The following is a 72,089-nucleotide window of genomic DNA, read 5'->3' on the forward strand; positions in this document are numbered from 1 at the left end:
CGCATCCACCATACAGCCCGGACGTAGCGCCAAGTGATTACCACCTGTTCCTGTCCATGGCGAATGCCCTTGGTGGTGTGAAGTTGAACTCAAAAGAGCCTTGTGAAAAGTGGCTGTCCGAATTCTTCGCAAATAAGGAGGGGGGCTTCTACGAGGAAGGTATTATGAAGTTGCCGCCTAGATGGAAACAGATCATCGAACAAAACGGCGCATATTTTAACTAAATCCGATCACTATAACACTTTTTATAAAGCATTGAATGAAGAGCAAAAAAGCGGAAGGATATTTGACAACCTTATATTATCTTTGAATTTCAATAATATGGCACAGACTAAATAAAATTATTAAATGCCCAAATTGACTATAAATATTATTTTGAAAATTTCATTATTTAATTAGAATGTTATCAGTTTTGCATGTTTTCATAAAAATTTCGCATATTCATATCAATAAATATGATTGCATATACGCGTATAAAAATATAAGCCAAAAGTGTAACATGCGGCTGTAAAATCAACGCAAGTCGCTGAGCATAATTTTTATTCAATGCTCAGCTCTGTTCACGCGCCACTGCTAAAATTTCTCCTTCCGCGCCGACTGTGGTGAAACACGCTCATCGCATTATGTTAGGTTTTGACAATTCACACGCTGGTCCGTAGTTGGACCTTCTCTATATTTTACGTTCTCTGCATGTAACATACACACAATAATTGCCTATAATAGTTGTCAAGATAATTATTCAGTCAACAATTGCCAAACATAGGCTATATGCAGTTTTTATTGGCAATTTCATTATCAAGTTTTCTGGACAAACTCGATTACTGGCCGTACTAAAACCTTTCACTTCAATGAAATTTAAATATTGTTCACAGTCAAATTTTTTGTGCAAAACATATGTAAATGGATAAATTTATTTGTTTTAAATTATCAATTGTTATTATAAATTACATATTAAAGCTATTTTATGGTTCTGTTGGTAAGATAAGGTTAGAGTTGTTAGATTAGATTAAATTAGATAAGAGCCTGCAATGTCCGGTGTATAACGCGACAAGTAGCCGGAATTTATTTCTCGGGAGATTGATTACGGTTTTAAACCATCTGAGGTCATAACCCCCCATCAGCAACCTGGAATGGCGCATGGCTTGGAGATGTTGCCAATGTCTCTCCCTGTCTGCTCTTTCCTCTCTACGGAGCAGCTCTTTAATGGTATGCGGACCAACCGCTATGTACGGTTCTGGTCCTACCATTTTTGTGGAGCTTGCAGAGTGGGCCAACTCGTCAGCCAGTTCATTTCTTGCTATACCCCAGTGACCAGGCACCCAGCTGAGGTGCACTCTATTGTGGCTTCATAGACTGTTCTGCCGTTCTATGCACTCCTGCACTAGTAGCGATTTGACTTCAAAAGCCGAGATCGCTTTTAGTGCCTGATTATCGTTGAGTATGCTGATACTCTTATTGCGATAGTTGCGTTGGAGGTTTATCTCTACACACCGACTTATTGCATATACTTCCGCCTGGAAGATGCTAGGAAAACTTCCCATGGGAATAGAGCTTGATGCGTGGTCCTGTGACCCCTGCACCAATCCCCTCCGCAGTAGGTCCAGCGTGGAATCATTCCATTATGCCTTACTGCCAAGGGTAACTTTGAACTTCCTAGTGAAGCTTACTGTTTTGGTAATGCTGTCCCTTGGAAGAAGAGCCAGTGGCATTTCCTCACTTAGGGCCTTCATCTGCTGGGACGAGATTACCTTCCCTTTGCAAAACCCTTCCACTGCCATTTGAATCAGGGTCTGTTTGGCCATCTGTTTGATCACTATATGTAACGGTGTGAGCTCCAGCATTACTTCCAGTGCTGCAGTCGGACACGTACGGCAAATCGTTGGAGCTTCGATAGTCGAAGTCCTACCGAAGTCTGCGATGCTTTGGAAACCCAAGCCACCGCTCCATATGCGATGATCGATCTCACAATCATGGTGTACAACCATCCCAGCAAACCGATTGCACACCATGAGCGCTTTCGTAGTTTTAGCTAAGGTCAGGTCCACATGCTGCTTCCCCCTTAGAATGGAAACCAGCGTGAGGCCCAGGTACCTGACCGTGTTAGCCATCTCCAGCCCCATGCCGTTTAGGGATAGGTTTCTGAGGCCTGGCAATAACCTGCGCCTGGTAAACGGTATGATTGTAGTCTTTGAGGGGTTGATGTTTAAACCAACTCCACTACACCATCTCTTTGCTATCCCCAATCTCCTGTGTACAATATTGCAGAGAGTGTCTGTGAACTTACCCTTGGCTAAAATAACAATATCGTCCGCATGTCCCTGACAGCGGATTCCATTGCTAGTTAGCAGCTCGAGAAGATCGTCCACAACTAGGCTCCAAAGTAGAAGGGATAGCACTCCGCCCTGTGGACAGTCTCTCGTTGTGCCAAGACGAATCTTGGTACCGCTTATAGTGGTTTCAGCTATCCTGGTGCGCAGTACGGGTTCAATCCATCTGCGCACCGGTGCCGCCGCACTCCTTTTCTCTAGTGCTCTTGACGGTTAAAAGAAATATATATGAAAGCATCTTAATATTTTATGTTATTTATATGTACATATAAAAAAGTAAAGTTACAATTTTTATAAGAATTCTTCTATGTATATTCGTATATTATTACATTTAATACCGTTTATATGTTATTAAAAATTTAAATTGAATATTTTTGAGTATCTTAATTTTCTCCTGATTTAAAATTTTTCAAAATATTTACATTATTCTGCGCATACAAACTTGCATAATACATATAAAATTAGATAGCTAAATTCAACTTTTGAACGATTGATTAAATTTATTTGAAACCGAGCACTCTTGCAATTATTAAAAGAATTTGAAACGTAAAAGGAATGCTCAAAAGGGTAGGAGCGAGCTGTTACGAACAAGAACACAAAGCGTGCCACCTGAGCACGAGTCCCTTCGTCTTACCACGTCGTCCCCTCTGCCCCTATAAATGGTTTGGTTTACAAAAGTGTCTGTGTATGAACTGGCTGTAAAGCGAAAATAAAACTATCGACAATCCCATCGATTGTTTTGCAGCTCTAGAAAGTGAATCGATTTTACCATCTCTAGTTGGCGATTTATTATTATATATTATCCATTTCTGAAGGTGGTATTACTCTATAAACGTACGAGATTACAATCAAGTTAATAGTTTGTATTCCAGGTGTCAAGAAATTTGAAATTGGGGAACATTATAAAAATAACCAATTGAATTACTGCTTTAAAGCGATATTTGTTTGATTAACGTTATGTAACATTTTTCCTTCAGAAATCACCATGGCCAATGCTCCTGCTACTGTAAGTGCAACTAAGCCAGTTTTACGTGGCCTACATAATGCTACCATTAAGAAGAATTTGACTGTTGCCATTGCCTTAACTGCAGTGGTAACAGTCGCCTGGAGTTTTCTGATCAACAGTCCTAAAAAGGAGGCCTATGCTGAGTTTTACAAGTAAAATGCTTTTAATTTCATTGTAAATATTTCTCGTAGATCCTTTTATAATACTCTTTGTTTTTAGAAACTACGATGCACAAAAGTCTTTTGAACGTATGAAGGCAAATGGCCGTTTCCAAGGCTGTTAGATAACCTCAATATTACAAATAAGCTGAGTAGTAATTTGGGTGAAAATATAATGATTCACAAACTAGCACAATTTGTTTTTGAATTTATTTATTTTTTGTTTAGCATTTAACGGGTGGTACATATATATTGATATATATCTTAAAATCTAATTGCAAAATCCTTGTAATCCAATCGGTTAAGAGTTGTTGTATTTTGCAAAACACATTTCTCAATTTGACAACGGGGAGATCCTTCCTTTGAGAGCCAATTAATCCTAAAAATAAAAAAACGTCATTTTAGAATAGCATTACCAAATCCTGTGTTACATGGGTATGTACGGGTAGAGATAGTTCTCCAGATTAAGAAAAAAATATAAATATACATATGTTGTAGCGGTATATGTATGTATATCAGTGTGGCTGAAAAAATCGGTTATTTTTCGCTTCGTACTCTGAAAATTTGGTTGATAGACACTTTTAAGAAAGGCTCTCCAAGTATGATCACTTAATTGTAACGGGAAGGTCTTCCGCCTAACGGTTTTGTATTTTTTCTAATTATCAAATAGAAAAATTCCTATCTCGCCCAACTACTGCAAAACATTTCGTTTTTCCAAAAGTATTTTGATCGCTTTACTGATGATTACGACCGTAAGTTTAAGGATCTAAAAAATTCCCTCATAAGTGGCGTAAAAAATTTAAAGGATGAGGTAAGCAAGCTGTCTGAACAAAATACAACACTTACTAATGAATGTACTGCCCTAAATGACAGCCTTACATCAGTCGAGAACAAGCTCAACACATGAGCAAAGAAGACATATTCACGGAAATGTCTGAGACCTCTTGATGGAAACACAAATGTCATCTTTAAGGCTGATCTCACCCCTTCCCAACAACAGCACCTAAAAAACCTGCGAATGGATCTAGACTCTATGGTGAAAGGTGGTGACGACAGCACGACAATTAAGTATATTCATGGTGTGCCCAAGATCGTGAAAAAGAATATTCGCTCGTTCAACGAGCAAGAAAAAGGTATCCTACGTCCAGCTGTACTATCAGAACGTACGAGGTCTGCGCACAAAACTCTGCGCCTTTCAGACCTCAACGGGAGCTAGCCAGTTCGACATTGTTTGCATCACGAGTCCTGGTTTCACTCATCTATACGTGATGGTGAAGTCATTGATTCAAATTATAATATTTACCGTAAAGACCGTATAGTTGAAGTAAGTGAACAAGTCCGTGGTGGTGCTGTTTTCATTGCATGTAAACGTCATCTCCATACTAAACCAATCTCAATTGCAAACAATGACTTAGAGCAAATTTTTATCCGTGTCAAGTACGCCTCACGTGACATAATCATCGGCTGTGTCTACATACCTCCTCAATCACCTTACAACATCTTTGATAACCACCTGGCCACCATTTTATTCATTATGGATAAATACCAGGCATCTAACTCTGATAATCGGCGATTTTAACCTCCCAAACAGCTCACCTCGTGTGAAATGTGAAAAGCTATTTTACTTGACTCATCTCCAGAACACTCACTAGCTTTGGTCTCAGAAGATAAATATCATCCTGCCCTGGACAACTTTCAGCCTGGACTGGTCCTCAAACAACTCTTCTTCCTACTTGTTCAAAAAGACTAACTACGCTGAGTTTAACACCTTCTACCTGAGAATAAATTGGATTGATCTCTACAAACTTGAAACAATTGATAGTAAGCTACATAGTAACTACCCATCCTGATTCGCAAAAGATCTCATTCACAAAATTAAATTGAAGAAGTCAGCGCACGTGTTGTACAAGATAAGAAAAACTAAGTAAAATTATTATCCGTTCAGCAAACTGAGACTTGATTGTAAAAGGCTGATATCCGAGTGCTACAAGAGCTACGTAGACAATGTTGAAAGTAAAATTAAATAGGATATTAAAGTATTCTGGAATTTTGTTAAAGCCAAAAACCGCTGCAGCGGGTACATACTTCCATCCATGGTATGGGACGATCAGTCGGCTGACTCTGGGCCTGATATCTGCAACCTTTTTGCTTCTTTTTATACTCTCGCAACCTGTTACTACAGAGTATAATAGTTTTGTTCACCTAACGGTTGTTTGTATCACCTAAAACTAATCGAGTTAGATATAGGGTTATGTATATATAAATGATCAGGATGAAGAGACAAGTTGAAATCCGGGTGACTGCTTGTCCGTCCGTCCGTCTGTCCGTCCATCCGTCTGTCCGTCCGTGCAAGCTGTAACTTGAGTAAAAATTGAGACATCTTTATGAAACTTGGTAGACATGTTTCTTGGTACCGTGAGACGGTTGGTATTGCAGATGGGCGTAATCGGACCATTGCCACGCCCACAAAACGCCATTAATCAAAAACAAATAAATTGCCATAACTAAGCTCCGCAGTAAGATACAAGACTGTTATTTGGTACACAGGATCACATTATGGAGGGGCATCTGCAGTTAGAATTTTTTTTAAAGTAGGCGTGGTCCCGCCTCTAATAGGTTTAATGTGCATATCTCCTAAGCCGCTTATGTTATAATAACAAAATTCACTAGAAGCAAATGTTTTTAGCACTTCTATTGACGGTGTGAAAATAGTTGAAATCGGGTGGCAACTCCGCCCACTCCCCATATAACGGAACTGTTAAAAACTACTAAAAGCGCGATAAATCAAGCACTAAATACGCCAGAGACATTAAATTTTATCTCTGGGATGGTATGAGATGACTTTATAGGAACCGTGTTCAAAATTAGACAGTGGGCGTGGACTACAACCACGCCTATTTCCCATAGAACATCATTTTCAATTCCATCTGATTCTTTCACTTTCCACTATGCATATCAAGCAACAATGATTATATCGGGGTAAAACTTTGCGTGAATAATACGTTTAAAGTATGCCACCGTGTGACCAAAAATTGTCTAAATCGAACCAAAACTGTTCAAGCCCCTAAGTACTAAATATGTGGACCCCAGTGCCTATAGTTGACCTTCTACCGAAAATATCAGTCAATCCACAAAGAAATCTCAAACGAGTATACCATTTGACTTTGCGAGAGTATAAAATGTTCGGCTACATCCGAACTTAGCCCTTTCTTACTTGTTTCCACATCATTTATGTACCAAACAAATGCATCATTCCAGATGCAGCAAATTTCAATCCGGGATCGCAATGCACTCATATGAACGACCTGATAGTATCTTTCGACGAAGTCCTTAAACAGTTTCTTGCACTCGACCCTAAGAAGGATGCTGGACCAGATGGTCTACCCAATATATTCCTAAAGAACTGTGCGATTGGTCTATGTGAACTCTTGTCACATATATTCAGTGAATCCCTTAGCCGTGGTGTCTTTCCATCATACTGAAAATTATCATACATAACCCCAATACACAAGGACGGATCAAAAGCGATGGTCACCAATTATCGTCCCATCTCTATTCAGTTCGCTCTTGCCAAGTTATTTGAGAAATTGGTGCTACCCCAGCTATTATAGTCTTTTGAACACATCATAACCACCAAACAACATGGGTTCACTGGAGGCAGGTCTACTACAACAAATTTGTTTCTATATATTAACAAATTGCTTAATACTATGGACTCCGGGAACTGTATTCAAAGCATCTACACAGATTTTAACAAGGCATTTGATCGTGTTGGCCACGAAATACTTATGCACAATTTGAGTAGCTACGGCCTAGGAGGTAGTGCATTGTCCTGGATACATTTATACCTTACAGAAAGACGTCTTCAGGTCAGAATCGATGGCTATTTATCTCATAAATATGAAGTGATATCTGGAGTACCACAAGGGTCTCATTTAGGTCCGGTACTCTTCAATATTTTCATCAACGACATTGGTAATAATATTGTCTCAAACCATCTGCTGTATGCAGATGATCTCAAAATCTTCAGACCCATTGCCTGTATGACTGACATCTTAACGCTACAGCAAGATATTGATACTCTTGGTAATTAATGCCGTGGGAATAAACTTGACCTCAACGTCAACAAATGCGCTGCTATATCTTTCACCCACTCACATTCACCAATTCACGCAAACTACAAGACCAACGGCCTGGAGATTATAGAGGTTGAAGACGTAAAAGACCTGGGCATCATAGTTGATAATAAGCTCACCTTCTCTAAACATATTGATAAAATCGCTTCCAAGGCATTCAAAACCCTCGGGTTCATCCAAAGAAACGGTATAGATTTCAGCAGCCCCTACACCCTGACTAGACTTTTCCAATCTTTGGTCCTGCCTCCTCTATCAATTCACTTCAGGGTGAGATTGACTTCTACGGAGGTACATACACGGCTTTCATCGAAAACACCAAGAAACATTTACTCCTGTAATCTAGGATTTTGATCTATGCAACTCCCCCAAACTGCTACCACAGCGCCCTACTTGTGTATATATATATATATTTGTATTTTTGCAAGTACCCTCAACTAACTATTTTTTATTATGTATATTGCCGATTGGCGTAGTCAATAAATAAATAAATAAATAATAAAAACACTAGACAACTAGTAGGCGGCAGACCTTCCCGTTACAATTAAGAGTACACATTTTTTTTTGACCCACCCTAAAGTGGGATCGGCTTAAGAATACCGTCCCAGGATTTCGGGGATAAAATTGATATAGGCGGTATGATATGAAAGAGTAGGTCCTCCAGATCGACAATATATATAGATATAGCCGCGTGAAACTTATAGTTTTCGAGATATTTACGTTTAAAGTTGAAATTTTAAACTATTTAAAGTACGTATGTTTTCGATTTTAAATGAATTATACACTTATATTTCTCACTTTTATATCCACTTGTATTCTAAAATTTTTCTCTAATGTGTAATTAATTGCCGCTAACTTTTAGTTATTGAGATATTTGCGCGTATCTCCGATTTATATGTATACACATTTTACACTTTTATTTTTAAGTTTTATAATTACAAGTAGTAACACTTCAATTTGTTTTTACACATTGGTTTTGTATTAAATAGTGCAAAAATAACTTCTATTCAATATTTAATTTTTGTTAAAAGCTATTTATTCACGCATTAACAATCAGGTTACATACTACTCGTAACAAATACTAAGTGTTGCCTTGGGTGTTTTCGGTAATGCAAACTGCGCATGATGCAACCAATTCGAAAAAGCAAACCTGGCATCTTTGCCAAAATTGAAAGTTCGGAAAGGCATCACTGTTGTAGCTCTTGCTCAAAACCGCGCAAAACTTCCAACATTTGAAAAGTATTAGCACAAAAATTACACCAAAACCAAATGTGCTGCCTAAAATGTCATTGTAAGTTATTTATGTTAAATATTTAACTTTTGAAGTAATCCATTTGACTTTAAAGCTTTTCACAATAAATAAATTTTATATTTAAACGATTAATTCCCTTTTTTTATAAGCTTTCTTATAGAAATTGATAATTTTTGCTAGCTAAGTCGTCCGTCAGGGTATTAATAAGAAATATTTCGTACATTTTTATGTTTGGAAATGAAAATTTGTAAATGCGCAGTTACATGCCAGTGCATCAGCAATGCAAACTGCGCAGTGTTGCCAGTAAAAGCGTAAAAAGCCCCTTACCCAGAGAACGTATATCATAGAGAAGCAGGGAACGTATATTACAGCGAAGGTTCAATTGCGGACTAGCGTGTGAATTGTCAAAACCTAACAAGATTTTAATAGTGGATTTCACCGCAGCTAGATCGGAAGGAGAAATTTTAACAGTGGCGAGTGCACAGAGCTGAGCACTCAATGAAAATTATGCTCAGAGACTTGCTTTGATATTACAGCTGCATGTTAGCCTTTTGGCTCATATTTTTATACGCTTATATGAAAACATATTTATTGATATGAATGTCATTATGCGAATTTTTATGAATGCATGCAAAACTGAAAAGACTAATTAAATTATAGAATTTTCAAAATATTATATTATATATGGTCAATTTGGGAATTTAATGATTTTATTTAGTTTTTACATAATATACATTCCTAATAAATATTTTGTATTATAATTGTTACTAATAGAGACTAGATTTATTACAACATATACATATGTACATCTTTTATCATATTAATCTTACATAGTCATATGAATATCTGCACATGCTCATTTGAATGTACGCATAAATCATGATCTTATCACTTATCAATACACTATGTGTGCGCGCATTGATTCATATGTTCGCTTTTACACGGGGTTCAAAAGAGTCTCATTTTCTTTTGGTGTAGCTCTGTGCATTCACACGGTCAAAAAGAGTCCAGCAACTCGAGTTTAGTTTTTCTGCATTCCTTTTCACAAAATTTTCGTAAATATTTGTGCGGTTCGACTGCGCAACACTGCGTGCTGCGTATTTCATTTGTATGTTGAGATGATGGTCACACATTTTGCTTGCAATGAATTACCATGAATACAAGTACCTACCCGCTAAATAGTTTCAAAGAAATACTAAAGACGGGAATTCCCTAATCCCCAAGAATGTATTGAATATCCGCTACTAATATTTTCAAGGCCAAATTTATAATAGGAATTTCCTAATCTTTAAACTAAAAACTCATAATTTCTTTACTCCGTATTAAAAATTCGTAATTTCATTACTCCATAATCTATATCCTAATTTTCTCCTTATTTACAATTTTTCAAAATATTTCTATTGTTCTATGCATACATATTTGCATATTACATACAAAAAATAGATAACAGAATTCAAATTTGCGATCGAATTCATTGGAAACCGAGCGCTCTTGCAACCATTCAAAGGATTTGAAAGTGAAAAGGAATGCGGAAAAGGGTAGCAGCGAGCTGTTACCAACAAGAACACAAAGCGTGCCACCCGAACACAAGTGGCACGGTCCCTTTGTCTTTCCTCGTCGTCCCCTCGCCCACAATAAACTGGTTTGAGACTCTTTTGACACACATATATGTATGTATATTATATATGACATTGCCGAACAATAATACACTAAACTGCCTCAAAAAGCGAATCGGGATATTGAATTTAATTTCAGACAGGAGAAAAGAACTGCAAACTGTTCCATTCAAGATTTTCACTAAGAATATTATGCCAAGCATTTCCTTACGACTAGAAAGTGTAGGTAGATTAATAAGTTTTAAACGACTAGTGTATGGAAGTAGACTTACCCTAGAATCCCATCGGAAATGCGCTAAGGCGAAAAGTGAAAATTGTTTTTGAACAGACTCTAACTTGTCAGAATGGATTTGGTAGTTAGGGTTCCATACAACAGAGCCATATTCCAATATAGGTCTAACCAAAGTTGTATAAAGTGTTTTAGTAATATACGGATCTCTAAATTCTTTAGACCAACGTTTAACAAAACTGAGGACAGCTTTTGCTTTCAAGACCATGGTGTCAATATGAAGACAAAAATTAAGCTTAGGGTCCATATTAACTCCCAAATCAACATAGTTAAAAACTTGCTCCAGAATATGGTGTTTTTTTTACATAAGAAGAGGGGTAAAAGCACATCGTCTTACATTTATTCAGATTCAATGGCAAATCATTTCTATCACACCATGCAACCATATTGTTTGAGTCTGTTTGCAACGGACATCTTTCCTCAGTTGAAGTGTATGATTTAAAAAGCCTTACGTCGTCAGCGTATAATAACATTTTTGAGAATTCAATTAGTGAAGAGATATCGCTAATAAACAACAAGAACAGAATCGGGCCAAGATGACTACCTTGCGTAACACTTGAAGAAATATTAATTGTATCTGAAGGTGTATCCTCAAATGTCACTCGTTGTGTTTTATTATAAAGATAGGAAGCTACCCATTGAAGAAATATTGGCTGAAAGCCCAGCAGATCAAGTTTATGTATGAGAATCGAGAGGTTTACTTTATCGAAAGCTTTGCTAAAGTCTGTGTGTAACATCCGTATGCTTATGTTCCCTAAAACCCAATGATACATGGTTTACAAATTCAAGTAAGTTTGTTAGAGTCGATTTCCCTTTACGTAATCCATGCTGAGATGAGGAAGTTAACAAAGAAATCGAAAAGGTTATATGGTCAGTGATGATAGCTTCAACAAGTTTAGGTATAACTGATAGTTTTGCGATACCTCTATAGTTTTCAATGTTGGATCTAAATCCACTTTTATGCAAAAGATTTATAAATGACTGTTTGCATATTGAAGGAAATATACCGTGTTTAAGAGAGGAATTAAATATGCTTGTCAAAAGTAAGTAAATATATTTGGCACTATTTTTTAGGAAGCATGTCTGGGCCGTAACTAAAAGATGGTTTTAACTTATTTAAATTAAGTAGGACGTCTTCTTCAGAAATAATTGGAGCGTTAATTAAAGTATTCGAACACAGCACGTGCTGATAAGAAAAAGTTTTGGAAGAATTATAACAGTAGTTTGACTTGAAAAATTCTGCAAACATATTAAATATAATAACGTTGTCAGTTGAAATGATAGATTTATATTTCATCGCGGATGGAAATTTGGAAATCCTGCGTTTGGAGTTGACGAAATCATAAAACGATTTTGGATTACTTACAATATTTTTTTTTCTTTTATTTAAGTAATTATTATAACATTTTTTGTTTAGGTCAAAATATTGTCGACGCAATAGCGAATATTTAGAATAGTCGACAAGTGAACCGGTTTTTTTAAAATGTTTAAAGGCTCGAGTTTTTCAATTTATATAACTCTTTCGAAAACCACGGACTTATACTTTTGCTTTTATTAACAATTACTATTGGAACATACTTTTCAAATAATTTCATAATAATGTTATTAAAATGAGAGACACTCAATTCAATGTCACCATTATAATTAGGCCATGTTATTGTAGAAAGTTCTGTATTTAACGTTTTAAAATTAGCTTTTGCAAAGTTGAACCGAATACGGAATTTGATATTAAATATTATCCTGTACATTGCTTATGATTTCGACAGATATTTCCAAAGCAGAATGACACGAGTCCTCTGGTAGAACAAGAGAATTACTCTGAATAACGGAACACTTTGAAGAGGTATCAACGTATACTAAATCTAAGCATTTACCAAGTTTATTCGGAATCAAATTAATTTGGTTCAGACCCAACTCGGACATTTTTTCAAAAAACTCATGAGAACATGACCGATTGCAAATCGGTACGATATAGTCATCGAAAGCTTTCCACGAAGCACACGGTAAATTGAAATCTCCTAATACGATTATTGAATCTGCATTATTTGCCATCGAAGTAGCACTATTTATTAAAGAAGCATGCCGCATGTATACACATAAGTTCGAATGGGGTTGTATATAAGACAAGGTAAGCTAAAAATCATATATTGAACAAATTTCTGATATTCCCTCTAAAAGGGAAAAGTGGCAACCCCGCAAATATGAGTATTTAAACATTTTAGAATAAAAATGACACTGAATATTCATTTTGGAAGTCTACCAAAAGACTGAAAAGGCCAATTATGCAAACCCCTCCAATTAAAAACATTGATGGTAGCTGGGCTAGAAATAACTTGAAACGATTTTTCAACCCAACACGATGGATGACACTACACTGTTACCAAACATTATTGCACAAGAAAAGATGGAAATACCACGGGTCACTCTAGCTGAAATCAAAAAAGAAATTAAAAATACCATGAACCCTAAAAAGGTTCCTGGTTTCGACCTGATCACCGGCCAGATACTTAGAGAACTACCAAGGAAAGCATTACTTAAAATAACCAATCTGATGAATGCATCATTCAGACTACAATATGTACCGTCATCATGGAAAGTGGCTGAAGTTATTATGATACCCAAACCTGAAAAGACACCCCATGAAACCACATCATACCGACCAATTTCTCTGCTTCCAGTTATGTCCAAACTGCTTGAAAAACTTTTAGTGAAAAGATTAAAACCAATAATTGATGAGAAAAATCTTATTCCAAATCATCAATATGGTTTTCGGAATCAACACTCTACGATTGATCAGGTTCATCGAATAACTGATACAATTGAAAAAACATTAGAAAAGAATGTTATGTACCGAATTTGGTTGAAATTTGTTAAGCAGATCTCAAGATATGGGTTTTCACCTAAAAGTGGGCTGTGCCACGTACACTGTCTAATTTTGAACGCGGTTCCTATAAAGTCATCCCATACCATCCCAGAGATACAATTTAATGTCTCTGGCGTGTTTAGTGCTTGATTTATCGCGCTTTTAGTAGTTTTTAACAGTACCGTTATATGGGGAGTGGGTAGAGTTGCCACCCGATTTCACCCATTTTCATACCGTCTATACAGGTTCTTGAAACAATTTATTTGTTTTTTATTAATGACGCTTTGTAGGCGTGGCAGTGGTCCGATTCACGATCTCACGGTACCAAGAAACATGTCTACCGAGTTTCATAAAGATATCTCAACTTTTACTCAAGTTAGAGCTTGCACGGACGGACGGACGGACAGACAGTCACCCGGATTTCAACTCGTCATTACATCCTGATCATTTATATATACATAACCCTATATCTAACTCGATTAGTTTTAGATGATACAAACAACCGTCAGGTGAACAAAACTATTATACTCTGTAGCAACAGGTTGCGAGTGTATAACAAAGGCTTGTACAGCCAATAAAATACTAAATCCTAAAAGTCGAAGATTCAGCACCTTTAAGAGGGAACCCTCCGGCTTTATAATAAGGAACAACTCTGCGATTCACCTAAACGGGACCTTCCAGAGATTTCTAAAATAAACATAATAATATATATATTATATATACTATATATACAATATATTGAACTTTATTTTCCATAAACTTTTTAATATAATTTTGACCTTAATTCTACAAAATGCGTAATCCCGAATCCATAATTAGATCTCCAGTCCTAAATACCAGTATACCACCACCATCCAATCCTCAAGTTACCCTAGAACTATCCAACATCATACGAAATATCGTAACTCAAGTTATTTCGACAGACGCCCCAGCTCTTATTAAAAATATTATTCAACCAAGAAGGGAAACAGTAACAGACCAAACAATTGACCCAAGATATGCAGGAAACCTATCAGGGCATGACAGAGTACCAGACGTTGTTAGGTGTTTAAGAGGATTTTCTGGCGATCCGAAAGAATTCGCATCTTGGAAGAAAAGTGTAGAGAGAATTTTGAGATTATATGAATCCGAAAAAGGCACACCTCGTTATTTTGGCATTTTGAATGTCATAAGAAATAAAATAACAGGGAACGCCGATGTAGCGTTAGAGTCTTATAACACTCCGCTCAATTGGGAAGCAATTTCGAAATGCCTTAATACGCATTACGCAGACCAAAGAGACATCAGTACGTTGGAGAACCAAATGTCTTAACTTTTCCAAGGAAATAAATCTATTAACAAATTTTATCACGAAGTATTTTCCAACCTTTTCCTAATATTGAATACAATTGCCTGTTTTGACATAGGTCAAGAACCTTTAAATATATTAACTAAAACTTATCGCGAATTGCGAACTTCCAAAATTACTAGGAATAAAAGATCCAACTGACCTACCTCAAGCACTTCAGTTATGCATGAAACTACAAAATCAAAATTTCCGTACACAGCACGCTTTCAACAACCAACCTATATCACAAAAACCAATACCACCCCCACTTCCATCAAGGAAACAACAATATCAAAAGCAACCTTTTTATCCGAATCTTGCATACATTCCCCAACTAATCCATCGCGTACAGAATTTAGTTCAACCAGCAGCATTCAGAAATATGCAATACCAAAACCCCCAATATCCTCAATATCAAAATAATTTTGTCAATCCCCAATACAAAAACATGCCTGCTTATCCTTCGAGACAATTACCAATCAATCAATTTAGTTATCCACCGCCAAGACCTACGCAGCTGAAACCACCAATTCCGATGGAAATAGACGAATCCCAAAAAACTAGAAATATTAATTACATGAACAGACCGAAAAATTTGGAGGAAAAATACCGATTCCACCATCAAATGAAATACACCAACCATTTAAACAAAACAGGATTAATCACATAGAACCCGCATACAATACTTTAAGCGACACTCACCAACAAATGAATGAAGACCATACAGAACAATCATGGGAAGATTCGTAATAATGAATTTTCTTCTCAAGACGACATGACAGACAGGGAGACAATAGAATTTTCAGATATCCATTTTTTAGGCTAACGAATTCTACTTTGCTCTACATTCAGTGCAAAGATAGTAACGGAGAAATTTTAAAATGCCTAATAGATACAGGGTCAAATAAAAATTATATTCAACCACAACTTATTAATAATCCTATTCCCAATAACGAAATTTTTTATGCCAACTCAGTAGGCGGAAATATAAAAATAACCCACCATACCTTAATCAATCTTTTTGGACTCAGAGACGAAAAACTAAAATTTTTTATTCTTCCGACATTAAAATCCTTCCATAGAATTCTCGGTACTGACAGTTTGAAACAATTAGACACAACCTCTAAGAATTACATGCTAATAAAAAATAAAATTAAAATTGCAATCAAACAAAAAACAACCAAATCAGTCAACAATATCGAAATTAGAACAGACCACCTTACATCCGAACAGTCAGAAAAACTTCGCAATATATTCCCAAAACTTTTTTCCGAACCAAAGGAAAAGCTAACATACACCTACCTCACAAGACCCAATATATTCTAGATACTACCCATATCCCATGTCACTCAAAGACAAAGTGGAAAAACAAATAGCAAAATTACTCGATGACGGTATAATAAGACCTTCTCGATCCCCGTATAATTCTCCAATCTGGATAGTACCGAAAAAAAATGATGCATCTGACATAAAAAATATAGAATGGTGAATGATTAACGTAAACTAAATTCAATTACGATAGCCGATCGTTATCCTTTCCCAGATATAAACGAAGTTCTTTCGTAGTTAGGCAAAAACAAATTCTTTACAGTTCTTAACTTAAAAAGTGGCTTTCACCAGATTCCATTAGTCGAACAGACGTTGCAAAGACAGCATTTTCAGTAAATAATGGTAAATACGAATTTACTAGATTACCCTTTGGCTTAAAAAACGCCCCATCGATTTTTCAAAGAGCATTAGATGACATACTCAGAGAGTATATCGGAAAAATATGCTTTGTCTATATAGACGACATTATCATTTTCGGCCAAGATGAAAAATCACATTTAGAAAATAATAATAAAATTTTCCATACTTTAGAAAAAGCTATTATGAAAATCCAAATTGACAAATGTGAATTCTTAAAAACAGAAGTAGATTCATCATTTCTCAAAACGGAATACAGACAAACCTCTCAAAAGTCAAATTCATTTTAGGATTTCCACCACCGCAAACAATAAAAGAGCTTAGATCATTCTTAGGACTTTCCGGTTATTATCGTCGATTTATAAAAGACTATGCAAAACTTGCAAACCCTTAACAATACCTTTAAGAGTGGAGGAGGGACGCATGTCCAAAAATATTTCATCCAAAATCAAAATCACTCTTAATCAATACGCCATTAATGCATTCAATAAATTAAAAAACTCTCTCATTTCCGCTGATGTTATGCTGCAATATCCTGACTTCGAAAAAGAATTTCATTTAACTACAGACGCTTCAGATTACGTAATAGGAGCAATACTGGAACAAGACAATAAACCGATAACATTTATCTCAAGGACACTGACAAAGGCAGAAGAAAACTATGCTACAAACGAAAAAGAACTCTTAGCCATTGTATGGGCTTTAAAAACCTTTAAAAATTATCTTAGCAATAGAAATATCAATAGTAAATTAAAGAGATGGAAATCAATACTAGAAGAATATAATTACGAAATTAAATACAAACCTGGTAGCACAAACGTGGTAGTGGATGCATTATCTAGACCTCCTCAACAAATAAACTCTATGACAGCAACACAGCATAGCGATGAAAGTTCCACACAGACATTAATACCTTACAGCGACGCACCAATTAACGCTTTTAAGAACCAATTTTCATTTCCTTAGGAGAAACTTCATCATATCAATTCCAAAGCGAATTGTATAAAAACTGAAGACAGCATTTTAGGAAAAATCCAAACCATTTATCAAGTTCATTTTAGTTCACAAGGTACGTTATACACGAAAATTCATAAAAGACATTTTAAGTGAGTCTGACCAAGCAACCGAAATTATTAATGAACATAATAGAGCTCATCGTAATCCTACAGAAGATAAAACACAACTTTTGGAAAGATGTTATTTCCCGCAAATGAACGCCAAAATAAAAAGAATCGCTAAACAATGTAAAATTTGCCTAGAAAATAAATATGAAAGACACCCGATAAAACCAATTCTAAAAGCAACGCCCATTCCCAGTTATCCAGGTCATATCGTTCACATAGATCTTTACTTTACGAGTAATAAAATAGTGTTAACCGCATTAGATAAATTTTCAAAATACGCTCAAGCTAAAATTGTACCTTCCAGAGCTTCCGAAGATATAAAAACCCCTTTAAGAGATCTCTTGACAATATTTGGAATCCCAGAAAAAATTGTAATAGATAATGAAAAATCCTTAAGCTCGCTCCAAGAACTTTCATGTTAGAAAATCAATACGGTATAGAAATATTTAAAACCCCACCATCCAAAAGTTCAATAAATAGTCAAATAGAACGATTCCACTCAACATTCTCTGAAATATAACGATGTTCAAAAGCAGAAAATTCCCTTTCTGATTTTGAAGACCTTTTAAACAGATCTTTATTTAAATACAATTATTCCATTCACTCTACAACTAAACGTAAGCCAGTAGAACTATTCTTTGGAAGAACAATAGAACCCAATCCAATAGAACTAGAAAAAGAAGAGAGTATTCAAAACCTCAAGAATAAACAAGAAAAAGATTTAGAACTCCACAACAAAAATAGAACTGATTTTAAATCATACAATAGTAACGAGGTTATATGTGTTAAAGTAAACAAAAGATTAGGAAACAAATTAACACCCTGATATAAAAAAGAAATACCTAGTTATAGAAGACAAAGGCAATACAGTCATAACACAATCAGGACGTACCGTTCACAAAAGTCATATTAAAAAATGAATTTCATTTTTCTTCTGCAGTATCTTACTTGCCTTGTCCAATGCAGAAACCCAAATTTTGGATTATACCAATAGCCATATAATAAACATAGATATGGGAACCGCAAAGGTTCAGACCGGAACATTTAGACTAATACACATTATCGACATTGAACAATAAGAAGTTGCTCTCATCAAAATACAATCCATTATAGAAAATGATGTAACTTGGAAAAACTGGTAATGGTTGGCTGGAACCTCAGATAACGAAGATTTTGTAATAATAAGAGATAAAATAAATAATATAATATTTTAATCAATAATAATCAATAAGTAATAATTAATAAATCTATGTTAGAAAGAATAAATAATTTAACACACATTTCAAGTGTAATATTAAGCGAAATGAAATCGAGCGATAGCTTCAAATTAGAATTAGAAAAAAATATTGAAAGAAAATTAAAATTTTTAAAAGACGAATTAACTAATTTGGATTATTCTATCCAATGGGCCAATGCTGGAATTGTAAACTCATTTATGTTGTCAAATAAAGAAATCTATGTAATTAAAGAAACATTTGAAAAAGAAAATATACCATATTTAAACTTAGTAGAAGCTATTGAATTTAGCGATGTCAAAATAGCATCGAATTTGTCAACAATTCTTTAAATTATAAAATTTCTTTTAACAAACGATGAACTATGTAAATCAATAAGAATAAAACCTGTAAAACTTAAGGAAAAAGCAATTAAATTAAGATATTAAAATTTTATTGTTTGTAAAAAGAAAATATATGGTATGAAATCATATTGTAAGAATATAAACAATTTAATATTATGTAAACAAAGTAATTTAGAGGTCACAGAGACACAGAAGTCACAGAAAGTAATTGCATACCAAATCTGCTCAAAGGTTATTCATCTAATTACACCATAACTAACAATCACCACATTGAAACGATAGAAGAAATTTCACCTGGCCTATTGTTAATCAATAGCTATACAGAAACCCTAAGAATTGACAATGAAATCGTCAAATTAAACGGAACATTTTTGATTAAATATGACAATTCAAGCGTAATAGTGGCAAACAATTTTACAAACAAAAATCAAATATTTACCAGCAATAATCAAATCAAGAGATGCCACAGGAAACATTGAAGAAGTACTTTCATTACAATATCTGAAAGAGCTCAATGTAGCAAATATTTACAGGATCGGCGATAATAGTAATTATTATCGTAACAATAATCCCAATAAAAAATACAATTTTAAATAGAAAAACTAAATTCATATTGAAGTCAATGCGAACAGTCCAGAAGATAATCCACCTACACCTGTAGAAAGGTTCAGCACTTCAACAGCTCACATATCACTCCCTACCAACGAAGAAGCTGTATATTTTAAAGGGGGAGGAGTTAACGCCACATATGCTGGAATTGATTTACAAAGCTTTATTGCCAAAAACTAAAGCTTCAGGTGAGACTTGCACTGTAAGCAGTATCCCACGGGTAACTTTTAAATGACACCACACGTGCATCTGTGCAAAGCAGAGTCAACAATACCTTTGAATACAGCGGCAATGTGACTTAGGTTTAATTTTAAGTTTAAGAAAATATTATAATCAGTATAAAGTTGTGTCTCAGAAAACTCGCGTCTCCGCGGGCGTAAAAAAATATTTTTTTATGTAAATTTATATAAAAAAGTATAACTTACATAAATCAGAGGAATATTAAATATTTTCTTTAAAAAGTTTCTTTAATTATAAACCGACAAATATACTATGTTGTCATTTTTATTCTAAAATGTTTTAATACTCATATTTGCGGGGTTGTCACTTTTCCCTTCTAGAGGGACTATCAGAAATTTGTTCAATTTAAGATTTTAAGCTTTTGCCATCGTTGTAAAAAGACGCTTGTAGGCAAACGCTTGTTGGCAAACGCATGCTCGGGGAGATGTGAGGGTGTTTGTTTTTATGAATGAAGCGAGGTTGCTTGTTGAAAGTACGCCTGCGTTCATGAATGAAAATGTTGTTGTTGTGTAATTTACACACAATACATACATATATTGTCAATAGGCCATTGTTGTTTTTGTAAAACAATGTTTGTAGTTTTTGCGGGTGACATGTTTACATGTGTACGCATATACATACATATATATTATATATATATATAATATGTATGTTGGTTTGTGAATGCCTTATTTGTTCGGCAATGTCATATATACATATATGCGTGTAGATATAAATCAATGCGCACTATGTGTGCACTTGTTATTGATATGTGATAAGATCATGATTTGAATTTCTGAATGCGTACATTCAAATGAGCATGTCCAGATATACATATGACTATGTAAGATTAATATGATAAAAGATGTACATATGTATATGTTGTAATAAATTTAGTCTCTATTAGTAACAATTATAATACTAAATTTTTATTGTATTAGGAATGTATATTACAATATGTAAAAACTAAATAAAATCATTAAATTCCCAAATTGACTATATATAATATTTTGAAAATTCTATAATTTAATTAGTCTTTTAAATTTTGCATGCATTCATAAAAATTCGCATAATGAAATTCATATCAATAAATATGTTTGCATATAAGCGTATAAAAATATGAGCCAAAAGGCTAACATGCAGCTGTAATATCAAAGCAAGTCTCTGAGCATAATTTTCATTGAATGCTCAGCTATGTACACTCGCCACTGTTAAAATATCTCCTTCCGAGCTGGCTGCGGTGAAATTCACTATTAAAATCTTGTTAGGTTTTGACAATTGACACGCTGGTCCGCAATTGAACCTTCTCTATTATATACATACGTTCTCTGTTAAAGTATGCTTACATTTTATTGATGGCTGTTCACAACTCACATTTTTGTGAACACTTTTCATGTAAAAAAAATTCAATTAATTAAATTTTCGGATATGGGTGATTTTTCTCACGTGGAGTTCACGATAAGATAAACACAAATTTATGAATTTTCCAATGGCGTTCACAATAAGGCTGAATGTTAATATTTACATCCTATCGACTTCGTCTTTTGGACCCTGCATTTTTCCTATTATGGTGCCTTGTTTGGAGTTTTTAACCCATCCTTTTATTCCAGCTTTAGTGCAAAGATCTCGAGTATATTTTGTGAAGTAACAACCTGTGGTGAAAGAGACAAAAAAATCCAAGTTACAAATATTGTCCTATTTCTTCTCTGTTTATACATGTACTTAACATAATACATTTGTTCACCTAACGGTAGTCTTGTAACATCGAAAAATAATCGAGATTGAGGCGAATTGAATTCCGAAAAAATGTCATTCCGTCCACCCGTACAAGCGTTATCTTAAATAAAAATTGAAATCTCTTGATCAAACTCCTTACTCGTATTACCGATGGGTCGAATCCGGCAATCGCCACGCTTCAACACAGCCGTTTAAAACTTTTTAAAAACCGGTCATGGGCCGCCCTAACAAGTTCAAAATATATATCTCAAATCACTAAAACTATATCGTCCAACTTTCTAAAAATATATCCTTTTACCATATCCTCATATGGTATGAAAAGGAAGGAAATTAATGAAATGAGATGATAACCACGCCCACACTCAGAACGGTTATGTTGAAAACTTTCAAAACTCACTAAATAAATAGTTCACAAACATTAATTTATACTGTAAGCATTGTACGAAAGAGCTTCATAGGAGTTGATATAAAATTTGGACAATGGGCGTGGAACCGCCAATTTTTAGGTGATAGAATATCACACGAGTTTCTTGACTCATTTCGACAAAATTTGCTGCCTAATATCATCCCGACATTCTTCTACTACAATGTTACGAATGGGCAAAATCGAACTACAGCAAAGACTACATCCCAAATATAAATTTTTTAATTCCATCTGATTCCTTCCCTTTACCTTATATAGATCTTTAGTGTGCCTTTAAGGTATGCCATCTTGCGTGTACAAACTGTCTTAATCGGACCATTAGTTTTCAAAACCCCTGGTACCGAATATGGGGATCCCGCTATTTAGCTGCTTTTTAACGAAGTAACCTGGCGCGATTTTTTAAAATTCAGATAGAATCCTTACCCGATAATAACTTTCGCTTGTGTCAAAAATGAGCAAAATCGGGTTGATACTTCCCCTGGCCCCCATGTAGGTATTTTTTGGTAATACAGTAAATACTGGCAACATTACGCAGTTTCCACTGCTAATTTTAGAAAGGTACAAAAAAGAATAAATCGTGTACAAAAGAATTTTATTACTAGCGTAAGCTTTAAAGTCAAACGGATTATTCCAAATGTGATAGCTTTAGGTACACTTTACGCAATCTATTTCTACTATATCCTATAAAAATTAAAAACGAACCCGCAAATAGAATAAAACAATGATAATAAAATTATATTTAACAGAAATAACTACTTTTTAAATTTTGCAAGGTTTGCGCGTTTTCGCATCATCCAAAAACACCCATATCCAACTGGTCGAATTGGCACACATTGGAGTTCAAACTTATAAACTATTGATCAAGAAGGAAGTAGATGATAAAAATTCAAATTTGATCCAACACAGCACTCCGGACTACAACAGTACGTCTATTCTGCTAGCGCATCTACATTGTGAGGTCCGCATACTCCCAGTTATAGAGTAAAGCGAATTCCTCTCCAAACAATTTCTGTTATTATGTTTTCGTTGAAATCAACAGCAGCTTTAAAAGACGGGGACTTATGCTAAGATGTTTTCATCGATAACAACAAAACGCGGCATTTAAAATTCCAATTCCATTTTCCGTTGACTTTTAAGCTAGGTACCGTGAAGTAAATACATGTTCGTTCAGGAATTTGCAACCTTCGTCCTCCAGTTCACTCCCGCATTCAGGATTATAGTTGTAGCGGATTAATTGTCATGGAAGTAATTTAACAATATGTTCAGTTTCGTTGGGGTCGAAACATAAAGAAAGGTGTGTTGGCTTGGTTAGTTCCATGGGGCATGCAAAGATAACATAGGCGTCACGTAGATACAGACTGTATTCTTCTAGTTTGTGAATATGGTCGCTGTGGATTTAGAAGAGGATAGTGTTAAGTTCCTTGCAGTGAAGCAAGAAAGGTCTTATATAATATATATGTTTAGTGTTAGATGTTTAGTGTTCAGGATCTTAACCCTCACTCTGAAAAATTAACGGTTAAGAAAGAAATGGATTCATCTATGCAGTAGAATATGGAAGACTGATTGCGTAAAGTTAAAAATATGGAACGTGGAATTGATTGTGCGAGAATCGGCAGTTGAAGCTATGATGATGATAACCCTCGGCCGCTTAAATACTGAGCGCCACTACCGTTCACACTACTGTTCTTACAACAGCCGGTTCTACGTTACCGGAATTGATCTGGATATTATCCGCAAGAGCTCTTATTTCAGGGATCTAACCCGGTTTTGATCGATAAGTAATAAGTTAATATTGTCATCATTTTTAGAGAAACACCTAGCAGCAGGCTTGCTCCGTATCCTCCTGATCTTGGCTTTGAATTCAACTCGGGCCCGAAGGAATTTTTCTGCTGCATTTTCGCCAAAAGGCTCCACCGTAACTCCACCTTTGAGGAGACCTCTTCAGGCCTTAAGATACATACTAAGTGGTCCACATGTTATGTAGCCCCATGTTGCCAACGCACTACTGCGATAATAGCCACTAGGGTCGTGCAAAAATGCACAATGCGCCGCTCCAGCGGAGGGGTCGACAAGGAACCTCTACGGTTCCACGGACGGCCAATTAGGCAGCATGACTCGCAGTCTGGTTGCGGGAAAATATTTATGTGCAGTCAAAAAAAGTTTTAAATGGTAGCAGACGAGGCGTTGCTTGTGTTGTTGAGTAATTTATTTTTCTTGGTTTTGTCAAGTTTTATTGTTTTTTCAATTCGGAGGAAGTTCTCCAGATAAAGAATATATACATATATATAATACTACTATATTACTTTATTTATATGTAATGTATACACAAAACGCTTTAAATCGTTATTATAGCTTTTCTTAAATATGACCAATTTACACAATAAGGCTATGCATCAAATGGTTTTTTTTCTGTGTTGAGTTGGGTTAAAAAAATTGTTTATGGTGCACAAAAAATTTAACATTTTTGCCAAATGGAAAGTAATATTTTTGTTTTGTTAACTAAATAAATAACTACATTCGAAAAATAAATATAATTTTACGAAAATATTTTGCTTTGTTAATTCAATAACAATATTAATGAAACTAGCAAATAGCATTTATATAAGAGTTTATTACTGATTGTGAACTTTGTGCTTAGGCTGTGTGCCAAATGGTAGAAAAATTATAATTCTGTCAGCTGAAAGGAAAATTTCGACATTTTTCGTGGTGAATCCGAATGTTAGAATTTTACCCAGCTCAGTTGTCAAAATTTTGACAACTTATAAATGTGATTACAGATATGCATTCACCAAGAAACGAATTTAAATGAACCGTTGCATACCAAACATGTAACTTATAAAATATTATATTTATTCGTAATTATTCATTTATTTATGTAATATTTTATTTTCAATAAGGAAAGTTTTTGTCTTCTTCTGTATTTTTATTATTTAAGTAAGAAGTTAAAATAATATTTTTCAAGTTGATTTGCAAAACTAAATGTACATAAATTTTTGTACAAAAGTCGAAAAAACATTTTAATTGACTAAAGGTTGGATAAGCTGCGAGTATCAATGGAAGAATATGGTCCGCTTTAGAATATCTGAATGAACATGAAAATGTTTTAAAAAACAACTGTTATTATTTTATATATTTTACAGTAAGATGTCATAATGTATGAAAAAGAAAAATTTTAATAAACTTGAAATCAAAAATAAATCTCTAAAATAAGCGTTTCATTGAAAAGAATTTTAAAATTTCGGCAGTTTGAATATTTACTTTTCAGAAACGATAAACTTGCACAAACTTTGTTAACGCGGTTATACTTAAAGATTTTATTTTTAAGTGAATATAATTTATCTCTTAAAAGTATTTATTTAAACATTAATATGAAGACATAAGTATGCATGCATATCAAATGCAAATAGCCTAGTTAGGTTAGGTTAGGAAGCCGATCCTAAGAATGATCCCACTTGGACAGCTTAAACGCCGGTCCGTTGTGGTATCTCCTATAAGCTGGATCAAAAAACCCTTACATTTCGACAAAGCGCTTTGTGCCTATAACAAACTTGTTGAGACGGCCAATATCCGTTTCGGCTAAGTCTTCTGGTCAGCCGAAAGTCAAATAGCCTAGCCTAAATTTTGCTTAAAATTCTCAATTAATATCAAAGAAAAGATTTTGCTTTAATTTTAATCATTTTGCGAATAGTTTAATTAACAAGACGAAAATTCAAACGACGCTATTTCGTTTGTTTTGAAATTCAAATGTCAGAATTTTACTTTTCATCTGGCACTGTAATATGTAAAATTTATTTATATAGGACAACTCCACACAGATAAATATGTTACCGTTTGGCACACAGCCTTAGTGCCTACATTTGATATACATGCATATGTACATACCTATTATTCGTATCTATGTACATAATTATTGCATATCTTTATATGAAAATTTAAACGAGTTTTTAAGGATATTTTATGTTGTCATCCGATTATTATAGTCCTTTTAAATAAATTTTGTAAGTTTCCACTTTTCTGCAAAATTAAATTTTCTAATATTTAAATGTTTTTTTATTTATTTTCTATTTATAGATTTCAAGCTTCTTTTCCTTCATATACTAAATGACGTCTTACTGTTCATTGTATGTAATGAATTAACCCAGTCCCTTATCTTTTCTGTAAGTAATTTTCAAAAATTTCAATTTCGGTCAAACCTGAGTTAGAGAGAACTGGGTAAGCGAGAAAACTCTATAAGTGAGAATAATTCTCAGCTCCCGAACTTTGAAACGAACCTCTATGATTGAGAAAAAAAAACCTCCATAAGTGACAGTCGTTTTTCCCACCTGACCTCTATAACTGAGAGCCTCTTTTGTATTTACCTCTATAAGCGACAACTTTCCTATCTATGACTCATTCAATCTTTTCAGGAATCAGTTTTTTTTGTAATTCAAATAAATAATATTTAACTGTATTAACTTATTTGTCATTCTCACTGCAGTTCATAAATATCAATCGCAACGAACACTACAGCTCTTACAACAACTTATAATGTCTAAACGAAAAACGTTGTCGTTAAGTGATAAACTGAAAATTATAAATGCATTTGGGTCGAGAAAACTAAGGTGTGACATACAAAGTTTATTTGGATTACCGGAATCTACCTGTTATAAAATAATAAAGTTTAAAGACTCCATAAAGTCCCAGTGCTCCGAGGGTCACGGAAATATCAAGCGAATCCGGCTTTCTGAGTTTCCCGATGTTGAAAAATGTCTTCTTGAGTGGATGGAATGGAGATAAGCCTCTGTTAAAAAAAAATCACAAGACTTGTGATTGAAAAATGTTCAGCCAGTATTGGCTGGTTGGAGGTTTTTAAAAAAGAACGACATGTCGTTCAAAAAAGTAGCTGGAGAAAGTGAATCAGTAAATCTAGAAGTGTGTAACCAATGGACAGAAGACCTACCAAATTTTTTAGAAGGATATGATGCAGAGGAAATTTATAATGCTGATGAAACAGCTCTGTTTTATAAATGCCTTCCGGTTAAAAAATTTATATTTAAAGGCGAAAAATGCCACGGAGGTAAGCAGAGTAAGGATCGCCTTACTGTTTTACATTGTGTCAATATGAGCGGTGCGGACAAACTTCCTCTGTGATTATTGGGAAATCTAGATTAGATCAAGGTATCATACACATATTTAAACGATTCGTAGAGAGGTTGTTAATCATACTCTTAAGTGTTTGAATGAAAGTACTAGCTCTGAGATCAATGTGCTTTTAGCAATGAATTCGCAAGAAGAGTAAGTGATGTAACTGTCTGAAATTGCTTTCAAAAAGTTCTATTCAGATTTAATAGATAAAAGTGAACTTATAGTTTGACCTAGTGATGACGAATGGGCCAAAGTTTAGTCTGATAAAAACACACTGATTCTGAGGAAACGCCAACTTTTGAAGATTTTACGAGGACTATTGGGAATGCAAGTGACGATGATGCTGATCAATAACCGAGTTCGGATAAAGAAATTGAAACTATGCCAAAAAATCAAAAAGCTTTAAAGGCTTTGAAGACGCTCCACATTTTTTTTGAATATTCGGCGGTTGGCGATAAGACTATATTTCATAAAATATATAAACTCAAAAACCATACACATAGTATAAAATTAGAGACATAAAAAAGTTGACTGATTTTTAAAAATAAAATTTGCCTGTTACTTGCTTCTATGTATTTATGCATTTTAATAATCACTTTTTAATAACTCTAATAAATTATTCTTTATCATGTTTAAAACTAAATAAATTGAATGTCATTGATAACCCTCTGTAAGTGAGACAAACCTCTTCTGTACCTCTATAAGCTAGAAACAGAGAACATATATTATAGAGAAGGTTCAATTAAGGATCAGCGTGTAAATTGTCAAAACCTAACCAGATTTTAATAGTGGATTTCACCGCAGCTAGCTTGGAAGGAAAAATTGTAACAGTGGCGAGTGTACAGAGCTGGGCATTCAATGAAAATTATGATCAGAGACTTGCTTTGATATTACAGCTGCATGTTAGCCTTTTGGCTAATATGGTTTGATATGAATTTCATTATGCGAATTTTTATCAATGCATGCAAAACTTAAAAGACTAATTAAATTATAGAATTTTCAAAATATTATATATAGTCAATTTGGGAATTTAATGATTTTATTTAGTTTTTACTTTATTTTATTTTAGGTTTTACATACAATAAAAATTTTGTATTATAATTGTTACTAATAGAGACTAAATTTATTACAACATATACATATGTACATCTTTTATCATATTAATCTTACATAGTCATATGTATATCTGGACATGCTCATTTGAATGTACGCATTCAGAAATTCAAATCATGATCTTATCACTTATCAATAACAAGTGCACACATAGTGCGCATTGATTTATATCTACACGCATATATGTATATATGACATTGCCGAACAAATAATGCATTCACAAACCAACATACATATTATATATATATATAATATATATGTATGTATATGCGTACACATGTAAACATGTCACCTGCAAAAACTACAAAAATTGTTTTACAAAAACAACAATGGCCTATTGACAATATATGTATGTATTGTGTGTAAATTACACAACAACAACATTTACATTCATAAACGTAAGCGTACTTTCAACAGGCAACCTCGCTTCATTCATAAAACCAGACACCCCTCATCTCCCCGAGCATGCGCTTGCCTACAATTGGCTATTCGCGACGATGGCAAAAGCTTAAAATCATAAATTGAACAAATTTCTGATAGTCCCTCTAAAAGGGAAAAGTGACAACCCCTCAAATATGAGTATTAAAACATTTTAGAATAAAAATGACAACATAGTATATATGTCGATTTACAAATATTCAATATTCCACTGATTTATGTATACAGTAAACCCCGATTAAGTACCACTCCTCCAATCCTTCTCATCTGCTCGTGTCTTTCTGCATCTCTAGAGTTTTTTTTTTTAAATACATAGACATTTTTTTTTTGGTACGACTAGCTTAAGTACCATAATCGCTTATGTACTACAGAGCAAAAAAAATCTGCATCTTTGGTTTTGGCACTTAACCGGGATTAACTGTATTTGTCAAAGAATGTACGTATGTAAATGTTCGAATTTTTTTTATATACAAAATATATGCCTTTTATTTTTGCCCATGTGAAACCATTGTGAGCTTGCCTGGAATGCGACATAAAAGGTTACCCTTTACAAGACCATATTGCTGCCTTGCCAGTACTGTCTGTGATCCAGGTGCTTTCCGAACGCTGGTAGTATTGTTCGCTTAATAACTTTTATATTATTTATTTTTGTCTATAATCGTTTGTTTGAGCAGGTCTTGTGCTGCAACACAGTGATTGAAACTTAGCTGAAATATCTTAATTTTTTTAATGACGTCATCATCTCCAGATATTTCGGGATAAAACAACGCGGAATAGGCGAATATTCCCGGAGGCGACAGATCGACTACCCTATCCCAATTTTGTCCAGTTTTAGTGCAGCCTTGGCATCCTGAGCACGCAGGCATACAAGAGCAATTTGTGTGCCTCTACGAGTTTTTTTCATGCTTTTGACGCTTGTTTTTTCCAGGTTTTGGTTCCCGCACCCCTTGTATAGTGCCGTGCAAATGGAACGATTCGGCTTACTTGTCTGCCTGATTTTTTAATTCAATCAGTAGGTCTCCTTTCATGGTTTTCCTTATGTAGGTCACGTTTGAACCCAACTCTTCAAGACCGCTGTCGCTTTTTATCTTCCGGATAATATCAGCATATGACGCATCCTCTTTTTTGGTTATGATGATGGCGTCCGGTTTCGGCCTTATTTTCTTCTGAATCGGTTTCTTCTTTTTCACAACGTCCACCCATTTTTCGCCAGCGCTATGTTGATCTCTAGTGTTTTCCTTTATTTTTATCGTGGATTCACTGGTTGTTGGCTGCACTTTTTCAACAGCTTTTTTTTGGTTTTTTTGTGGGGGGTAAGGTCCCCGATGTCTCCCGCAGCCGTTTTGGGGTATTTATCTCTTTATAAATGGGAGATACTTGTGTTGCTTTCTCAACTAAGTTTTTTCCGTTGATTCTGCGGTTTCTCGGCTCTGTTATACAGGCTCATAATGCTGCTGAGTAGATCACGCATAGCTTGGTTAACGTGCCTTGGACGAGCCATCATGTTTTCCAACTTTTTTAATTTACTACCCAGTTTGTTAAAATAACCAAAAAATTTCAATATTTTCTGATTTTTCTTCAGCTTTATTTGCCTGGTCAGTAAATTCACCATTACATGTTGATCCAGCAGCGGTGGATTTCTCATTTCTGTCATTAGGTGGTGTTCTCAAAATTTTAGAATTCCTCCGAAAAGGATTCTCTGGTGTACGCCCCATAATATTCTCAGAAGCCATAGCTCAGCTAGAGAATAGTTTGGGTACACCTGTCAATGGGTATGTTCAACCCTAGCGCTAAACCTTACTTATGTTATGAATGGTTGGCAATGCCAAAAGCAAAAGCAGAACGAAAAGGAGAAAGCGAAGTGGGGAACAACATTTAATCAAAACAAAACGGCAGATTGAATAAAGTGCACGTTTTATGTGAATAATAGCGAAAAATTAGGTGAAATGGCAACTATAACTAACTTATTAAAAATTTCTCTCTAAGAAAGGGGCAGGTAAGTGCCAATGATTTTTTATATAAAACAAATTTGTACTTATCTATATACTTGTATTTAGGCTAAATCCACTTAGATCGTCCGGTTGCCCGGTAAGGCCAATACAAAAACTAATGTAATTCACAATGACAAGCTGGGATTATCTACAGGTAACCCAGGAGCGCAAAAAACACGTCCACTTCACTAAGTCACTATCACATTACAAATTGACTTGTGACCATTGTTGTTTTTGCAGAACAATGTTTGTAGTTTTTGCGGGTGACATGTTTACATGTGTCCGCATATACATATGTATGTATGTTGGTTTATGAATGCATTTTTTGTTCGGCAATGCCATATATAATATACATACATATAGGTATGTGTGTATATTTAAATCAATGCGCGCACACAAAGTGTATTGATAAGTGATAAGGTCAGGATTTGCATTTCTGAATGCGTACATTCAAATGAGCATTTGCAGATATATATATGACTACTTAAGATTAATATGATAAAAAATGTACATATGTACATATGTATATGTTGTAATAAATTAAGTCTCTGTTAGTATCAATTATAACACAAAATATTTATTAGGAATTTATTTTATGTAAAAACTAAATAAAATCATTAAATTCCCAAATTGACTATATATAATATTTTACAAATTCCATAATTTTATTAGTCTTTTAAGTTTTGCATGCATTCATAAAAATTCGCATAATGAAATTCATATCAATAAATATGTTTGTATATGAGCGTATAAAAATATGAGCCAACAGGCTAACATGCAGCTGTTATATCAAAGCAAGTCTCTGAGCATAATTTTCATTGAATGCTAAGCTCTGTACACTCGCCACTGTTAAATTTCTCCATCCGAGCTAGCTGCGGTGAAATCCACTATTAATATCTTGTTAGGTTTTGACAATTCACACGCTGGTCCGCAATTGAACCTTCTCTATAATATACGTTCTCTGCCAGAAATGTATATTTAACTATAGTATCACTTAAAGTAAATACATTTTTTCTTTCCTTCACAAATACAACCTTTGTAAGGCCGTGAGGAAATATTGTCTTTATATACCAAACCCATAATAATTGAATCGTGCTTTCAAAAATTATACCATAGAAAAGGTTCATGGTGTATGCCGAAAATGGTCCGCTTGACGGAGGGTTACTCGCTAACTTAAGAGAATTTCACCACAAACAAATTATAATCGGATTTCACCAGAATTTTAGCATTTTGAATGTTAAATGAGAAAAACAATGCTAATTTCAATGTTAAGAAATGTACGCTTTTGCATATAATTTTAAGATACTCGGCGTGATCAGACCACTGCCACGCCCACAAAACACCATTAATCAAAAACAAATAAATTGCCATAACTAAGCTACACAATAAGATACAAGACTGTTATTTGGTACACAGGATCACATTAAGGAGGGGCATCTGCAGTTTAAGTTTTTTTTTAAGTAGGCGTGGTCCCGCCACTAATAAGTTTAATGTGCATATTTCCTAAACTGCTAAAGCTATAATAACAAAATTCACTGGAAGCAAATGTTTTTAGTACCTCTACCTACAGTGAGAAAGTGGGTGAAATCGGGTGACACCCCCACTACCCATATAACAGTACTGTTAAAAAATACTAAAAGCGCAATAAACCAAGCACTAAACAAATCAGAGACATTAAATTTTATCTCTAGGATGGTATGAGATGGCTGTTTTTTGTCAGTGGGCGTGGCACCGACCACTTTTAGGTGAAACCCCATATCTTGATTTCAACCAAATTCGGTACATAACATTCTCTTCATATTTCTATGTTAAAGTGCGAAAATGGGCGAAATCGGACTACAACCACGCCTATTTCCCATATAACACCATTTTAAATCCTATTTGATTCTTTCACTTTCCAGTATGCAAATCAAGCAACAATGATTATATCGGGGTAAAACTTTGCGTGAATAATGCGTTTAATGTATGTCACCTTGTCACCAAAAATTCTTTAAACTGTTCAAGCCCTTAGGTACTGAATATGTGGACTCCAGTGCCTATAGTTGACTTTTTACCGAAAATATCGGTCAATGTGTAGGACATTTAATTGAAATTCATACAATAAAATAAATAAAAAAAATTTATCAGGATTTTCGAACATTCGTCTGACTCTACGCCATATGATTAGTGATGGTATGTGAGGTGCCTTAATGAAACAGTGGGAGCATTTTATTAGTCTGTGGCATGTTAGTAGTATGTGGTATTGGCAAAAATTGATAAAATCGGGCTAATACTACTCTCAACCCATATACTACTTTTAATGCTTTTCGTTATTCTAAACAGTTTTATGCTGAATATGTCGGTCAGTGAGTATTAATATTTTTTTTGTTTTAATATAAAATTGCTTCAAAATATGTTCTCGAGTATAGCTGAGCAATATCAAAATTAATATCTTTCTCTATCCCCAATATGATATTTTAACGAAATTAAATGGATAAGATTTCGTAAAAATTATGTGGTTTGACGCTGAATTAAAATGAAATTAGTATATACTAAGTCTAAACCTCACACCTTCATACAATTATAATGAATTCCGATTCTCTGGTAGACGTTTGCCACATAAGCTTATAAAAGGTGCAATTCAAAAGTTTCAGGACTTTTATTAAAAAACGAATATTATTTGTGTTTTTTTTTTTGAAATTTATTGGTCGCCTTCAAAATAGTCTCCTTTCGCCTGAATACAACGTTTTGCACGTTCAAGAAGGTTATCGAATGACTTTTTTAGGTCATTTGTCGGTATTGCGTTGAGGATGGCATCAACGTCAGCATAGCGGTTCCCTTTCATGGCCAAATGTACTTTTCCGAACAAATAAAAATCGCAGGGTGCCATATCAGGCGAACAAAAAGTTTGGGTCCTTTTTGTCCTCTTTAATGATGTCTCTTGAATGCTGAATTCTGAGGTCTTTTTCGTGTTGTTTCAAAGTGTGCGAGACAAATCGAGCACAAACCTTTCTGAGGCCCAAATTTTCTGTCAAAATACGATGAATCGATACTAAGCGATAAGCGATGATTTCGGCTCTTTTTTAATGAATTCACGCACAATTTCCGTGTTTTTTTCGTTCACAACATCTTTTGGCCGGCCCGAATGTTCGTCGTCTTCCAAGTCCTCCCGTCCCTCTTGAAAACGTTTAAACCACTCGTGAATACGGCTACGGGATAGACAATCATCGCCATAAACTTGTTTCATCATTTGATGAGTTTTGGTAAAAGTTTTACCAAGTTTAAAACAAAACTTAATGTTGGCTCTTTGTTCGATGTTCATTTTCCGACCGACACTAAAAATGTAATGTCATATGTAGCGCGATATCTCAGCTGTTATACAAGTCAGCTCTTATATAAATTTTATACGACAACACTGAAGAATACATAATTGAGGGATAACAATTTCAGACATGATGGCGCCATTAGAAGCCCCGTCGTTTAAAAAGTCCTGGAACTTTAATATAATTTTTAGCGTAGAGTAATATTACATTTATACTTATGTACATTTCACTTCAAGCAATAAAACTGAGACTAAGTTTATGGCCTTTTATATAAGTCAAGAAGATACCAAATTTAATTGGAATTAAATCACTATTTCATTTAATAATGCATGTTTAATACTTTTTCAACATTTTTTAATATAAGATTGGAAGGGATTTCCTGGCCTTTGAATTTATCTCCAACATATTTTATGTAAAAAAATTAAACCTACCTTTGACGAAATCGGTCCACGAATTTTCCAGCTCACATATACTACTTATGGTATACTTTTTTTCGTTAATTTGATAATTTATTGAATTTATATGGACAGCTTTTCTTAACATGGTATATCGCTGCATATGAATGAAATTGGTCTAGACCTTTGTTTCAACCTTATAATCTTAATATACTGATTTCCGCTCCTCTGGTACAGCAGCAACCTCATATACCCCACATATTAAATCTAACCCCTATGGTTCAGTTTATATCACATATATTATGTTTGAGTTAAATAGCTTATTTTTATTAAAGTTAATTTTGGAGAAAAAAATAATATTGACACTAAATAAATCTATGATCAACAACATAAGTTAATAAGATACCAAATAATAATCGAATAATGAATGTTGAATTCTAGTTTTGTTCACCAAAGAGTTGTTTGCATCACCTAAAGTGATAGATATAGATTTCTATATACATATTATATATTTCTTCTAATATTTGGTGATAATCAGTGGTTAGGTATATTTTCTCAGCCATCATGTTGAACTTATTATAAAATATACCAGACAACAATGCTAAAAAAGTTTCTTAGAGTGCTGGACTTTGTATAGAGCAAAAAAATCTTTCTAGAAAAAATTTCATGAAATAAATATTAGTAATGTAGTATCAAAAGGGCTAAAGACCCTTTTAATGTGGTTATAGATAAACTGCGACCATCGGTTTACATGCTACTGTCTATTATTTCAGTTATGCGACACATTTCAATATGAAGGTCATGAGGTGAACTGTAAACACAAGAAAATACCATTTTTACCTAGCGCCGTTGGCAGCTTATGAAAGGTTTAGATATTAAGACAGAAAGAAGAAAATCTACATACCTGCTCTACATATGTGTATACCATACTTAATTATATGTAAGTTATTGTTAATTTAGCCTTCATGGGCAGACCCGTCAAAATAGGTACTGTTTTAAAATTGTTAGACAAAAGCAATTTACGGAGGGGTTTTCCGAGTACTTAATTTCAATACAATGAAATAAACTACTAATTTCTAAAATATAAATATAACTAATTATTATGTATTTTATGTTAGTGAATATCTAAGTAATATATAGGTATACAAAAGTACGTAATCAAACTAATTTTAGTGTATTAGTAATAGTGTTTATAGTATTACTATATACAGTGGCGAGCAAACACGTATACATATGTGCACCAGTATACCATAATATCTAAACACCGAACAGGAAAGGAGATAGGATTCAATTTTTTACACCCGGACTGACTGAATTTTATAAGTATTATCTATAAGTATTTTATACATTAATTCATTTATTATTAATTAATTATGCCTAGATTAAGTAGAAAATCTGTATTACTAAGTCGTCTTCAGAATAGAAGACGTATGAGAGTTCTTCGTGCAAACTCTTTATATAGAGATAGTGAGCAGTCACAAATTACTGTAAGTCACGCTAATCGTAGGTTAGCCTCTGATATACGTCTGTCCGAATAAATTATTAATACAAATCAACATAGAACCAGGCGGGAAAATCATGAGGTACGGTCTTTAAAAAAAAATTTAAATACTGTTCAACATAGAACAAGGCGGCAAGATCCCCAAATTCGTTCTGAAGAGCAAATAGGAAATACTCGAGATCATAGATCTCGTCGAGAAACTCCTGAGGTACGTTATGATGAACAAAGTAGGAACACTAGGGATCATAGAGAACTTCGCGCAAGAAATCCTGAGTATAGGAATTTAGAGCGCATTCGTGATCAAATGCAAAGGGAACATGCAGGAAGAAATCCTGAAATAAGGAGAGAGGAGCGTGATAGAGACACACAACTTCGACAGCTTAGTAGGAGGGGTATGAGGGAAGAAATTTAGAATCAGAGATCTTGGACATGGTGAAGTTCGCCTTCGTAGAGATAACCCAGTCAATAGGCAAATTGAAAAACAAAGGCAGTCCCAACGAATCCGATTAACGAGAGAAAATATTGTTATAGAAACTGATAATAGTGGCAATTCAACAGATTTCAAAAACATTTATTTCCAAAATATAAATAAGAGCCCTACTGAAACATGTATTTGCGGCGGCTTATGGTTTTCACACCAAGTTCGCAATTTAAATTTCGAAACTATTGCACAAGGTCACCCGAATGCTGCATCCACCTTCTTTTTAATGCAAAAATTGCCTTGAGAAGATGGAAATTACAATTTTTGTGCTGTTTGCAAAAATGCGATTGTTAAAAAGAACGTTCCAAAAATATGTTTAGCTAACGGTCTAGACTTTTCTTAAATACCGGATTGTTTGAAAGGTTTAACCCCAATTGAAGAACGTCTCATACTGCCTAGATTGCTTTTTATGACAATCTGTCCGTTAGGATATCAAGGTCAGAGTTTGCTCAAAGGTGCTGTTGTTAATATACCAATTTCTGTTAACAATATTGTGACATCTCTACCAAGGTTCTTTGGTGAGGCTCATGTTATACAAATGCACTTAAGAAGGCGTTTGGAATACAATCATGATTACATGATCGATAGCATACGCCCCGCAAAGATTATGGAAGCTTTGCAGTTCTTAGTGAATACCCTTCTGTATCGTGAGCACAATATACATATTAATGAAAACTAGATTTCAGAAATTAGTAACCAAGAAGAAGTTCCGTTTGTTGCATCTGCAGAGCATTTCCGATTGGTTCAATCTTTTCATGCGGCACAAACTTCTCATGATAATCCCACAGTTAATAATATTCCCACAGGTCGTTTACCTTCAGAGCTAAATCTAGGCGGTCAAGAAACTCTTTTGGACAATATTCCTGTAGAAAACTTAGAATAGAACCGTTTAGTTATAGCGCCAGGTGAAGGATAAATACCAATTGACTTAATTCAAGATAATAATTCCGAAGGGTTGTCATTTGGAACAATATACGTTGGGCAGAAGCGTACATGCTCTGAAACGTATAGCAAGATAATACGTTCTGAATTTTGACAGAAGAGCGTGTACTATTCCAAAGTGGTTCTATGATTACAAAAAATTAGAACTGCTACAAATTAAGAATAGTACATCCATTTGCCTTAGAAAGTTTTCAGGTCGCAACCGAGTTACGGCCCAAAACCTATTAAACGAAAACTTTGTTCAAAACTTGATTCAACACGATGATGGTTACAAGACTTTGAAAGGCGTTAGATCCTCACCTGAGCACTGGGAAGCTGCTGCGCCAATTTGGGCTTCCAACCTTCTTTATTACTTTATCGGCTGCAGAATCTCAGTGAGTTGAGCATGTGGTCATCCTCTCTAAAACTGTTGATTCTAAAGATATTTCGGAAGAGGAAGCCAACAGTTTAACAACCCAAAATATCGCCTAATTCGGTCAGACGTGGTTACTGTCGCTAGATATTTTGACTACCGCTATCGACAAATTCTTAAGCTTTTTAAAGATAATGATGGCATTTTGGAGAGCATTTTGTTAGAAATTTCTATTGGAGAGTGGAGCTTCTACAGAGAGGTTCCCCGCATGTACATGGCATGTATTGGCTTAATAATGCTCCCAGGATCAACCTTCAAGATCCTCAGCCATTCCCTGATGTCATTAGTTTTATTGACAATTATATTTCTACAGATGGTTCGATCAGCCACTTAGAAAATTAATTGGGTACTAGAAAAATAAGATTACAACAGCTTTGGTGGTTTGGTATACCATATCCACCAATGCCTTGAACGCAAATACTGTTACCTCTTACAAAAACAAGTAAAAATTCAGAAAGACACAAGCAAAACTTTTTCAAAATTCAAAACGTTTTAAATTCAAATATGACTACAGAAGACATTTCAAATTTAAACGATTTTGAACATTTCCTTTCAGATAGGCGAATAAATGTGTCTTTTGATGACTATTTGTTAGCTCTTAGATCAAGTTTAACAAAACCCAAAATTTTTCTAAAAATAAAATTACAGGATCGTTTTATAAATGCTTACAATCCTCTGATTTTGGAACTCCATAGAGCAAATATGGATATCCAATATATACTGGATGCATATGCTTGCTGTTTATATATAATTAATTATATTAACAAGTCTAAGAGGGGAATTTCTAGGCTTTTAAATGAACTACAGTTACTGCCGTTTACGCTGCTAATGTTCCTACTGAGTTCCATACCTGTGCGAGGTATTGAGTTACACCTGACGGTCACACGGTTGACGGCTACTGTAATGCATTGAATTGCAGTTGCTGGTCATACAGAAATACAGACTGCACACGTTGCAATTTTGGCAATTCAAGAAACTGATTTAGTCAACTACTGTTAACTTGTATTGAATTGCAGTTGCCTGTCATACAGTTCATTTGAATCATGCGCGATCAAACTGCATGGATTGCAGTTTTGGCAGCTCAAAAGACTAGCTTAGTTAACTATTGTTAACTTATAGGTCACAAATTTATATCAGGCACAGAAATATCTTCACAAGAAGCAGTATATTGCTGCATTGGGCTCCATTTTTCGGAAGCAAGTAATGCAGAAATATTTATAAATACTTCTCGACCTGAGGAACGTGTTCGAATGGTAAAACCTAGAGCGGAACTTCAGAACCTTCCTTCAGGTTCGACTGAAATATTCGTAGCCGGTATTTTAGACCGTTATGTTCAAAGATCCGATCAGTTAGAAACTCTTTGTTTAGCTGATTTTGCATCTAGGTATAAATATTTTAAATCTAGTAGAAGAGCACAAGATAGTGATCATGAAGAAGAAGAGAGGGAAGACGATAATTTACCAGAAAGCGGGGTTGTCATGCCTCTTAACGACGGTAGGGGTTTTATGTATAGAAGGTTTAACCCAGATTTTACCAGAGTTGAGTATTTCCGCGAAATGGTAATGCTTTACTATCCTTGGCGGAATGAACAGCTAGATCTCATTGAAAACGATAATGAGCAGACTTGTATAACACATCGTATTATAATTGAGGAAAATCAAAGAAAATATGATGTTTTTGAGCAAAGAGAACTTGAAAATGTTCTAGAAAGTTTTATAATGCAATAGACTTGGACGAAGGTACTCCTTTCCTGAACTACCTATCGTGGAAAATGAGTTAAGAGAGTTGGCACTTCCAGAAATAAACCCAAATATAAATTTGCTGGACTTGCATTGCGAAGATGGCACTGAATCTGATTGCAATATTCGACTTATTAAACTACCCCCCTTAATTCCAGTTGAAGAATTATTTTCTTTAGTTCAAAGTCTAAATACTAAGCAAAGAACCTATTTGACACATTTGATGCACCACCTAAAAACAAATCTCCCATTTTATGAGTTCATTGGCGGCGGCGCAGGTGTAGGAAAGAGTCGTTTGATATCTGCAATATATTAAGCTCTTAGCCATCGTTACAATTCTACACCTGGATCCAATCCAAGTTCCTTAAAAGTTCTTCATTGGACACCTACGGGTAAAGCAGCATTCGGAATAGGTGGAATGACCCTTCATTCAATATTCTCTTTACCTGTTAATCAGTTGAATAGAGAGTTGAGGCCACTTAGCAATGACACAGTTAATTCATTGTATTCCAGACTTATCGATTTAAAATGAATCATAATTGATGAAATATCGATGGTAGGTGCTCGTATGTTTAGCTCTGTTGATGCGAGATTAAAACAAATTTTCAAAAGAGACAGCCCCTTCGGTGGTATTCCGATTATAGTGTTTGGTGATTTGAAGCAACTCTCACCTGTTGGAGATAGGTGGATATTCTCTCCTAATCCCAATGATGCATACAGCACTTTAGTTGGTTCCACTTTGTGGGAGTTATTTAAATACTTTGAATTAGAAGAGATAATGAGACAACGGGAGGATCAGGCCTTTGCAATTGCATTAAGTCATATGGCATCTGGTACTATGACAAATAAGGACATATCACTCATTGAAACTCGAGTAGTTAATTTCGAAGAAGTTCCCGATGATGCCATACATTTATTTTGTTCCTATGAAGAGACAAATAATTTCAATGCCCTTAAGATCAGTCGAATCCCAACAGAAGCTTTCCTTTCAACTGCAAAAGACTCAGTTAAAGGAATTGGTATAAATGAAAATGATAATATTTTGGAAAGAGTTAAACTTTTCAAAACTTCTGAAACGCAGGGACTGCCCTATGAATTGACACTAAAAACTTCCGCCTAATATATGATTACAGTGAACATAAACACGTGTGATTGCTTGGTTAATGGGGCAGCTGGACAACTTATGCAAATTGATTTCCATTGTTCTTTTCCAACAATTCTGTGGATTAAATTTGGAACCTTCTGTTGGTTTGATAGCACGATCAAAAAAGCCTCATTCTCTAGAAAGTTCTTGGACACCAATTGAAAAAGTTCTAAAATCTTTTCAATATACAATAAATGAACAAATTTCAATTGAAAGAAATCAGTTTCCAGTTGTTCCGGCTAAGGGAATAACTATTCATAAAAGTCAGGGTGCCACATATAATAAAGTTGTAGTTCATACTCGACCCAGAATGCCTAGAGCTTCAATATATGTCGCTTGTAGTCCAGCTACTTCTGCAGAAAGTCTATTCATCATAGGAAATTTTATTCCCCCTAACAAATTTTCTGAATCGGATTCAGTATTTAGGGAACTGAGGGAATTGAACACAAATAAAGCTTTGACAACAAGTTTCAATTTTATGATTTCCCGAACATCAGGACATCAAATTTTATTCCATAATATTCAGAGTCTTCACGCTCCCATTAGTGATATAAAAAGCGACTGTTTGATGCTATCTTCAGATATTTTATGTTTTGTAGAAACTTGGAGTTATCCGAAAGTTTTGATATACCAGGATTTACTCCAATTAACGAGCTGAGGATAGATAGCACGGAAACAACCAACAGAAATAAACGGGCCATTATAATATATGCAAAGCATAGTATTGCTTGCTCTATAGAATCAAAGGCTGTAAAGAAAATTTATTCAGGCCGGAAAGTTTTAGAAGCGGTTTTGTTTAAATGTTTCAATATTAATATTCTGGTTCAATATAGAAATTCTGCTTTCTCTGTCAGACAATTAATTGTAAAACTTCAGGAAGTCCTTACTTCTGAGTTAGGCAATCAAAATGTGCTAATTGTTGGAGATTTTAACATTTGTTTAATGTCTACAGCGACTGCAATAAGAAATCTGCTCCAAGAAAAAAGCTTTAGTTCCCTGCTTGGTGCAAAATATTCAACTACACCTACCGGTACACAAATTGATTGGGCATTTTCAAACATGGATCCTTCCCGTGTAAATGCAATTACTTTTGAGACAGTACACAGCTATCTTGACAGTATTTGTGTCTCTATTTCGAACTAAAGTTTTCAGACTGCAATAGTACTTCATTTTTTTTTCAAATATAATCGAATTAGAATGGTATAGCAATTTTGACAGTAGTTTTTAAGATAATTTTAAGAAAAATATGTAAATAATCTAATTAAGAAAATTTAAATTATATGTATAGTCTGTTATTATACAACATATATGATATTATTGTATAAATATATGATAGAAATTAAATAGTATAAGGAGAAAAGAAATATAATTTGGATATATGTACAAGGATCTCTATAAAAATTTATGTTTAATATTTGTTATTTTTAAGCTAAACATGTATAATAATATCGATATAATAAATAAAAAATGTTATTCATTGTCCAAAAACGATTTCTTTTCATACTTCTTAATACAGTTGTAATGCATTCTATATAAAATCAATTATAAGCGTATACAAAAAACACAAGAAGGTTTTCTCATAATTTGAGTAAATTTAGTTTACAAATTGCTCCAATTATTTTCACTGTGAATATAAATAACTAAGGCAACAGTTCCTACTTCTAATTATTAAAATATATAAAGAAATATCAAACGAGTATACCGTTTAACTTTACGAGAGTATAATATGTTCGGTTACATCCGAACTTAGCCCTTCCTTAGTTGTTAATCAATGCATTACATTTATTTTTTCTTATTGTAAAAGAAATGACCTCCATGTTCAGCCACGCATATGCGACACCTAATTTGAAAATTATTAGTTGCGGGCTAAAGGGTTGAAATCGAGATTGCTTCAATTATCTATTTAATGGACTGCTTCAGTTCAGTCAGACTTCTGGGTTTGATTTTATACATCTCTTGCTTGACATAACCTCATAAAAAAAGACCAAGCGGTCGCAAATATTCTTATACATATATACAAATAGTGTTCCAAAGTAAACAGGACTTTAAAAAAAAGACAGAACAAATGGTTTTATCGGCTTAAAATCAATTAAGTTTATTCAAAATAGTCTCCTTCGGCTTTAATACAGCTTCTTGCACGGTCCAAAAGCATGTCGAACGAGGGTTTTAGCTCGTTGCCCGGTATGGCCGCCAGTATGCCGGTGCAAGCCTTTTGAATGGCCTCCACGTCTGCATAACGCTTTTCTTTCATCGGCAAATGCATTTTTCCGAAAAGGTAGAAGTCGCACGGTGCCATATCAGATTAATACGGGGAGTGGTTGATTGTTAAAATGTGATTTTTGGTCAAATAATCGGCCACAAGCGTCGATCGATGAGACGGCGCATTATTGTGCAACAAACTCCAACTTCCATCTTCGCGATATTCGGGCCGAACACATTGGATACGGCACACCAAACGCTTCAAAACTCCTTAAAACGCAATAAAAGTCGTTAAAGGTATATAGATGGCGCCACTAGAGTTTACTTTGTTACCTTTTCTTTTCAGTTTTGCATGCATTCATAAAAATTCGCATAATGAAATTCATATCAATAAATATGTTTGCATATAAGCGTATAAAAATATGAGCCAACAGGCTAACATGCAGCTGTTATATCAAAGCAAGTCTCTGAGCATAATTTTCATTGAATGCTAAGCTCTGTACACTCGCCACTGTTAAATTTCTCCATCCGAGCTAGCTGCGGTGAAATCCACTATTAATATCTTGTTAGGTTTTGACAATTCACAAGCTGGTCCGCAATTGAACCTTCTCTAAAATATACGTTCTCTGGTGTTACATGTAAAAAGACAAAAATGTTTTATAAATAAATAATAACATATATAACCAATTATCTGAATTTTAATTTTCCTACTGGTTAGCACACATTTGGTAGCACAATTTCATATACCACTCCTCTTTGACATTAGCATTAGTGGGAATATCTTAATGTTTCAATTAGTGAACGACGCAACATCATAGACCGTGTCTGTTGGCGACCTGTAAATGTAAATACTCACCACCGCTTCTACCGTCCGTCAAGGATGACATGATACGAAACTCTTTGATTCGAGAGAGCATTGAGTATTTGGAAAATAACTTTTGAGCATTTTGCATTTTGATATTATTTATAGGTGCTCGGTCGCCGAGTAGGCCTATATCACGCATATACAACTCTAAATACGTGTATTCATATCATATCCAGTATTTAGATCAATACGTAGGTAAATAAATAAAATATTTCAAAAATCATATAACACAATAAATAAAAAAAAATTATATAAAAAAAATACTATCACAAAGAAACAATACAACTCATAATAATTTATTATATCTATATTATGACTTTATGATTAACGTTTTAAATGCAAATATTTCGCAAACAAATTTAGTTGACGTAGTTTAAAATTATTTTTGTCGTTCTTTGAAATTTCTTATCGTTATCTTCTATCAGGTTTATTTTCCTTGCCTTGTTTTGATGTTAGCTGTACAAAATACGTAATCTTCATAATCAGGGGAAGACTATGAGAGAAAAACGAGGGAAAATGAAAGAGTCAGCTGACTGCAGGGTAGCTAGTCGCGATATTTTGTAGTAATTAAAAAGTGAACTTGAATATATTAGAAATATTAAGCAATTAACTCAAAATCACAGTAGAATACTATTATTTATAAATATTAATAGTTGAATTATAGTTTTAATCTTTTACATTATGAAAAATTATAACTGAAAAGCTAGATGTGTGCAAAAACATGTATACAAATTGAGCAATGGCAACATTTGATACGGACGGTTAGAACGGAAGGGCGCTGGTCGGTTACTAATTCTAGCATAACCGTTGGGACTTTTATATTCTTACATTTTTCCCAAGCGGGATTTTTTCGAGAACTTCTTTTACTTCCACAATTCACTTTAATTTTAAGAAATTTTAGTAAATTTATCATGAATCAGATATATGTAAACGTTCACCATACCAGGTTGTTTGCCTAATGGTAACATTTTTCTCTCTGTTGATTTGGGTGTAAAAAATTTTATATTTTACTGTGCCAAATGGAAAGTAAAATTTTGACATTTGAAATTCTAAACAAACGCAATTACGACGTTTGTATTGATATACATACATATGTGTACATTATTGCGTCGTATATCATGTTTGCGCTTCAGTTCTACTTGGTTATATTCTACACGGATAAAGCCTATAAGCATAAACGACAAGTATTCTACTCGAGGCGAATTCTGAATGGAGTTAATCTAAGGGCTGCCACGCGAAACTTTTTTCATTTAAAAATGATTTTAATACTAATAAACAATAGTAGTATTAAAGTAATTATATTTCTTTTATTCACTTTCATCACATCGACTTTTAATTAGATATCGAAAATTAAAGTATGGAAAAAATTTGATAAATTTGGGTAAAATTTCATCAGCGCGCAAAACAAAGTTTCTATCATTTTCTTAAGAGCCTTGTGCAAAAACTGATATAAACAGACGTATATGTGTGAGTTTGTATCTCTCTTTAACATATGGGTACTCGGAATTGATTCACTATATATCATATCTCCATATGGAGCTATCATAGCTCCAATATGTCAGTTATGACTGTAAATCTATCACAAGTAAAAAATTCTTTTGCGCAGTAGATAATATAATTTGTATTTCTTTAATAAATTTAAAACTTTTAATTATAATTAGTTATAATAATATTCATAAATATAAAAAAGGGGTGTAACAAAAATATAGTTAAATAATAAATTATGAAAAGAAATTTTCACTTAATTCCATGCTTGCTACTCTCAAAAGCTCTGCTGTACGTGTTTCTCCAGTTCATGAATATTTTCGAATTTAAAAATGCCTAAACAAAAGTGAAAATTAACTAAAAATATAATTTTATTTGAAACTTAATAATAACTTACGTATATTATATTTGAAAACTCCTTCGTTATTTCATAATTTTTTTAAAAACAAAAATAGTTATGGCACAGGAACACGTAACACTTTTGGTTTCTCGAACGGAATAACAGCTATACAGGTATTTCACAACTTCTCGAAACTCCTATGAAAATCTGTTTTGTCTCTTTTTGACGTATACAGAATTTCCTTTTTGAAAATTGTAAACATTTACAATCATTTTACTGTTCATTTGACTGTCAGTACTGACATAATAAATGTGAGTGTATTGGTGAACCCATCAGCAGTTTCTTGTACGGTTCTTGTAGGGCGATTTACCTATGGATGTACAAGTATTTGATCTTTATACATGTTGTACTTTTTTCTTGTGCCTTGGAGTTTAGAGAGTTCTTTATTGAGAACTGTTTAAAATTGTGTTGTGTTTTATGTATGCTGAATGCATTTTTAAAATTTCTTATTTGTTTAAGAATTTTCTTAACACAGATACCGATCAAATATTTTTTGTTAAAATTACAGATAATGTCTGTATTCTTAATAATTTATTTTTGAATAAAACCATTCACACATATATTTATATATGTATATAAGCCTAACTTTAGAGAAAAAATTCAGGTTTATATAAACAATGACATATGTATATATAGCATACAAGTATATTGCTCTATGGTATAAGACCAACTTGTGTATTATTTCTAAGTGAAATATTGAATGAATAACTCTGTTTATTACTGTTTATTAAATTTTTTCAAACCCACTTGAAACGGTGCTCACAAACTAAGAGTACACCTCATGCTTACTTGTGTATTTCTTTTACATATGTATGTATATGTCGAAACGCTAGTAAATATACTTTGTAGTACACTGCACATGCGGAGTGCTAATATTTTGTAGGTAAGTGTAGTAGTGCCACTTTGAAGTAGGCGACGTATAAGCGGCTTATATTGCAGTACCTTGGCTTGCAAAAGCGCAAATAACAGCAAATAAGCATAGTAGCAGAAATAGAGAAACTGTTCGAGGCCTGATCGTATTCCGCGAACTGAGAGAGATGAAAGGCAGGAACCATATTGTACTTTGATACCATAGAAGAACTGCGCCATAATCGGACGCTGCGGTTGCAGAGTGATTTAAAAAAGCGGCGTTGATATGAATATAAATAAAATAATTATATGTGAATGATGAATCCGTATATGAATAAATCTCCTACATCGGAAGTGGGATCGGTTGAGCCTAGAGTTCAAGATTCAGACCAAATCCTCGCAGCCCTTGAAGCACAGAGCCGGAATCTAATAGACATGAGACAAGGCCGGTAGCAGACGCAAGGCGTATTCACGTTGCTTTACCAAAGTTTAAGAGTGAGCTAGAGCGGACGCCTCTCCATGGTGTACAACGGTATACCCGATTTTTGCTGAGAATACCCTTGAAGGCGGCGCACTTGTGATATCCTTAAGCACACGGCAACGCATCACAATGGTTATCCCAAATATGTTTCGCAGGCATAACCCGGACACAATTTAAAGAGCTGTTTATTTAACGCTTTGTGTACTCCGAAATATTTCGCTATCCTTCATACAATTCTGCTGAAGATTACAGGATATGCAGAGGAAGGGTGTTAGATTCGTACAGTGTACCTTGGAACTGGGATGTCATGTCAAGGTGCTTCATGCTCCATTTCGCTAACAAGCGAGATATCAGCACACTAGAGTATCAAATGATCACTTTAGTACCTATAATTATTACTAAATATGATTGGCTCTATGAACTTAGACACGGAAGCGGAAATGGTTATGGCAAAGTCGTAGACGGATAAGGCTTTGGACATATTTATCGGAGGGTTAACAGAAGATCTTTCTCGACTGTTAGGAATAAAAGAACCTACAGATCTCCCATCGGCACTGCACTTGTACCTAAAGATAAAATCAGAGTTTCAGAACAGTGTACGCCAATAATAATAAAATCCGAAATCCGAACTTCAGAATGTCCAAAAAAAAATCTACACCAGCACCACGTACAGTAAACCTACATAATAATCCCATTTTCCAGCAACCAACACCAGTCCTACCTTGGAAACTTCTACCACAGATTTCTACTACAAATTGAAATCATACGTATCATAATATAAGTGTCTATGGTTATAGCCAACCATATAAACTCAACCGTATACAATCAAACTATGCACGCTTCCAGCATCAAATGTCTGCCAGCTCATGGCTAAATCCCCAACCTCAACAAATTTAGCAAACTGTTCCATTTGACCCCGAAACCACAACCAGCCAGACCTATGGAAGTGAACCAAAGTATCCGATCGAGAATGGTAAATAATATGAATAGACTATAATTCGAGTCTGGCAAACGACCACATATTCCTTTAGAACAAATAGAAAGGCAAAGGATATGCAATATACAAGCCGAAATAAAAATGACACAAAATGAAGCGGCCGAACACTCGACATTCTAATAGATACAGGTTCAAACAGGAACTATATCCATCCAAAGTTTGTCTCGAATTCAAGCAGTTACAATAAGTGGAAGTGTACTTACTACACCCTATAAAGTTTAGTTTACTTTTTTAAAATTCCTATCAAAGACAAAAAATGTTAGGCTATCAATAGTATCATCCCCAGAACAGTCATCTAACAGAGGCAGAGAAGATGTCCTCAGATACATTAGTTTAAAACTACCCAAAACTCTTTGCAAACCCTAATGTGAAATCAACCTATACTGCAAATGTGCTAGCGGAAATCAGAACTACAAATGACTCACCAGTTCACTCTAAAATTTACCAATACCCAATGTCATTAAGGGACGAAGCTAATAAACAAATACAAGAATTATTGGATGACTTTATAATTCGGACATCCCGATATCCATACAATTACTTGTAACCTGTGTGGATTGTTCCGAAAAAACCAGATGCATCTGGAAAGCCAAGATTCAGAATGGTTATAGATTATAGAAAGCTAAATTCAATAGCAGGTAGGTATCCCATACTTGAAATCAATCAGGTTCTCGACAGCTAGGTTGTAATAAGATTTTCTGTGTACTAGACCGTAAAAGTAGATTCCACCAAATCCCCTTGAAACCATCTGACATAGAAAAAACCGTTTTTTCCATTTATACTGGTCTAAAAATTGCTTTAGCCATATTGCAACGTGCACTTGACGATATCTTAAGAGAGCATTGTTATATCTACATGGATGACATCATCATATTCAGCAGGGATACTGAATTCCATGTCAAGAGCTTGGACACAATTTTTTGAACTTTGCAGGAAGCCAACATGAAATGCCAGTTGGACAAATGTGAGATTTTTGGAGACAAATTATAATTTCTTGGGTTTATTATTTCCGACCTAGGCGTGGAAACGAACTCAAAGAAAGTGTTAGCAATTGCTAACTAACAACTTATTAAAACCTCCTGTTCGGCTATTACATCCTTTAAAATTCAAATCTTCATTCAGAAAGATCAATTTACAGATTTTAAATTTAAATTAAATTCAGCATCTCTTTTCCGACATTCCATAGGCACGTAAATACATAGCTCAATTATACAGTTACAGGATTAATAATACTTCAGAAATATCTCAACCTCACCGTCATCAGTGGAATTACGACTAGGTTTATTTCATTATATGTTGAATTCTTCATAACAGAAGTAGAGCAAGATGAACAAATTCTACAACTCCATAATATTGTATTGCACAAGAAAATAAATTACAATTGTCACAGTAACTTATAACATTATAAATTCTTTACTGTTAAATGAAGTTGAGTTAAATAAAATTAGAAAACTATTTGAACCCATTGTCAATAGAGGAAATGTTAGAATTTTCCGATATATGCATTTTACACAAAACAACGACACTCCTTTAAATTGCTAAGATACCAAACTTTGATAAAATTAATTACCAAAACATACTTTTGAAACCAATTGTCAGAAACAATTCAATTATCCATTTAGAACAAAACGAAATATTTTTGTTTAAAGAAGAAGTAAACCAGATTCAAAAAGATTGTAAAACTAGTATGGAAATAACAATATGCAATAAGTACACAATTGTTAATTTAAGAAATTCAGATTGTATACATATATATAATTAGTTAGATGAGAACGATCACTTTGCATTTTTAGCAACGCTGAGCATATCCTACAGATTGAACAGACTGGTAACGGCTTCATCTTGTTGAACAAAAATAACGGATCAGTCACATGAAAAAACACTAGCAGTCATGCAGAGGGAAGATACTTGGTTAATTTTGAAAACGACACCGTGAACATCGAACCAATTTAAGCATCTAAAGACAAAACCTGATATAAATAGGATTGTACTGGTTCTCTTATTCTTCCTGGACCTATTAATTTGCCTAGGGCTACACGCATGGCAACGAAACAAACAGTAGATTGCGATACAAACGGCATCACTACCAACACCGGCTTTAACGCCCATATACCGAAGGTCATGACATTAAGTCCACCTCAGTTCAACAACGTCCATATATTATATTATATTTAACAGACACTTGAGAACAAGGGTAAACTAAAGGGGGAGGAGTTAAATACGCGTTTATTAACTTGCACTTTCACAAAATTGCTGACCATGCGTATGCAGTATTTCCGTCGCCAAACGAAAAATTCTACGGAAGCAACGCTCAGGCCACGCGCGCTTAGCTAGTCATGTGCAAGTTATATTTTTATTATTAGATTTTACTGTTCCTTTATTCGGTAGCGACGGAATTATGTTATTTTAAATAAATACAAGTTGAGTTCCGTTCTAAAACTGTTTTATTAAAATTACATTTCTCTTATTTATAACCTACTATAACTATCGCCGCTACTGCCATTGACGCTGCTTTTCTAAGTTTCTGCTGACGCCTAATCTTGTGTAAGGCATTGCGTTACATCTGCCGGCCACACAGTCGGTGACTACTTAAAGGTGTTGAATTGCGGCTGTCGGTTATTCAGAAATCCAAACTGCATAGGTTGCAACTTTGGCAGTTCAAGAGACTGACTTAGTTAACTATTGTTAACTACTCTCTTCTCCAAAACATGGGCGTCCTCGGCCATACCCAACCTTTCCAGTACTCGCCGCACAGCCTCCGAAGTTTCACGCATCAGTAAAACGATTAATCCAATTGTGGTTGCGGAGATGATGGCACAGATTACCGCGGTAGCGACTGGTGTAGCAATTGTTCGTATGCGTAGTTCGGAGATGCGTTGCAGGTTCTTTTCACTCAACTTGTGAAGGAATGGTAAGCTTAGCAGGGCATGATGGTAGGTTACGTTGAGTCGCGCTGAAGTCGCCAGTTGGGGAAGTCTCTTCGAATAGTCATTGAAGTTGACATATTTTGTACCATTGATAAAGGCGGTGCGTAACAAGGTAAGTGCCGTTCACAAACACTTCAGGGCCATCATTTACCACCACTATACCGTCGTCTATGACAGAGATGGGGGCTAAATCAGTGGACCTGGTGGCACAGTGGGATACGATGCCAGAGTGGAGACCTTGTGCGCAGGTTCCATTTACGGCATCTCTACAGAGCGTTATCATTGGCGTGTCAACGCAAGAAGTAACAGCGGTGATGCTACCTTCACAGTCAGCTATGATGTTATCTAACAAGTGCAATATACGGCCAGCATGAGATACGGGAAAAATAGTAATATTTTTACATAATAACTTAGGTCTAGGGAAGCTGATTACAAAAATTATTATTTCTTTATTCGCTAAAACTTTAACTCTAGCTATCCTAAGCAATTGGGTTATTGTAACTCCCGTAAAACCTTCCTTCATAACCGCCTCTGTAATAACTGTATCAAAATAACCGTATCGGAAGTTTTCATTTGAGGTTGTCCTTGTGAACCACCCTTCCCTTAATAAGAACGGTTGTTCCTAAATCAGCGTCAACCTTCTCTTCAATATGCAATTGGATGACCTTGTCGCCCAACCTCTTGTTGGATTTTTCTCCCACTTCGAAGACCATATTCTGGCGATAAGCGTTGCTCCGATCTATTTGCCTCGCAGCAATATTCGGGAAAATATGTGAACTGTCATGGAGGATCCCAATGGCCTTCTCCGCTAACAAATAAAGAGTATCTGTTTCATAGCCGGCTACATTTTCAGCTTCTATTTCTGCCGCTGCATCATAAGCAGCTTGATCGTATTGATTTTTGTATTGGGATACATCATTTTTTTCTTGTGTCAAATAATTTACGCTCTGGCGTCTGTAATCAGACATTCTGTCAGTCAATACAAATACTACTAAAGAGTCGATATATGTCGGATATGAAAAGGGGTTTCGCTTACATAATTATATTTAGATTTTCTTTCTTCTACGTTGATTGTGATCTTCTTTCTTCCTCCTTGGTTGCAATCTTCCTTCTTGCACGTTGTAATCTTTCTATCACGTTGGAATGGCAATTTGCGGATTAATAATTCAGTACTTTTCTCGTAACGACGAATTTCATGTACCGGGACAATAACGATGGGGATTGTTATTATTATTTTTTTTTTTGACAGCACTTTTCACGAGCCTTTACTTTGGGCGCCAGTTACGACGGTGTTGTCGACTACCCACGAACTATTTAAATAATATTCCGTTTATGCGATAGCGACGGTGTTGTCGACTACCACGGAATTATGTTATTTTAAATAAACACAAGTTGAGTTCCGTTCTAAAACTGTTTTATTAAAATTACATTTCTCTTATTTATAACCTACTATTACTATTGCCGCTACTGCCATTGACGCTGCTTTTCTAAGTTTCTGCTGACGCCTAAGCTTGTGTAAGGCATTGCGTTACATCCGCCGGTCACACGGTCGGTGGCTACTGCAAAGTGTTGAATCGTGTGATCGATATGTGTACTAGGAATATTCTAAAATTAATAACACAATTAAAAACGCGTTCAGCATACATAAAACACAACAAAAATGTTAACACTTCTCTGTAAACAATGCTTAAAACTCAAAAATTAGTTTTTATTTTCCTTATGCTCGATAGGGTTGACATCAGGAGATTGGGCTCGTGTTTTTTGCCATTCCTTAACAATGCGAGCGGTGTGTTTTGGATCATTGTCGTGTTGGAATACAAATGATCCTTCAAGTCCTAATCTATTCGCAGATTCGCTCAAATTTGCTTTTAAAATGTTAAGGTAATCATATTTGTTCATTGTATGCTAAATGAACACAAGATTACCTACTCCAGAAGCTGCCATATATCCTCACACTATGAGCGACCGACCACCATGTTTTACAGTGGCAGTCATATTCCGTGGATCAAGCTTAGTATTCACTTTTCTCCAGACTTTTCATGACCATCTGAGCCAATAATATTGTATTTACTTTCGTCCGAGAAAATAACAGAATTCCAGAAATGTTCGTCTTTATTTTTGTGCTCTTTCACAAACTTCAATCTTTTTTGTCTGTTAATGTTGTTTATAAATGGATTTTTACGGACATTACGACCATGGTAGAAAGCATCATACAGTACTCGACGAATAGTTTGGGGATTGCAGGTTTTACCAATCTCGTTTTCAATCTCTGTACTCACTTTTGGTGCACTCTTCTTTGGGTTCACCTGTATCGTACGCCGCTCGTTTGCATCAAATATTTTTGGCCGTCCAGATCTTTCCTTATTTTGTGTATTTCCCTCTTTTTTATATTTTTCTATTATTTTTTGAATAGTGGAACTACTTTTGTTTGTTATTTTTCCAATTTTCCTCTGACTTTTTTTCTTATGATAGTTCTCTTCCGCGCGGCGCCATGATCAAAATTTAAATTAATTTACGGTTGAAATATTATTAAAACTTGGTAATCTTTATATCTTAAACAAAAAATAACTATTTATTGATTTTGAAGGGGACGAATACTGTGTGCCAGCCGAAAACATACTGAAATGGTGAATTGCATACATACTTATGTGACATGATTTCTGGTTTTTACTGAGAAAATCCAACGGTTGTTAAACAGAAATGTGAATGACATCGATCTATCATACTCAAGACCGCGATGTTATGTGTAATTGTTATTGTAAAAAACACGAAAAGTTTAATTTTTATTTTGCAATTGATATGACTTTTTTACGCACATACCTACGTAGTGCATACTTATTTTTGTGATACACTGTATATGGTACAACAAAATTAAAACTGTTTTTACACATTGGCTGTGTCAAACAATTAAAAACCCTGACAGATGGAAGTAAAATTATGACATTTTGAGGCCAACTCCGAGGTCAAATTTTAAATGAAAAACTTGAAAGAACTTTAAAAAAAGTGGAGATTCAAAAAATAGCTAATTTGTTAGTGAACCAATAGGAGTGCGCTTAGCTTTTTCATATTTTCGGTTAAAAACAAACTGTGTTGGCAAGGCGGGGAAGTCAGCTGATATTCAATTTATTTCAAAATCTCTGATATGGAGAAAATGAAAGTTTGAATTTTTAAAGTTTTAAACGGATTATTAATATACTACACAAATTTATTTATTTTCTTTATTTAAGGTCTAGAATACAAAAAACTAAAAACAAATGTTCCTATTTTGTCTTAATTTTAACTCATTACCCATCTACAAAAATCTGTAATTATGGTTTGTTCACAGTTTCATCTGTTAAAAATAAGGTTTATCGTTATTGCCACTACTATTTACTGCAAAAATTTGACTATTGTGAATAAAAACACAAAGATTGGGCAATGTCTCTAGCTCAATATACAAGTAAGATAGGTTTTGACAAGTCAATATAAGGACCGTTTTCTCAATACCCAGTTAGTATTATCCTTAACCGCTTGTAGCTTAACTGGATGATAGCTTTAACTGACAGATTCGTTTTTACAAAGTTGTGGTTAGCTTACCTACAAAAAGTTTGATCATTGTGAATGCGTGGGGAACACAAACTATTGTAGCATTGTGAACATGCAAAATTGTGTAAACGTCATGTACAGTGGCGGACAAAAGTCTATATAAATCCCCAGTTTTCGTGGTTCTGAAAGTACACAATTTTTTTAGAAAAGTGTTGATATAGTTTTATTTTAATAATTTTTCTAATCATGATAAGTTATAAAAATTCGTTATTTAACATAAAACAACAAATTTATGGGCGAAAAACTCAAAAATTGCGTTGACAAAAGTCTAAATACAGTACAAAGGTCATACTATATGCACTACTATTTTTTGGCAAAATTCCAATAGGAAAATCTAGAGGGTTTAACCGGCTTGTTTTTTGAATTTTGTACTGAAACAGATTTAAGTCATCATGAGTTATCCGTTTTCATGACCGTCTGCTAACGCCAAGTTGCGCGGATAAGTTGCGAGTCGAAACTCTTGGATTTGCTTGAACTGACGATGCCTCAGCTGCGATTGTTTCTTGAACACGAACCTACGGAATGATGGACTGCAAAGCATGGTACCGTTGCACTATCCAAACCCCCTTTTCGGTATCTCAAGCATTAATTTTTAAAAAAATTTATATAATAACCTGCCAAATAAAAACAAAAGTAAGTTGACTACTCACACAGAAAAAACGTTATTACGGTTTGTTTTTGCAGCACGATTCGGTCGCCACCCTGTTTTTGAATATATCTAGGAAATTTTGCAGGGAAGCATTAGAAATAAAAATTTTTTTTACCGCTATTATACTCAAAGAATCCATAGTAGGAGCTTGGAATAGCATTGTATCTGTAGAGTTGCCAAATTTAGTAGAATCGATTCCAAGGCGGCTTCAAGCGGTTAAAGATTCTGACAGGGCCCAACTAAATCCTAAAATGCAATAATACCTAGAATTAAGTGAAGCTTTCGCACTAAAATACGTTATTTTAGTAATGTATGTAGACTTTTTTCAACGCAATTTTTGACTTTTTCTCTCATACTTTGTTTTTCTTCCATAACTTTGTTTTATGTATGTGCATGCTCAGAAAAGGGATCTTTTTGCCGCCCAAACTAGTGTTTCTAGGCAAGGGGACGATGAGAAAAGGCGAAGAGACGGTGCTGTTCGTGCTCGGGTGGCACGCCTTGTGGTCTTTTCCGTAACAGCTCACTGCTACGCAATTCGGCAATTCTAATTCCTTTTCATTTTGAAATTTCTTTCATCGTTGCAACAGCACTCAGTTTACAGCTGTCATTTTATGTTCTGGTTAGAAATTAACCAAGACTCCTTCTTTCGGTAAAGTTTACCTGAACTTCGTCCACAGATGGATGTATTCAAAGGTGCTGTAGAATCTGATAGTTGTCGGAATCAGATTTGAAACCGATAAAAAAGTGTAGTAGGTGTCATGATTTCAGAAGTTGTATCGGTTTTGGGTGTCACGGATACCAATGTTATCAGAAACAAAGCAAGAGGATAGTCGCTGCAGATTTGAAATGTAAGTTAAGAAATCAATTTATGTTATTGTTACGATTTAATTTATCTTTATTTCTTTAAGGAAAACATAAGAATAAAAAACAAAACTTCGTAATTATTAAATTTATGGAAAAATCTAGATATTTTAAGAGGATTTTCAAAACGTAATTTAACGCCCAAACGCGTCTTTAATCAGTCGATAATGTGATTGTATGTATGTAAATCTGTAAAGTAAGTATGTATATACTATATATTTACAGGCATTCATATGCAAACCAAATATCACATGCGTATCCCTGGTGCATTAAGTGGATTACTGTGATCTCTTATTATTTAATTTTATCGTTGCTTTCTTCCTCCATTAAAAGTTCAAGTTAAGCTCTTTACCATATATTGAGAAAATGACCCTAAATATGTTGTCTACTTCTTCCATATAAAATAACATAATATATTAACGTGCTGGTCAAATAAAACATGCCTAATATAATGGGAAACATTTGTAAATATGAATTTACTTAGATTACTTTATAAGCGGAGTCTATTTAGCCATGTCCGTTTGTCTATCTGTATATACTCGTGTCTCAGTTTTTGAAATATCGATGTGAAATTTAGCACACATCCTTTTCTCTCCAAAAAGCTGCTCATTTATCGAATATATTCTTCAGATCGGACCACTGCCAATCAACTGAAGTTAAGGGAATTTCTTAATTCTATTTAAAAGGGGAACATGCAGAAAAAGAAATATATTTATTAATTTACAGATCATGAAAGTTTTTTTGGAATAGTAAGAGCAATACTTCCCGAAACCAAGAAGCTATTGAACAGAAATGAAAATTTAGTATATTATTGAAATATTTTATATATTATTTATTGTTTTACTAGGTGAAGAGAGCAGTAAAGGGACTACAGAGGGTGCGAAGGAGTGCGTCTTTTTCGAGGACATTATTGAAATGTGTACATCATCAAAAAATAATTACCACCTACCTTATTTACTGGACAGCGGTGATATATAGAGCTTAGAGAAACTGAAATTATTATATGATTTTTGTACTTATATGTATATAGCTCTTAGAAATATTGGAAAAATAGTCTAAAATGTTATCTTTTATTCAACTATAGGAAAACTGAAGTGGTATATGGAATTTTTATATGTACATATAATATGTATATATTCCTCATGAATATTATGTGATCACTTCTTTCCCTTTAAGTTTCAACACAATTACACATTTTTCTTTACAATGCAATAAGAAAAAAATTTTCCAAGTTTTTGGAAATACTATGTTCCTTCTCAACAACTCAAGTTGATCGTACAGGGTTAGTGTATTTCGAATTTCCCAAAAGGACAAATTTTGCTACCTCCTTTCTTGATCTTATCGAATGAATGCGAAAAAGAAAACATGATTGTCATTAGTGCCAACAGAAAATACCAAAAGTGAAAAAATGCTAGTCATTTGCATTCGTAAGAGACAATAGTAAGTTGACAAACTTCTGTGTAATTTTATAAATATGTAATATAATATATTTTTTTTTTCTAGGATAATTTCTAATAGAATACTCTAATTTCAAACTGTGGTTTGATTCAGTTAGTATACTTCAAATAAATGAAATGAGAAATATTTTTTATTAAAATTAATTTTATTTTCAGGCATACAAACATTCTAATGAAAATGTGATGGACCGCTCCGGTCAAAATTCCTTAATCCATTGTAATACATAGTTATGTTGTAGATCCTCAAAATAAGATCGTTGGTAAGTCACGTCTACGCGGCCAATCACTTAAGCGCCTAGATACTTCGATGATTGATGAACCTCCAACAGAAGCAACCCTGGACTCATTTATTGATGTAAATTTTATATTTCATGTTATAAGTTGTCCATTTCGATTGTTATTTAAAGGTAAAAAATTTTTTGTTTAGACAAAAATACCCCAAATAAATTATATCCAGCATTTGGTAATATGCCAGTGCAGATAATGTTTGTACGTGATAAATACGCCTTCGGTCTTTTTACTTATAGTAGTAAGTGTACATATAGCAATACATTAAAAATACTTGAAGTCAATAAATATCTTGTATCTTTATCAGAGACTGTAATCACTATAAGTTTTATTTAAAATATCACGTACTCATTATACATTGAGTTTTAGGATTTTCTTCACCGATTACGATTAATTTTACAAAAAATCATAAAGAATTATTATTTTTGAGTAAAAAAATTAAATTTACAAAAATCATTATTATGTATATACATATATATAATCATTATTTATGTATGTATATATAATCATTATGATTTTTATTTATTTTTGCTTGAAATACAACTCACTTAGATCACAGGTTTCTTATGAAGTATTTTGATAACATCGTTGCAAGAACGTAAAATTAATCGAAATTCCCTGAAGAAAATTATAAATATCCGAAATTAAAAAGTCATTATAAAAATGCTAAGATTTTCGAGAAAGGATTAACATGACGTTATCTGTTTTTTGTATGTCGATTCTAAGTGCTTAATTTTTTCATTTAAAAATCAGTTCATTTAAAAAGAGTTAGTTGAGAATTAAATTGCCATGTCCCTTATTCAAATAATTAACTTCCTTATCGATTACAATAGCTGAAGGTTCAAAATCTTCTTGCTTTACACAAATGCACTAAAAACGGTGTTTATAAAGAATCTAAATCTCTGTTAGAGGGGTTGATATTGGTTTGTATGGGCGAAATCGAACTAACGCAATGCGCACAAAATGCCGTTAAGCGAAAAACTGTGAAGGGCTATAACTAAGCCACATATAAGATATAAAACTGTAATTTACTACAGGATGACCAAGTATGATGGCGCTAAAATGTTAAAAATGGGCGTGTCCCACCCCTAATAAGTGTACATACCTCAACAAACTATTAAGGTTATATTAACAAAACTCCTTCTCATACAGTGTAAAAATAGGTGAAAGCCACGCTTTTCCCCATAAAACGTTTATGTTGAAAACTTCTAAATGCCAAACCAAAAGTTAATGCAATTATTTTAATCACTTTGTTGAATTTAAATCACATATATCTTATTTGAGTTAACTAGGTTGATTTAAATATAAACATCTCGGACACGAAGCAATATGTAATAATGAAACTAACTGAGATGATGACCTATAATATAAGTTAATAAGATGCCAAATATGATTGTACTCCATCCACAGCTTCGTCTTATAATGAATGTTGAATTTACATAAATTTTGTAATATAACATTTTGGCAGCACCTCAATGTATTTGTGTCAGTGTTAATTTCATTTTTGATAAAGACATCTTCCATTAAGTTTATATTTCTAATTGATTGCAATCTTAAGCATTTAGAGAACTAAAATATATATTTGTGAATTCTATAAATAGATTGTAAATACGAGCCAATTTAATACAGAGGCCGAAAATTTAATTTTCAGAAATTATTTTAGCTCTTTTTCATACTCAATTTCAAGCATCAAATTTATCCAATGCTTACCTTGGACGTGGCCAAATACTTCAAATTCCACTGAAATAAACATTCGAATATCAGGAATGTCCATGCTTATTCTATTATCGCTGCTCTGATTCTTTGCAGTTGTGATATAATCGTGTAAAATTCCGATTGAGGCACCTTCTATATATCTATGCATATATGTAGATTAGGATATATTTATTTACGTAAATTTTTATTGACACATTTTTCTAATAAAAAACACAGCAATCGCTTTGCTTAATATGTATATAAAATTGATAAGAATAAGTAATTTTGTTTTAAAGACTACCGTGTATAGACTAACTTTAATGTACAATTTTGAAATGGAATACGATGAAGAAATACGATTGCTTTTGATTTGCTGTACGATTTGGTTTTTTCTTTGTTACCGAACCCTCAAATGGCTTCTCGAATACAACCAATATACTACAACATTAAATAAGAATCAGTTTAAAAATAAATAAAATTAAACAAAAACTCATTTACGAACAAAAAATAAATTAATTTTGTTTTTTCCATTCATGAAATTGCTGATTTGTTCTAGCAGTAAAGCAGAAGTAAAAAACAACTCAATTAAATGATATATTGAAAAATTTGACTTCAAACCTCCCTGTACTATACTAAATTAAGATACTCATATTTAATATATTGCTATTACTAACCAAAAACGTGGTTTAAAATCAATCAGTTTTAAATTGGCTAAAAAGTTTCTTTAAGATATCTCAATGTGAATGGCCAGGCAACTCGCATCTAGTCATTTTGATCAATATAATAATATATATGGGCTAAGTTCCGGTGTAACCGAACATTTCATACTCTTGCAATTTGCAAGGATCAGAGCCGGGGAAATACTTTCAGGTGTTGTCAAAACTTTATATTAAGACATGTAGCGAAAAAGTTCAACTTTATTATTCGACGAAATCCTGAATGGATTACAATCAAATTTGCTATTTTGTTAAGTTATATTATAGTTCGTAGACTCATTTAGTTTTATTGTTTTATTTTACTTGGCGTCAGAAAAATTATATTAGAAACATATTCGAATGTGATATATGTGATATAAACCAAAGAGGCTACATTTATTATTGTATATTAAGATGATGAACATCAACCCGAGGATGGGAGTTCATTATATATTAGAAATATGTGGCTTACACCAAATCCTTACATATTCAGCGTTAAATCATCAATATAATATATAACTTTTAAGAAAACTAGTTCAATTAATTTCATTAAAATATCACACTTATACGTAACCTAACCACATCGGATACCCTATAAAGCAGGGGATCCCAACGTTTTCTTGGTCAGGGACCACTATTTAGTAATAGTGGTATAATAATAAATGAAATAAAAATAAATTGTAACAATCAAACTGCAACTTTTATTGAAAATCTAATATGAAAATACATAAAAAGAAATATTAACACTTTTAGGATAGAAAAATTTTGTAATTTTGAATTAATGTGATTTCTGAGCTTGGATCTTCTTTACGAGTTTGGTTATCCTAGGACTGATATTGTTACTCAAAGCCACACGCAAATTATCACTTACTTTTAAACGATTTCTCGCCTTGTTTTTTATTACCAACAAAGCAGAAAATCCTTGTTCACATAAATAAGTGGTTGAGAAAATCATTAAAAAGTGTAAGGAGATCTCGAAGTTTAGTATAAAAAAGTGCTTTTTTACACTAAAATTACTCAATTGAATTCAATTCAAAAGTATCCTTGCAGTTTCTGTCATTTTGTAATTCAATGAGTTCTTCTGTAACTTCACCAGCGTCCGTGCTAAAAGGGGTACGAATCTTTGATCAACTTTAGCTTCTTTGGTATATTCTGGGAAGTAACGATCGAATTCATCAATCAACATACATAAAACAGTCCTAATGTTTTCTTGTATATTTGCTCTACTAGCCATCGAACTCTGTATGAAAGAGGAATGTCTCATGGTCAGAGCCCTTTTAAGTGCATAATTTTTTAAAAAGGCGTGTATTGAAAGCGCTGCTTCTGATAACCTTTACAACTTTAATGGCTATTTGCAGTGTATCATTGAGGCATCCAGGAAGAGTTTTTTAAGCTAACGCCTGGTGATGTATGATACATTACGTTGTTATTACCTTAGGTTTTTCTGTTTTACTAATGTCGCCAGGCCGGAACGTGGTCCCAACATTGCTGGGACACCATCGGTACAGAGGGCAACGAGTTTATCCCACATAAGATTATGTTTCTCAAAAAATTCGGATTTAGAGTTCATGACGTCGATACCTTTTGATGTTGTGCCCAGTTCCCGTGAAATCAATAATTCTACTTAAAGTACAATATATTGTCGTCATCTAAAAAGCGAACAAATAAAAGTAGTTGACAACAATTTAAAATGTCGGTCGATTAATCACACTGCAAAGCGAAAAATGGCGACTTTTTGATTCTTGATTCTGCACGGCGACCGACGGCTTGTTTGAAATTATCATACATTTAAAATCATTCGCGAACCATATTGTGGCTTCTGCGGACCAATGGTGGTCCACGGACCATTGGTTGAGAACCATTAATAGTATAACGTAACCAACCTAAACGGCTTATACACAGCTGGAAAGTTGGAAATCACTACCATATACAGGGTATATAGAAGCCTGTGAAAGTTTTGGGCTTGTTGCATTAACCTAGGACATTGTTAAGGTATACTCGATAACATATTTTCTAGAAATTTTATAAGTAAATAGCTCACACACTGGCCGACATATTCGGTATAAGGTTTGTAAAAATAACAAAAATCATTTTATGTACATATGGAGATAGGGGTAGTATAGACCCGATTTTGTCTATTTTGGGCACTACTACATATTGCTAACCGAAAAATTGTTCTCTGAATTTAATTCAGGTATCTCATATACCATCATCAATATATGCGGAATAAAGTCAACTCGATGTTTGGAAATCCTGATATTAGTTATATGGGGGCTAGAGTGAGTTTTCATCCGATTTAATCCATTTTAGGCACACAGATGCACCGTTATTAGGAAAATATGCTCGCCCTATTATGCTATTTTATTAAGATAACTCACATTTTGGCCGATATTTGCGGTATGAAGTCAGCTGAAAGTTTGAAAATCTTTCTTTAGGTATATGGGGGCTAAGAGAAGTATTGACCTGACTCAATTTATTTTTGACATACAGACATAATATTATCAGGAAAGGATTATCTCTGAATTCCAATTATATATCTTAGCCAAAAAATCAGATGGAATTTAAGTTTGTGTTATAAGGGAAGTAGGCGTGATTGTTCTCTTATATCGCTCCTTCGCACTGTAACATAGGCATGCCAGTATAATGTTACTTCCAAATTTGGTTGAAATCGGTCCAGTAGGTCCCGAGATATGCGTTTTTCCTTAAAGGTGAACGGTGCTACGCCCATTGTAAATTTTTGTATTGGCTCCGATACAGTTTAATTAAACCATCTCATGTGTAAAGTTTAAGATTTCTTATTTGTTTATTTAATGAGTTATTGCGCTTTTTGCTGTTTTAATCAAAACCGTTATGTGGGGAGTGGTCAGAGTTATCACCCATTTTCACATTGTCAGTAGGGGTTCTCAAACCATTTGTTTGAAATTGGTTATTATAGCTTAAGTGGTATGCCTATGTACTAAACCCGTAAACTCCGTTAGCTTCATATCTCCCTCGCGGGGCTACGGTTAAGTATTTCTTCGCAAGGTAAGCTTAGTCTATTGGCTCTTGCATCTCATTGTCCTTATACTCTGCTTATTGTCCTGCTTCGCTCTTTCGCAACAGTTCTGCTTTTCTCAGTTCAATTAGAACATTCGCGGTCAGGTATTTTATGCTGTGCCACATCTGCTTAGATCGCAACATATGTGGTACAATGTTATCCGATGATACGTGCTCTGATATCTGTTGTTCTAATTTAATGTTTTCCACATTATATCGCCGGCAATATAAGAAAATGTGCAGAGCAAACGGAACACTTCACTCCATTGTCATGGCCATACTTGTACAGGTTTTCTCTAAAGCTGCCATGACCAGTTGGAGATTGCGCCATATAGAAGTCCGCATGTCCATGCCTTCTATCCACCCAGGTTTTGACATTTTTAATAAGACAGTGTGACCATCGCCCTTTTGTTATTGGGTCCCAACGCTTTTGCCACTCATTTAAACTCGTTTGTCCTTCTACTTTTCGTTCTTCTATTTTTAACGACCTGCCGAGTATTTTGCTGCTATTATATCTGGAGGCATTATACCGGATATAATGCTAACAGCTTCAAGCGAAACGCTGCGGAATACACTGGCTACTCTAACGGGGCTTAGTATAAACAGCGTAATCACCATTTTGTCATATACAAGTATTTTATGGGTCAACGCTTGTAATGCAGCAACAGCGGTGAATCTGTACACATACGCTCTCTTAACATAACCAAATGGCGAATATTGAAGAGAATATAATATGTATGCCAAAGTGGGAATATTGATATGCCATTTGAACTATATTTCCTTTTATTGAACTATTATTAATTTTTTTCTTTTAAATATTTGATGCTAATTCATGTTTACTTTATTGTGAGTTATTAGTAATAATTTAAAAATATTGTGATATTTTTTTATAATATTTCATTTAGTTGACACCATTATAGAGTCACAAAAGTACAGAATTGTGTTTTGCCGTCGGCATTTCACATTCATGCTTCAATTTTTTTTTTCAACTAGGGAGTTGCATGTGTAAAAGTAATTATGTATGTAAATATGTACTTCTTTTTTTCGTGTTGGCCCATTTTACATATTTATTAAAGCACTAGCTTTTGCCCGCGACTTCGTCCGCGTGGAATAGTGACTTCCGGCAGATTTTTGGTTCTTCCCACATAGTTCCCGTTCTTGCGGGATTTTCGGAATGGTCGAGTTCCCGCAAAATTTTCAGGATAAAACCTATGTTTTTTTTCGAGTTCCAAACTATATCTGTACAATTTTTAAAGTAAATATAACTGGCCGTACGAAAAACAGTCTTGGCGTAATCGTTCCCTCGTGTTTGAATGTTTGCCCCTGTGATTTATTTATTGTGACTGCGAAAGATAATTTAAGCGGAAATTGTATTCTTTTAAAATTGAAAGGTAAGTCGTTGGGTATCATTGGGATGCGGGGTATGAGGACTGTTTGACCAACTGCTGGACCAGTCAAAACTATTGCAACGATGACGTTATTGCGCAGAAATTTTACTTGAAGTCGGGTTCCGTTGCATAAATTTGGTGGTTTGAGATTTCTTAGTAAAATTATTGGGGCACCTATTTTTAACTTAAGAGAATGTGGGGGAAGGCCGCTTGGGTTCAAGGAATTGAGGAACTCCTGTGGGTAATGGACTACATCTTCTTGATCCATCACGGTATCAATGGATGTGTAGGTTACAATATCTCCTGGGAGTTTACTCAAAATGATATCATTTATTTCGTCAACGCTACTATTTCTTGCCGCCCATATTGCTCTTTGACACATCCATTGATGGTCCTTGTTTTCTATTTGGCTGATGTCAGGGTATACCTTAGTTACTAATTCCTCGATGTTACCCACTTTTACTCCTAAATCGCAATCAATTTCAATTTTATTATTAGAATGAGGTATTTTTCCGTCTCCTACAGAAAGTAATTTTGAAGGGAAAGTTATACTACATCCCCCCAAATGTGCTCTCAAATTTGTCGATAATTTTAAAATATTTACAAATTTCCATAATGGAGAACTTTTAAGGCAAGCCTTCACAATGTCTGCTCTAGTTCCCCTTACTATTACCGGTAAAGTTTGGCGAAAGTCCCCAGCAAACATAACAGTAATCCCACCCATGATTTTATCACAGCTTCTAAGATCTCTAAGAGTTCTGTCTAGAGCTTCTACGTGAGCTCTATGTATCATGGTACATTCGTCCCAGATTATTAGACTGACGTCTTGTAAAATTTTCCCCAAAGGGCCATTTTTGCGTATAGAGCACACGCTATCTTTCTCTAAAGACACAGTTAGGGGCAGTTTAAAAGTGGAATGAGCTGTGCGTCCACCTGCTAATAAGGTTGCAGCAATACCTGACGACGCTACTGCCAAGGCTAGCTTTCCTAGAGACCTTACTTTTGCTAATATAAGATTAGTGATAAACGTCTTGCCGGTCCCACCGGAAGCATCCAAAAAGAAAATTCTTCCTTCATTAAAACGAACACTTTTCATGACACAAGTATACGTTGCCACCTGGTCATTAACTAATCTTGGTTCATTTTGTGTGATATACTCATTTAATTCATTTATGTTATATGGTTTTCGCAACGCTACTTCTAACGGGTCCAGAAGCGAATTATTTCTTTTTGCTGCAGGAAGCCCATAGTCGGTTAGGGATTTATCTGAAATCTCATGAATTTTATCTTCAATTATAATTAGTCTATCATTGTATATATCATCATAATATGCTAATGTCATATCCTGATTCTCATTACGCATTCTGTTTAATATATCTTCACATAAAGCATCACGAAATTTATTCCATAACTCTAAGGGGTCAGATGGTTGGCAAAATATAAGGATATGATAGCATCGGATATGGTATTTTGCCAATGTTCATCTCCTTCCAGTAAACCTAGTTCCTTGCAAGCGCCTTGGTACGTTTGGAAAATAACATCATTCACGGTTCTTAGATGTTGAAATGACATTGGACCGCGAACATATTGCAATAACATTCTTAAATAAAAACATTCAGTTTGAGTTGGATGAATGTTATAAACACGGCCTAAATTTGTGTCTTTTTTTACACCGGGATATCCCTCAACATCTTGCCCGCGTCTTATTCTCGAAAATGAATTTCTTTGCCAAACGTAATACTGGGGAACTTCGTGATATAAAAGGGTTTTTGCAAAATCGTCGCTTTTGCAGAGATCAAAGAACGCTGTAAGTGTCGTTGATGAAGGATTGTTCACACGATCTTGGAGATTTTCATTATTATAAAAATATACACTTTGTCGATTTTTCAAATGAACGGCTAAATGAACTACTGCCGGAAAACGTTCATGAATAGAAAATTGGAAAATTCTCCAAAACGCCTCCGAGGAACTTATATAGCGACCATTTAGATATTTTTCTACTTCATCGTTATTACTTTGTAACGAAAATGTGGCTTGATCAGAACCTTTATGAATATACTTACAGATGTATTTAATAGCTTTGACCGATTGACAAAACTCTACGTTAATGTGTGCATTGAAAATTCGTGATAGCAGTGGATTATAGGAAACCACCCAACGATTATCCACGCTCATTTCTGTACCTTTTACACGAATTATAGCTGTTTTTCCACCATTATCTGGAGACCTGCGTCTGTAGGTTGGATAACCGTCATCTCCCGTTTGTGTTTCCGAAATAAAATGCCTAGGGAACTTTTTAGAACAAACGTTTTATTTCATACATGGTGATGTAGGATTATGAAATCCGCAAGGACCATGTATCATATTTTTTATGACAATATTATGAAGAATCGGATCTTGTTGTATGTCAGGTATTTCAGCCGATATTATTGCATCTATAGAATCTGGTTGAACTTTGTTAGCCAGCCACAAAAAAATGTGGGCGTGAGGTAAACCTCTTTTTTGCCATTCTACACTGTAAACAAAGGCTTTCGATGGGCCAAAAATATTTTTCTTCGTTAATAGGTCTATCATTTTCTTGAGTTTTAAATGAAATACCCTAGAAATTAAATCATGTCTATCATAAGAATGTTGATTGGGCAATAACTCACTTTTTATTTCTGGCCATTCGGGGTTACATGTAAATGTAATGAAGAGGTCAGGTCTTCCAAATTTCCTGACATATGTCATGGCATCTTGACTTTTCTCATTCATAAATCTGGGGGATCCTGTAAATGACGACGGCAATATAACGTGCTGGCCAATATTAGAAGCGTTTATATGTCCATCATTTACGACGGCATCTCTTAAATGAATGTACTCTTCTGCTTTCATTTTTTTTTGATTTCTTTTGATGAAGTCTAGCCTCTCAGAGATCATTTTTGCCGCCATATCAACACAATATTGGTTGAATAATCTTTTGAAATAATGTATACTGTTAAAGTCATTTATTCTCACCATGAATCTAAATGCATAAAACTGCATACATGAAACAGTTTTAAATGTAGCCGTAGTATTCTGCTGTGGAATATTAATACAGTATCCGTCGTTTCCAAAGGGAAACAGTAAGGGATATTGAAGCGGGTCATAAGATCTATGAATTGCAGAAGTCGACCATCTCTCGCAGTCAATACAATATCACGGGGACCTTTGTCTTCATCTATCATAAGAACAGCTACTTCATCTACTACCGGCGCATTATACCGACCTCTAGGCTCATTAGGAGGTTTTACATCAGCATGAATGATAAGTTTTAAATCATTCGGTGGTCTATTTTCTAGATTGTACTTAAAACTTTGAATATACGTATTATGATTATGAAGATATGTTTGGAGAACGTCGATAAGCATGGGATACGTACCTGATCTGCATGGGAAACAAAATATATTTGCAGGAATTCGAGTTGTGCCCCTACAGATGGAAGTAAGTCACCGATTAAATGATAAACTTGCCCTTGGACTTTAAAAGTGGGCATAAAGTTTCCCTCACGAATTTCTTTGGCACCAAATGAAGTCATCTGAAACAATGTATTATATTGTCTTGAGTGATTTAAGAAATGCTTAGATGATGGATGTGAGCCTGATATCAGTTCCTTTAAAACGGATGTTGGTTCCGGAATTATAGGTATATTTACTTTGCCACCACTACAACACAGTCCAGGAGTTTCAGCTGCCCATTTTTTTGCTTGGCATAAGTTGCATATTTTATCCATGCTACCAATATCAATATCATTTAGCTCAGAATAGTCAACGGTACAATCATAAGCAAAAGCAGCATTTAATAAATTATGTTGTCTCCGAGTTCTATTCCTAGTTGATCGGGCATTCTGTGAGGCCAAACGTTGAGAACGTTCAGCACTCGATTCCCGATCGCGGTTAGCCAATGTTCGGGCATTCTGTGAAGCCAAACGTTGAGAACGATCAGCACTCGATTCCCGTTGCCGGTTCGCCAAAGTTCGGAAATTTTGTGAGGCTAAACGCTGCGAACGTTCAACGCTTGATTCCCTTGCACGGTTTTGTTCAGTAATTGCTCGTTGTGTAGCCAACCTGTGCATATTTTCATCCTCAGTTTCATTGCTGCGCAAAACTCGCAGCCGCTTTGCAGTAGCAGTCTGCCGAGAAAGCTGAGTTCTTTTTCTCGGCATTATAGTGATGAAGAAAAAACGTAGAAAATGAAAACTTAACTAAAGCGTATCTCGTAATAAAAAAAAAAGAAACATAAGATTAAGAAGATTAATAATTAGGTACCTAATTACTTTTATTTTTAACGATTATGTCAAAAAGAACAACCGTAAAATGAAAATAAGGTAAACTAACTTTATGCTTGAACTTAACCCTAATCTAATGAGAATACCTACAGGTATTATGTACCACAAAAAAAAAAATATTAGAAACTAAATACTATTTTTAAAACAAACAATACTATACTTATAGAAAACACATACTTATAAATTAATAATCTACATGAAAACAAAAAAGTGTTATTATTGTGTAACTAAATACTATCCTAAAACAAATAAAGTACCTACTATATAGACAACAACTACAAAATGAAACTGTGTTTAAAAAGTAATATTACCATGATAATTATATCGCATAAACAAATTAGCGCTGCATTCAACCGTTCAGTACAATCATACTTTATTTCTCAGATTTTTCTTCGTTTATCCTGGTCGCCATTACGCTTCGATGTTTCCTTACGACTGAAAAAATATACTGCGTGCATTAGCCCTTTTAAACAAATACTCTTTTGAATCCCAAAAATATGGAGTAAAGAAATTATGAATTTTTGATACATAAATATTAGGAAACTCCTGTTATAAATTTGGCCTTGAAAATATTTAGCCCTTTTAAACAAAGACTTTTGAATCCTAAAAATATTGAGTAAAGAAATTATGAATTTTTGATACATAAATATTAGGAAATTCCTGTTTTGCCTTGAAAATATTTAGCCCTTTTAAACAAAGACTTTTGAATCCCAAAAATATTGAGTAAAGAAATTATGAATTTTTGATACATAAATTCCTGTTATAAATTTGGCCTTGAAAATATTTAGCCCTTTTAAACAAAGACTTTTGAATCCCAAAAATATTGAGTAAAGAAATTATGAATTTTTGATACATAAATATTAGGAAATTCCTGTTATAAATTTGGCCTTGGAAATATTAAGCAGGTATTATGCATATTGTTCTACCACATTCATGCTAATTCATTGCAAGCAAAATGTGGGACCACCATCCCAACATAAAAATGAAATATGCAACATACTCTAAGTGTTGCGCATTCGAACGGCACAAACAGACAGAAAAACTATACTCGAGTCGCTGGACTCTTTTTGCTCGTGTGAAAGCAGAGCATGATGCAAGCGTTTACACCATAAAACATGTTCATAACAACATCATGTTTTTAAAATTTTTTAAAAACCATCACACATGTATGACATACACGAATTTATTATGTTTACACGCTCATTCTTCTCATCACGCCGCACATGCTTGCATACAAAAATGACCGTGTAAAGGCCGCTTACGGGAAAAATCCAATTTTCGCGGATATCATACCTTACGGTCTGTTGTAGCGGACGGTAGAAGCGGTGGTGACTGATCATTTACATTGCGCTCTCATAAGATAGGTCGCATCAGCTGATGCGGGACACGGTTTTGCGTCGGTGACTGTTTGTGCCTTGAGCCGCGCGGCATGGTATCTCGTTGAGCTACACCCCCCTCCCGGCTTGGCCGCAAGTACCGCCCCTCTCTCGCCGCGCCGGCCAGCGCAGAGATCGAGTTGGTTTTGTTTCGGAGTTATTTATCATTGTAATCTTTAAAGTTTTTTGTTGAAATTAAGTTATGTCAAAGACAATTTTATTCACAATGAAGTAGTCTAAACCAACAACATATTTATTTGAATAAAGATTAATATTATTATGTTGATACAACTTAAACAAATTATTTCGACCAAATTAGGTACCATAAAAACGGTTTTTGTGAGTTAATCTTAAAAGATAGACATATACTATCGCGGACTGTTTTTTAGATCATTAAAAGAGCTATTATTCTTTAATACATATTTTTTGTGTATCTTGAACCGTTTTCACAGCGCACGCAACGGAAGGCTTCAAAGATGAAATAATTTCTCCCGTTTTTTACACATTTACCACTATATCTTTGCTCCTCGTGGTAAATGTCGTAGCCTTCCTCGATAACTGGACTATCCAACACAAAAAGAATTATTCAATTCGAACCAGTAGTTTCGGAGATTAGCGCGTTCAAACAAACAAACAAACTCTTCAGCTTTATAATATTAGTATAGATGTGTCAATAATTGCGCCAAAATCAAAGAAATATTTACATATCACATACATACCAGAGAGAACTTGTAACAATTTTCTTCTTGTATGTTCTCCAAGTATATAAATATGTATTGAAAGTGACTAGCTTTCTTTGTTCCGCATAGGTGAAATTGTCAAGTGTCGATAATCGCGCAAAAATCAAATACATTATGTATTCGTATGTAAATATGTTTTAAGCTTATATAAAACTGCGAAGTGTCAATAATTCCGCCAAAATCCATAAAGTTTGTGATTTTGTGCCGTTTGGTTCGGTTTTTTATTTACTCGTCCGCTTGTTAATTGTTTAAATGTGGAAGGCGAATTTGAAAATTGCTCCCTCTGATCACTTTGCAACCACCTTCTCATTCATTTGTGATAATCACTTTGAAAAAGAGGCAATTGGCCAAAAACGGTTAAAAAAAGTGTTGTACCAGAGAACTTAAATGATTATTTTAAGTTTTCTGACTAAACAACAAAACACACACACACACAATTATATGGCCACCAACAAACTTGCACTTACCCAGATCCATAGTTGGTACAACCAGAGAATGTAAATGAACGAGAAGGTGCAAGGAATTATCAATGTTCCTGTTTCTGTTGATACAATGGTACGATTAATTCCAAGAGATATGAATGATGAATATGCATTTATGTACATATTAAAACAAAAAGATTCATAAAAGTAGTTTTGTTCATGGCCTAATTAGCATCGGATCAATTAGACAATGGTTGGATTATTTGATTTATACACCTTTATATCCGCATTAACACAGTTGATCAGTTTATCACATTTTTTAATCAAAAAACACCCCTGATTACACAACAGAACATTGACGAATTTAGTGAAAACATCGAGATTGAAGAAAGCTTAACTACTCAATAAAAAACTTTGGTATGGAATATAGAAAAATATTTAAGATTAGCGCCGGGGC

General features: G+C 34.4%; 2 protein-coding genes and 2 long non-coding RNA genes across 8 annotated transcripts; 1 reads left to right on the forward strand and 3 right to left on the reverse strand.

The window, feature by feature from the left end:
• The first annotated feature begins 3,017 nt into the window (after positions 1-3,017).
• Positions 3,018-3,681, forward strand: cype (cytochrome c oxidase subunit cyclope). 3 transcript variants are annotated; one of them, XM_014242297.3, is made up of 3 exons: positions 3,018-3,161; positions 3,305-3,485; positions 3,553-3,681. In XM_014242297.3, the coding sequence occupies exons 2-3, from the start codon at positions 3,313-3,315 to the stop codon at positions 3,614-3,616; spliced, it is 237 nt and encodes a 78-aa protein (XP_014097772.1). In that variant the 5' UTR covers positions 3,018-3,161; positions 3,305-3,312; the 3' UTR covers positions 3,617-3,681. The 3 variants fall into 3 exon arrangements, with proteins under 3 accessions (XP_014097772.1, XP_014097770.1, XP_014097771.1); XM_014242295.3 differs by having other exon boundaries at positions 3,029-3,186; XM_014242296.3 differs by having other exon boundaries at positions 3,049-3,199.
• A 6-nt stretch (positions 3,682-3,687) lies between these two features.
• LOC106622950 (acylphosphatase-2) lies at positions 3,688-60,100 on the reverse strand. Of its 2 annotated transcripts, XM_036370689.2 has the most exons (4): positions 59,986-60,100; positions 59,685-59,830; positions 21,714-21,840; positions 3,688-3,870 (listed from the first exon to the last, which is right to left on the reverse strand). In XM_036370689.2, exons 2-4 carry the CDS (start codon positions 59,746-59,748, stop codon positions 3,756-3,758), a joined length of 306 nt encoding a protein of 101 aa, XP_036226582.1. In that variant the 5' UTR covers positions 59,749-59,830; positions 59,986-60,100; the 3' UTR covers positions 3,688-3,755. The 2 variants fall into 2 exon arrangements, with proteins under 2 accessions (XP_036226582.1, XP_014097769.1); XM_014242294.3 differs by lacking the exon at positions 59,986-60,100 and having other exon boundaries at positions 59,685-59,964.
• On the reverse strand, positions 42,998-45,323 carry LOC138856381 (uncharacterized). Its single transcript, XR_011395611.1, has 2 exons — positions 43,464-45,323; positions 42,998-43,400 (listed from the first exon to the last, which is right to left on the reverse strand). It is a non-coding gene; the product is annotated as an uncharacterized lncRNA (long non-coding RNA).
• Positions 60,101-67,078: 6,978 nt separating the features above from the next.
• Positions 67,079-69,179, reverse strand: LOC118681904 (uncharacterized). Of its 2 annotated transcripts, none has more exons than XR_011395165.1 (2): positions 67,440-69,179; positions 67,079-67,316 (listed from the first exon to the last, which is right to left on the reverse strand). It is a non-coding gene; the product is annotated as an uncharacterized lncRNA (long non-coding RNA). The 2 variants fall into 2 exon arrangements; XR_011395164.1 differs by having other exon boundaries at positions 67,079-67,387.
• Between the last annotated feature and the right edge of the window lie 2,910 nt (positions 69,180-72,089).

The sequence above is a fragment of the Bactrocera oleae genome, chromosome 3 (genome assembly GCF_042242935.1).
Source record: "Bactrocera oleae isolate idBacOlea1 chromosome 3, idBacOlea1, whole genome shotgun sequence".
NCBI classification, from domain to species: Eukaryota; Metazoa; Arthropoda; class Insecta; order Diptera; family Tephritidae; genus Bactrocera; species Bactrocera oleae.

Excerpts from the sequence above, each read along its gene's own strand:
- cype (XM_014242297.3), top strand. The coding sequence starts at position 3,313 with ATGGCCAATGCTCCTGCTACTGTAAGTGCAACTAAGCCAGTTTTACGT. Across the intron at positions 3,486-3,552 it reads GCCTATGCTGAGTTTTACAA|AAACTACGATGCACAAAAGT; the intron begins GTAAAATGCTTT and ends CTTTGTTTTTAG.
- LOC106622950 (XM_014242294.3), bottom strand. The coding sequence starts at position 59,838 with ATGCATAGATATATAGAAGGTGCCTCAATCGGAATTTTACACGATTAT. Across the intron at positions 21,841-59,684 it reads AGTATTTGGCCACGTCCAAG|GTTGTTACTTCACAAAATAT; the intron begins GTAAGCATTGGA and ends CTTTCACCACAG. Across the intron at positions 3,871-21,713 it reads AAAGACGAAGTCGATAGGAT|GATTAATTGGCTCTCAAAGG; the intron begins GTAAATATTAAC and ends TTTTATTTTTAG.